The sequence below is a fragment of the Microtus oregoni genome, unplaced genomic scaffold (assembly GCF_018167655.1).
Source record: "Microtus oregoni isolate MIOR12 unplaced genomic scaffold, Mior012 000056F_ref0000123, whole genome shotgun sequence".
NCBI classification, from domain to species: domain Eukaryota; kingdom Metazoa; phylum Chordata; class Mammalia; order Rodentia; family Cricetidae; genus Microtus; species Microtus oregoni.
In genome coordinates, this window is record NW_024543832.1 from 6,272,608 (window position 1) to 6,344,696 (window position 72,089).

At 39.2% G+C, this 72,089-nt stretch overlaps 1 protein-coding gene across 1 annotated transcript; it reads right to left on the reverse strand.

Moving 5' to 3' along the window:
- Nucleotides 1–16,431: 16,431 nt before the first annotated feature.
- On the reverse strand, nucleotides 16,432–16,869 carry LOC121438693 (60S ribosomal protein L26-like). The gene has a single exon (XM_041639075.1). The coding sequence runs from the start codon at nucleotides 16,867–16,869 to the stop codon at nucleotides 16,432–16,434; it is 438 nt and encodes a 145-aa protein (XP_041495009.1).
- Nucleotides 16,870–72,089: the final 55,220 nt, after the last annotated feature.

The window sequence follows — 72,089 nt, forward strand, 5'->3', positions numbered from 1 at the left end:
AGTAAAGGTGGAATTTTTTTTTTTTTTGAATCATTCTGCTTTTGTGGTAACTCCCTAGAGGGGCAGCATTTCCAACACCAAAAATGTTCTACTGAAGGAAATGAGGGTTTGCCCCTCCCAGCCACACACTGACGTCGTCATGGGATGAAATGCTTCTCTCTTCCCGTCGTCCTCCACTCGCCCTTGTTATTTGTGTACCAATTGGCCCTCTATTATTACAAATGACTGATAAATATAAACTTGGAAATCTTTGTATTATCTTTTCATAGGCAGTTTAGTTTTGCTTTTGTTACTTATATATGTATTTTAAATAGTGAAACAAAACAGTAAATAAGAGCTTATCAAAAAAGTTTGCCTCTATTTGAAGTATGAGTTCGGAGGTCTTCACGTTGTGTCTGGAAGAAACACTCTATACTGCGTGCCCGTGACTTCAGGTTGTGCAACACAAACAGCTTGTGTGGCTGTAGTGGTCTGCCGTGCCTGTATAATTTAGAAATTTGCTTATTTGAGCCACACACTTTCTCAGTTTTCTCCACTATCCTATGAGGCATAATTGTGCACATTATTGTCAACCAGTGATGTTAAAAGTGTCACGAATTATGCTTTATTTGACAAGAGAGCCACGATTGATGGTTTGTGCAGTTTCTATGGAGACTGGGTTACTATGACCCTCTTTTTCATGCACAGGCCCACTTGCACTTGTGACTTCTGAGGGCAGCTGTGTTGAACTGATTGGATCAGTAGCTCAGTTATGACAAATTCAAAGAGAGGTCTTCAATTCTAGTCTCAATTAAAGAACTCTCCTCGGGGTTGGCGAAGGAGTTCAGAATTTTTTGCTGTTACTAAAGAGCACCCGGTTCCATTTTTCTGGTAGGATGAGCTTTTCACTAAAGACTGCCTGCAGATCAATTGCATATAGTGTCACATTTCTAGAGGATGATGCCTGTGCCACACCCAGAAAGGGGGTTTCCTATCTGTGTCCCAGAGCAGATTGGTCCTGAGAGTTGTTCCAAACAAACTACAAAAGACTGGAGGAATAACGTGCTGATGTATCACCCTCTCTGGAGATGTCCTATGTCAACACGTTTCTCACTGTCTTCCTAATGAATGTCTTAAAGACAGACATTTGAGTAGTCAAGACAATTTCTTAGTCACCAGTAGTTTGTCTTTTACATGGGGCATGTTATGAGCTGTCTTAGTTACTGTTACTGTTGCTGTGATGAAACACCATGGACAAAAGCAACTTGGGGAGGAAAGGGCGTCTCTCAGGCTTCCATACGACAGCTCGTCATCAACAGTGAGGGCGGAAAATCAAGGAGGGTGGGAACCTGGAGGCAGGAGCAGATGCAGAGGCCAGGAAGGAGTGCTGGCTTGCTCTCCATGACTTGCTCAGTTTGCTTTGTTATAGACCCCAGGACTACCAATCCAGCTGTGATGTCACCCACAATGAGTGGTGACATCAATCACTAATTAAGAAAAATGCCCCCACAGGCCTGCCTATGGCCCAATCTTATGGAGGCATATTCTTGTTTGAAGCTTCCTCCTTTCTGATGACTAACTTGTGCCAAGTTGACATAAAACTAGTCACAAGAGCTAAACAGCAGGAAAGGCTTTAAAAAATTCATATGGGCTGCACTGTCATCTGTTTCCTCTTGGATGATTCAGCTTGAAATGGGCATATTTTATAGGATGATTTGAAAATTTTAAAGACTTTCTGTAGATTTAGATTTCACCTAAGGTAAAATCAGTGTCATTTCCTATGATCTAGGAAGCGCTCCTCACCTGTCCTTCCATCGCCCCATGGGCTGCATTGGCTTCTCTGGCTCCCGTGCTCTCACCTACTCCACTCTGCTCCCTGTCACAGGAGCATAGGGCCTTTATGCTTAGTGTTTTTCTTCACTTTTCTAGACCTAAGATATTCTCCTCCTTTCTCAATCAGTTTGACTTCTCCTCACTTGAGTCAACTCACTTGTAACTTACTGATGTCTCCCTGGAATCCCCATCACTGCTGGCACCCCTCCCCGCCCAGCCTCCATCAATTTCCTACTTACTTTCTTGTTGTCTTTGTAGAACTCATCCAAATAAAGAGGTTCATCTGCTTGTTGGCTCACATTTTGGTCTCCATTTCTGGATAACCACTCCAACCCCTCTAGAGCCAAGAATCTGGATATAGTAACTATTAGCCAGCCACCTGTGGCTGTTTAAACTGATATTAGCTAAAACTTAATGAGGTATAATTGTAAATAGCATTGCTAAGTTTCTCTCATTAGCTCAGATATGGAACATTTTCATGAATAGAAAGTTATGATATAATAGAGACCAAAATGAAATCTTGACATCTTCTGGACTTCTGGGGCCTAGACTAGTAAGTTGACTGTCACAGGTCCATTTGTTCAGTGGATGAATGGATTGGTAGACAGACTAATTTTTATAAGTAGTTACTGAAAATCATGATAGTTCAACTAATGTAATACTATAGTTTCTATTTAACCTTATACAATATGCTGAATAATTTCAGTAGGATAAGAACTAAATTGCACATCATTATAATATATCTAATATAATTGCATATTTTAGAGATTCGTTTTCATATCCACTTCAATAGAACCACAAAAGTATAAGGAGCTCTCCAGGGTTAGTGATATCAGAAAGAACAGGCACTGAGATTCCAAAATAGTTCAAATCCATACTAATTCCCTACTCTCTTCTGCATGCTTTTTATTTCTGCTTCCAAAACTCCCATTTTTTTGCACGTGTTAGGTGGAAGAAGACAACAGACATCTCAGGATTGTTCTAATGATGAGGCGTCATGTGGATCCTTGGTTTGTAGTAGGTCTGTATTCAATGATAGCTCCCACTGTAATACAACTGGTAAGTTAATGGCATGATAACACTACAGACACAAGATCCCAGGATATCATGTGCAAGTTGTATTTGCATATACTTTATCCATGTCTCTCAGAATACTTTAAGCCCTCTCAGGCTTACTTGCCATATCCAACACACTGCAAATGCCTTGTAAGTAAATGCTGTGCTGTGTGCTTAGGAGGAAATAATGACAAGGAAAAAGTCTCTGCTGTTCAGCACTGACTTTGCTTTTTCTTTTTTTTTAATTAATTTATTTATTTATTAAAGATTTCTGCCTCCTCCCAACCACCGCCTCCCATTTCCCTCCCCCTCCCCCAATCAAGTCTCCTTCCCTCGTCAGCCCGAAGAGCAATCAGGGTTCCCTGCCCTGTGGGAAGTCCAAGGACCACCCACCTCCATCCAGGTCTAGTAAGGTGAGCATCCAAACTGCCTAGGCACCCACAAAGCCTGTACGTGCAGTAGGATCAAAAACCCATTGCCATTGTTCTTGAGTTCTCAGTAGTCCTCATTGACCGCTATGTTCAGCTAGTCCGGTTTTATCCCATGCTTTTTCAGACCCAGGCCAGCTGGCCTTGGTGAGTTCCCAATAGAATATCCCCATTGTCTCAGTGTGTGGGTGCACCCCTCGCGGTCCTGAGTTCCTTGCTCGTGCTCTCTCTCCTTCTGCTCCTGATTTGGACCTTGAGATTTCAGTCCGGTGCTCCAATGTGGGTCTCTGTCTCTGTCTCCTTTCATCGCCTGATGAAGGTTAATATTCAGGAGGATGCCTATATGTTTTTCTTTGGGTTCTCTTTCTTATTTAGCTTCTCTAGGATCACGAATTATAGGCTCAATGTCCTTTATTTATGGCTAGAAACCAAATATGTGTGAGTACATCCCATGTTCCTCTTTTTGGGTCTGGCTTACCTCACTCAGGATAGTGTTTTCTATTTCCATCCATTTGCATGCAAAATTCAAGAAGTCATTGTTTTTTACTGCTGAGTAGTACTCTAATAGGTATATATTCCGTACTTTCTTCATCCATTCTTCCATTGAAAGGCATCTAGGTTGTTTCCAGGTTCTGGCTATTACAAACAATGCTGCTATGAACATAGTTGAGCATATACTTTTGTTGTATGATAGGGCATCTCTTGGGTAGATTCCCAAGAGTGGTATTGCTGGGTCCAGGGTGCTTTTCCTCTTCATTTGATTGACTTCATGGGTGCAGAGCCACGGAGAACAGACTGTACTCTAAGGGATATTACGTGAGTTTTCTGCAAGACACCTGCACAAGAGTATGGAGCAGGCTAAAGTTCCTGAAGAGAAAGGCTTAACCTCTGTTGTTATAGGAGTCTACTTGTTTTTTCCCAGCTGTTCAGCCCCAAAATAAACACATAGAACTTATGTTATTTAAAACACTACTTGGTTCATTAGCTCTAGCTTCTTATTGGCTAACTCTTATATCTTAATTTAATCCATTTCTAGTAACCATGGCTGTGATTTACCAGGTAAAGTTCCACTGTCTGTCTCCATCTTCTTTCTCCCAGCATTCAGTATAGTTTTCCTCACCTAGCTCTACTCTTTTGCTTTATCACAGGTCAAGACAGTTCTTTATTAACCAGTGGTATTTACAGCATACAGAGGCGAATCCCACATCACCTCCCCTTTTCTGTTTAAATAAAGAAAAGGTTTTAACTTTAACATAGTAAAATTACATATAACAAGACAAGTAAGAAACAAGAATTATAGTTATATTATTTATATCTACTTTATTTTTTAATATAACTATGTATTCTTCAACTCCTTCAAAGACTCCAGAGGGATATAATATTACAAAAGTAAGCAGGAAGTTCATTGTAAGCCATTTCCAAAATTATATGATTAACAGAGACATCTTGATGCCTGTACAGCCAAGTTCTTCTGTACCATTGGGGCATCAATCTTCAGCCCACAGGCCCATTGTGTCCAGTGGGAATTTCAAAGACAGTTCTGCCTATATTGTAGTTTGTCAATCACTTTTTTCTATGTCCTGCAGAATGTCTGGCAGACTCTTTCATGAAGCAGGAACCTCAAAGGACTGTCTCACCTTTAGGCAAGTTCAGCAGTCATTTCTCTGTTCGTCCTGCATTTCCTGTTCACATAGCATACCATCAAGCAGTCCAGGCAAGAGCAGTTTCTTGCCCAAATGGCTAGCAAACTCTATAAGGAGCCTCTTTGATGCCCATCTTCCTCTTGAAGGAGTTGGTGCTGTCAGGAGCAAATGTATCTCATTGTCCTGAAAAGTCCTAAGTTCATAAACATTTTAAATGCCATATTCTATAGTCTTTGAAAAATCTGAAGAATGCTTATCCATCTGAAATACATCTCTACATCTAGAAAATCTAACTAACCTGACTACAAGCTTGAATATTATAGATGATTACCTATTAAACTATATTTCTTAGTTATATATTTATTTATTAAATGAACTACATAATCACAATACCTTAATCAAGAGCAGAAATATACATACAAAATTGACCTAAAACTTGTATCAATAGAACAATATCCATACCAATGCATATCCCCTTTAAATGGAAAGAAACATTTATAAACAATATTTGGGAATTTGGATGTAATTCTCTCCAAACTGCTTTCTGCTTTTTGTTGGGCAAAGCAGTTTTTGGTGGTGCTGACACCGACCTTTCAGGGGGTCTTGGTTCATCAAGCCACAATAGTCTGGAAGGATTGCACAGGTTCTCATCTTCTGTGGAATCAAAAGAAGAACCTCTTTTCCAAAGCAACATATTCTTAGACCAAAATTTTGAAGACAAAATACCTTTAAAGTATATATCTCGGTTACTTAGCTCCTTCACAGTCAAAAAATGCAATGAAAACACAATAATATATATATAATCCAGATGATCTATGTATATTCCATCTTTACATGATTTATTTGTTTTTACTTTATTACTTTTTAATATTTATTTTATTATCTTTACTCCTTTAATCTATGATTGTCTATACTCTTTCTCTTTAAAGATTTTGTTTCTTTTTTTAAAAAAACCATTTATGCACTTTTTTTTTTTTTGTTTTGTTTTGTTTTTTCAAGACAGAGTTTCTTTGTATAGCTTTGCTGCCTGTCCTGGAACTAGCTCTGGTAGTACAGGCTGGCCTCAAACTCACAGAGATCTGTCTGCCTCTGCCTCCCACATGCTGGGATTAAAGGTATGCACCACCACTGCTTGGCCTACGTACATTTTTTTTTAAACATACTGTGTTTCATTTAGAGGGCTTTTATGTCTGAATCTGTCCTTATTGCATATCTGCAATCCTTTTCTGACCAGGATGGCTTCTGAGATGGTAAGTACTTCTTAAAAAGCTAAGTGGCAGCGTGACAAGTACTAAAGCTGCCTTGCCTTTTGGCTCTGCCCAGTTGAGCATGGCGGAGGAGTGTTCTTTGCCTCTCCAAGCCCCAGTTCCAAGTTTGCAGTGGATCTATGTTGAGCCATTAAGCAGTTACAGCAGTCTTCTCTCAAATCCAATTTAAATGCTCAGACTCCTGAAAGAGCCAGAATTCATGCTGGTAGTATGGCCCAAGAAGCTGCCTTTTCAAAACCATGCAGTTTTTTTTTTTTCTTTTTGCTACCACTGAATCAGGAAAACCTTTCTTAAAGGAGCCGCAGCATGCCACCAGCAAGCCGTAGCAAGCCACCATCTGAAAAAAAAAAATGTGGCTAAACTTTGTTTTTATATATGTGTCTAGGGTTCCTTTTCAAGCTTTTTTTCAGGTTTTATGTGGATATAGTTGACCATGTTAGAGTGCCAATTTGTAGTAGGAGTTTGCTTGTTTGTTTCCAGCTGCTGAGCCCCAAAGTAACCACACAGAAACTATATTATTTAAAACACTGGTTGGCCCAGTATGATAGGATGATACTCTTTTTTATGCTTTGACATCATATTTTTTTTTTTTTAAAGAAAAGCCTTGGAAAGAGAGAGCCTTGGAGACTCAAGCAGACTGCTTCTGACATGCACTTCTTAGAACACGCTTTGTGAGTCGGCTTTCCACTCAAATGACAGTTTTCATTTGTTTCGCATGTGTGCCTGCAACTTACAGTCACCACTTTATTGCCTCTCTCTCTTCTCCACTAGCTCACATGATTATACATATTGAAATAAGCAACTCTGATCTAAATGGAACACAGCATTGCTCAGAGACACTGAATAAAACCGAACTAGTCAGTAAACAAAATGAAAGGCTAGGCTGGAGATCTCAGCTCCTTTCTGGGACCCTAGCTCATTCTCCCCCAAAGATCCACCTCTCAGCTTCTGTGGTTACAAAATAAGATCTCACATTCCAACTCTAGAGCTTCAAGTTCTACTCCTGTGAGGGATTTTTGGGATGTGGCTGGGTCAAGACCCTTGGTTAAATCAGGTGGAACAGCTTTTGTCACTTGCATGGTCCATAAAAGAATGTGGTTTTGCAGGTGTGCAAAGTTTATCTGTAAGAAAAATTTTCAGAGGTAGGGTTGCTAGATCAAAGGAGGTGGGCATTTCTTCCTTTCAATGATAACAGTTTCCCAGACTTTCATACATGCATCATTTGTGCCATCAACAAAATCCCACAGGCTCATGAAGAAAATACTTTTGTTTTTCTGTATTTTGAGAAAATTTGAGATTTTGATGGTATCCTTTTGAACTGAGATATTTTGTTAGAATTTTATGTTTCACTTATATTAAGTGAGGTTCTGTTTTAAATCCAATATATACTCATTTTCTATTTACTTTTTTCAAATTATCATTATTGCTTGCAGTTTTTAGTTATTTTTAGAGTGTTTTAACTTGTTGGGACAATTATTTTTCTACTTTATTGCTTTTGTCTGGACTTGCTTACTAGTTTTGTTTCTATTCCTAAGTTTAAAACACTGTCTTTTCTATAAGTTTACTTAAATTTTCTATTGTAGTATTTGAATTTTGTTCTTTTAAAAAAATTGTATTTTGGGGCTGGAGAGATGGCTCAGTGGCTAAGAGCATTGCTTGCTCTTCCAAAGGTCCTGAGTTCAATTCCCAGCAACCACATGGTGGCTTACAACCATCTGTAATGAAGTCTTGTGCCCCCTTCTGGCCTGCAGACATACACACAGACAAAATATTGTATACATAATAAATAAATATTAAAACTTTTATTTTTATTATTTTTAATCTCTGTATATGCATGTAAGTATGTGCAGGTGCTCATGCAGGCTAACAGTGTCAGATTCCCTTGGAACTGAGTGACAGGCAGTTGCAAGCTGCCTGACGTGGGTGCTGGAAATTGAACTCGGATTCTCCAGAAAAGCAGCTATCTCTCCAGCACTGAATTTTATTCTTAGTTACAAAGGCCTTTTACACACCACAGTTTAAAATTTGGCTTTTTTAAAAAAATCTTTTAATCCTTTAATATATAGTGTGAAGAAATAATCTTTTTAAAGATGGGTATTACCACTGCTTTGGCACCTACAGCCCAGCCCTCTTCACCTGCACACTGACTTGAGGTCCTACTTGATAAATTCTTGGACTACAAGCATCTAGAAAGACTTTCTCTGTAAGTGGAAACTATTCTTTCATTCCTGGCTGCCCAGACCAAAACAATCACACAAAACTATTCTAATTACAACACTGTTTGGCCAATGACTCAAGCATATTCTTAGCTAACTCTTATATCTTAAATTGACCCATTTCTATTTATCTGTGTATCACCATGAGGTTGTGGCCTACTGGTAAGTTTCCAGCATCTTTCTTCTTTGGCAGCTACATGGCATCTGGACTCTGCCTTCTTTCTGCCAGCATTCAGTTTAGTTTTCTCAGCCTAGCTCTATTCTGCCCTGCTGTACGTCAAAGCAGCTTCTTTATTAACCAATGGTAATAGAACATGGGCATAGCAAATGGAGGGGAACCTCACATCATTTCACTTTTATCAGTTGGTGTAAACATTTGGAATTTAACCAGTTAGTACTTTTAGCCCTCTCTCTAACTATCTGTGGTCTACTTTTCTTCCACATCAAGTTATCCAAACTGCAGAACATTCCAGGCACCTTAAGATTGATATAAATACCTAACTCTGCCTTGCCCTGCTCTGATTTGCAAACCTTGATTTGTCTGCAAGGCCCACAGAAACCATACCAATTACAAAGAAAGAGCAGAGGGCAGCATTATCTAACTGAAGGTGGTATGAAGGAGAGACCTAGGAATAGAGACATAATGCATGTATGGGGAAGGATTCTATGTATGAAAAATGATACATGTCTAGGGGAATGATACTGCAGGGGAGAGGTGCTACATATGTGGGGAGATGATACATCTATGGGAAAGTATACACATGTGAGGAGATAATGTACATGTATGGAGAGAGGATATGTATGTAGGGAGATGTGTAGGAGACAATACATCATATGGGGGAAATGATGTTATTCATATATGTCAAGACAGTGATGAGAGTGATTTTTAAGCTTTTGAAAATGTTTGTCATGTATTAATTTAAAAGATATCTATAGGGGCCTGGAGAGATGGCTCTGTAGTTAAGAGTGTTGTTGCTCTTTCAGAGGACCCAAGTCTAGTTTTCATCATCTACTTGGCAGCTCACATCCTTCCATAAATCAAGTTGATATCCTCTTCTTACTTTTGTGGGCACCAGGAACACACACTACACAGACATATATGTAGGCAACACACTCATATACATAAAAATAGAATAAACAAATAAAAATAATATACAGAGTTTTTTCTTTAAGATTGTATACTTTTATTGAGGAAATCTTCTCAGTTGTAATACTTTTTAAAGAACAATTTTATGCTGAAGGAACAGCAATGGAACAATTATTTATTGGCCAATGAAGTTAACAATGTAACAAGGTAATAAATAAAAGACCATTAGGATTTTTTCAAATTAATGATATTTCATCTCTACTCTGCAAAATCCCTCACCACTATTTCATCCTCTGCAACAATTATCAACTTCTTCTGTCCTTTTCTCATAGCACTTCATATAAACTTTCATTTTAGAATTTTGTTCTAAATTACAGCACTGTCATTTGCCTGTCACTCCACTGAACTCTTGGCTCCTTGTTCATCTTGGAAGCTCAAACAATAGATGAGAATTGTTGACTCTTAGTAAGCAAACAACAAATGTCGGTGGAAAAGAGGAAGGCAGAAAAAGAAAGGGAAGATAAGCATTCAAAGATACAGAAGACAGTTCTGCTGGAAACTGGGGAATGTAAATGAAATCATGCTAAATAAATAAATCACATGCCAGAATGAGTGTATGCCATCCACCAAAGAACACTCCTCAAGTCCTTCTGTGTCTCATATAGTCCAGGTCCAATCTTTCTAGTGACTATCTGGCAGCTAGAGTAATCTTGTTTAAAGGACATCAGCTCATGCCTCCCCTGTGATCAAAGCCCTTTTCCCATTCCACTGTACATGTAAGTATTCTTACAATTGCTCTAGCCTATATGCTATGGCTAGCTGTGACTTCTATGAACTTTTGTGCTTTTCTTGAATACTCCCCTCCTCACTATTCCTCCAACAGACTGGAAAAACTCTAGACATTTGCACTTACTGTTCTTTTTAGAACACTCCTTTTTCTGAAGATAACTCTGTGATGCTCTTACATTTTCAAGTAACAAGTAAATAAGAAATATCTTCTCCATGCTGTATATAAAATAGGTCCTCATCTGGCATTCCTTCTTCACACTTTCTTTGCTTCATTTTTGTTTTCAAAGCATGTGAGTCCTTTTACTATATAACGTAATATAACAAAATATTTTGTTTACCCTCTTAGAATATGAACTCCTGAAGGAAGGGGAAGTCTACTATAAATTGTCTATTGAATAGTTACTAAGTGATGGAACAAAGATATGGTCATTGAGCAAATTCTACTGTGGGTCCTTTTTTCATTTGTAGCTATCACTATATTAAAGACTTTTATCTTTCACTCTAATTAATTTTTTTTGTTTGTGTATTTTTCAAGACAGGGTTTGTCTGTGTTGCTTTGGAGCCTGTCCTTGAACTAATTCTGTAGACCAGACTGGCCTCGAACTCACAGAGATCCTGACTCTGCTTCCCGAGTGCTGGTTTAAGATTAAAATTCTTTAAATCTTAAAATTTAATTAAAAGTTTAAAATTTCTTTCTTCTTTTTTTTTTATCCTGAAAGGATTGTCAAGTCCTTTGTCTGCCTCAGTTGAGACAATAGTGTGCTTTTGTCCCTCACCTGTTAATGTAGTGTATTACTAGTTTAAATTTTGGACTATCCTTACATCTTAGGAATAAATCTGACTTGGTCATGGTATATAATTTTTCTAACATTCCATTGAATTTGCTTTGCTAGTATTGGTTAATGATTTCTGCACCATTGATCAGAAAGGGTGCTGGCTTGTAGTGCTTTTCTTTTGAACTGGCCCTATCCATGCTTATTATTAAAGTAATGCTGACCTCACAGAATGAGCTACCAACTTTTCTGATCTTGTTAATTTTTTAAAGTTAGTTTGAGAAGGATTGGTAATCGTTCTTTAAATTTTGGGTAGAAATCCTCCACAGTCTAAGGCTTTCTCATGTCAGAACTATTCTTTTTACTACAATCTCAGTCTCCTCCTAGTTCTGTAGCTGCTTACATTCAGGATTTGTTTCTTCTGCTTTTATATTACTATTGTGTTTGTGGAGATGTGGCTTTTCATCTTGCCTACTCTGTTATTCCATGGCTACTTCCTTTTTGGCTACTGTGTCTCAGTTCCAAAGCTATACTATCTAATTCAATAACATATAAAAGCTTTGCTTATAGTTCTGTTCCCTCCTCCTCAGGAAGTTATCATAAATTGCATGGTTAATCATTGTTTGCTCCAAACACAAACTAGTAATTCTCTTAAATATATTAGTCTCTTAAATTGTTTTAAAAATGGAGCTATACTGACAAAAATAGCTTTTGAATTAAAATGCTTTATTTTTTCCATTAATTACTATTTTAATCGCTCATGAGGGAACAGTATCTGAGTAAACCACAATGCTCATATCTTATTTTCCATGACAAGGTATACAGTTTACTTGGAATTTAAACCACTTGGGTCTATTTCAATCAGTAACAACTTCTGCACTTCAAGATGTACCAAACAACACAGCCTGAAACTGCTTGCTTTCAGGCACCTGAATAAAAACAAAATGAAACCTTCTTTAACTTGTAGAAACAATGCTGTGTGTTCCATCCCTGCATGGAGCTGACCTGTGCTCTTCTAATTCTTACACAAAAGTTGCTACAAGAGTAACACTGAATCCTATGCCTTGGGCTTTTATTAAACCTTCTGATTTTGTTTTGTTTTATTTTCCTTAAAATGTTTTAAAATGCATTTAATGCTGAAGAAAACAGAAGTTGAGGTTGAAACCACTATGATTGCTCTACTGCCTCTTGTCACTGCCCAACATCTACCTTCCTGAGATCTTGGCATCTTCCTATGAGCCCAGCTTCACCCTTCTCTCCAGCAACTCCACCTATTCTTGCAGATAACTGACTTGGACAGCAGTCACTCCACCCAAGCTCCACACCCATTGCTCTATCACTGAACTTCCAGATCTTTGAAGGTGCTGACTCAACCCCATGCTAACCTTCTCCCTTAACTCGGTCATTAATACCCATCTCCTTTACCCAGCTTGTCCTCCCTCCTTTAGGCCTCACTGTGAAAGGCTGCTGGTGAGGTGAGGGCATTAGCTACTGTGCTTCTACCCCTCAAGACTGAGTTTGTCTTGTGCCATGGCTCCTAATCTCCATTCTTGAAATCCAGTCATGTGAATCTAATCACTCATGTCTCTGAACCATCATTAGCCCACAACTTGCCCAAGACCCAAATTTATGAATAACCCTGCTGCAGGTCTTAGTTGCAGTATCTCTGAAATATTCCATACTCACCACCTTCTCTCAGTCTGCTCTCTCAGTGTCTCCATAACCCACTGGACTTACTTTAAGATGACAGCTCCATGCTGCTTCTAGCTACAATGATACTATCGTTGAGACATGATGCGTGAAGTCAATTGGATCTCCAGCCATTACAGTCACATTCCTGCCAGAGAGGATGTCACAAGGCATGTTTTATTTTATTGGCCAAACCCATTAACACACAGCCACATCACCTGGAGAAGCAGTCTAATAATTCTTTGGCACTATTGAATAGTATTTTATGTATAGGCATACCATAGACTGCTTAACTATCCATCAAAGGTGTTTAAGTTGCTTATAGTTAGTTACTACAAATGAAAGTGTGGCACATTCTGGTATGGGTTTAGTGTGAAGGTAACATTTTCATTTCTCTAGGGGAAATCTGACTTCAAGGCCAGGCTGGGCAACATACTGCATCCCTATCTCAATAAATAAATAAATTATCAGGTAGATAAATAAATAAATAAATATTTTGAAGTGGTTGCTTTGATGAATATATACAAAATGAAATGGAAACATAGCATCTAAAGGGAAGGGTTGCTATTTTTTCCTATTGGTGAAGAATCACTCCTTGTGTGTGGTTTCCCTCTGGAGAATGGCCAAGAGTAACTACAGGAAGCTCCAAAGCAAGTCTTTGTCACAGTCCAACCATGTTGTTTGTTCACCCAAGAAAAAGTAAGATGTTCCTTTACCTTTCACAAGGAAACAAGTTGGCACTGGTTATGTCACAGCTGTTCCTGTTCTGAGGCTGGGAAACAGTGGAAGAGACCATTTGTTCAGTTCATTGCTTTTCATAGCTTTATGCTGAGCAGTGATGGCACTCAGGAGGCAGAGCAAAGGTGGATCTCTGTAAGTTCAAGGCCAGCCTGGTCTGAAAGCAAGTTTCAGAACAGCCAGAGATACACAGAGAAACCCTGTCTTGAGGAACAACAACAACAACAAAAATGACCTCAGAAATAAAGTCCTGTATTTATTTATTCAGGGACGTTTTTTTACCTTGACTTATCACTTGAATTTACTTTTTAAATCTGAGAAAATGCAATCGTTTTTTTCACAGTTTCGCTGTATGAAAGGAAATTTTCTTCAAACACACTTTCTTATCTTTCTAAATGAAAAATCTTTCTGTGGAACTTTCCAAAGGATAAAATTTCCCTTCCTGATTTGGAGCAGACCAAACTACTAGCACTCTGAGATGCACAGCAAATCAGCAGCGCACTTCCCCCTGTAACAAAACCCGTCTGCATCTGTGAGGTGGTTGCAGCAGAGTGGGAGGGGGCACACAGCTCCACCCACAGACTGAGTGCTGGCTTTCCATCTCATCCGCAGAAATCCCACAGTGCATCTTCTGAGGAAATTGGGAGCATGGGGACCTTGGGAGAGGGTTGAACGGGAGGAGAGAGGTGGGGGGGGGCAGAGAAAAATGTAGAGCTCAATAAAAATAATAATAAAGAAAAAGAAAACAAAAGAAATCCCACAGTGCAGACTTTGCAATGGTTGCCAACCAACTGAGGCCCCAAGTTTCTCTGAGAAATAGCGTGGTTAGAAAATCTTGGTGTTTCCTCCTCACCGCTGTACCGCACCTGCGCCTCTCATCTCCTCTAAGGTGCAGAGGCAGAACTGCATCTTTCAACCCCGTCTCTTTTATCTGATGCAGTGGATGACAGGTAATCTAGCTGAAAGTTCCGACAATTGCACCGCCAGAAAAACACTGGCTGATGAAATCCAAGCAGTTATCACACTAACCATCACCTGTCAAGCCTCTTGCTTCAATTTAAGGGCGCATCAATTTTCTGAAGAGGAAATCAAGGGCAAAGAATAAAAGCGCTTCAGATAAACACTGACAAAGGCCCTTTCTGCTTTTTTTCTTTTTCTTTTTTTTTTTTTTAATTTATGATGGGATGTACTATCATAGGTTGCTCCGTGAGGTTTTATCAACTGTCCTGATACATCCCAGATAGCTCAGAATTCTTTGGCCATTGATGAAGTGCTATACAGCTCTCACAGAAAGGGCAGAAGATTTCCAACTGAAAATTACTTTCACTAAATACCACAAAGATATTGAAGGCAGAGAGCAGGTGGAGATGGGACAAATGACAGCGGTGTCTAACAATGAACCTCTCAGTTCTCCAGGATGGCAGACAAGACTGATTAGAGTAAGAACACACAATAATGTTTTCTTAAAGCCAGGAAGCATACTGTATAAAGTGTCAGGTACAAAGGCTTCGGATATTCTTTGTGGTGAATTGAGAATCTGGTGCTGCTGGCTGTACTTACAGTGTGGCCCATCACAGCTACCAGGCCAAGGCGTACACATGCAAGCTCTGGCGAGGGTAGAGAAGAGGGACAGAAGTGAATGAAATCACGGGGAAGATCATGTGAAACACAACTTGGGCTTTTACAAAAAGCTCTGTTCGACTTTGGGGATTGCAAACCATAGGGTGTGGTGCTGGCATTTCACTCTGGCTGTCCTAGGATTTGAGGGGCATCGTTTGAAGAGGAAACAATGGGTAGGGCAGAGACTCACGTTTTCTGTTCGTTTTTGAGGTACTTGGAATCGGCCTAGGGCTGTGTACATGGCAGGCATGCATTCCATCCATGACCTGCACCCCTTTCACCTTTCGCTTGGAGAGGGTCTCATTACTCGCATCTGAACCCCTCTGTAACCACAGCAGGCCTTAAACATCAGAATCCTCCTGCTTCAGCCTCCCGAGTAGCTGTGATTTTAGGCTTGCATCTCTCGGCTGAAATATTACTTTTGATTGATCTTAAGTTATACAATTTAACGTGCGGTGAGCTGGAATTTTCCCGTTGCTGGTGTCTCTAGCAACCCTGAGTCCACTGGAAAGTGGCAGCTGAGGCTCCTGAAGGATTGAGTGTCAGTGATGCCTCAGTTTCCTCAAATTGGGAGCCATGTGTAAAACAGCAGGGTGGAAACATGCAAGTGAGAGTGGAGAGCAAGACGAATACTCTAGGAACTTTGAAAACCGCATGAGAATGGACTCAGCCTGCTGGCCGAGTAAAGGAAAACAGGTATAGACCACCTGAGTGTAAGTAAACTTTTCAGCTGTCCCAGTCAGGTGCACAGCCTGTCCTTTAGATGGGGAGACATAAAGCGATGAGTAAGGATGGGGACAGCGGTTGGCACATGCCTAGAATCCTGGCACTTCAGCGATAGACGCAGGAAGATCAAGAACTTAGGGTCACTCTCAGCTACATAAGACCCTGATTGAAGAGAACAATAATAATAATAAACAAGAAACAAACCAAAACAATAACAAAATACTAAAAAAGCAATATATTCTGAGAGGACTAAAATTTGATTTTTTAAAAAACTGTGTTCACCAAAGCTTATAATTTCTAATGTTAGTCTTAGGGACAGTAAAGAAGAAATACTAACAAAATAATTTACCTTTTGGTGTGAATCACATTCACCAGTGTGTGTGTGTGTGTGTGTGTGTGTGTGTGTGTGTGTGTGAGTGAGATCTTTTAATGGGAAAATGGTATTTGTTTCAGTGGCACTGTAAGTCTACTTTATATCTGTGTAGTCCTGTATGGTCATTGTCCTATTGGTAAATAGTATATGCTTGACTAATTATTATTTTTTTTCTCAAGCAGTCTTTAATGAAAACTGTATGAGAAGACGCCCCTACTCCTGCATCTTCTCAATCGTTTCTTCCTTGTATTTGCCCTTCTCCTTTCCTACTTGTCGAGACTTGGCTTTTCTTTCCAGGATCTTCTTTCGGTCTTTGTCCAGCTTTAGCCTGGTGATCACCACCTTGCTGGGGTGGATGCCCACGTGGACAGTTGTGCCATTAGCCTTTTCCCGCTGCACCCATTCAATGTAGATGACATATTTCTTCTTGTACACTTGGACCACTTTGCCAATCTGCTGGCCTTTGTAGTGTCCCCGGACAACCTGAACTTCGTCATCCTTTCGAATGGGCATCGAGCGAACATTGTACTTCTGTCTCAGCTCTTTGGAAAGGGGGGAAGACATGATCTTACTCCGAATGTGAGAAGGTGCATTGAAATGCCATTTGCAGTTCTTGCTCCGGTCAGAGGTCACAAAGGGATTGAACTTCATTTTGGCGGCTGCAATCCAGTGATGGCCGCAAGAGGAAAACTTGACTAATTATTGATAAAATAAAGAAATCCCTTTGTGGATGAGAATAAGCCACCAACAGTATTAAAGTCGTAAAGCAAAGAAAAGCTATGGACTTTTCATTTGGTGTAGGAAACAGTGCCTCTTTTCTGTGGTCATGGGACAGGCACTCTTGCCAACCACTGGAATCAGAAAGGACAGGCATGTTTTTCTACTGTGCCACACCAACTCCAGTGTCATCTGTGTGACATGACATATTTAATTATACTGGACGGGACCTATGTGTCCTATGGGACTAGGTTTCCTGGAGGTCAATGGCAGACGGCCCGATATTAGCCACTGCTGAGGCATAGACAGGTTTCTCGATTAGCTGGCTATGCGGGATATGGGCTTTGCACAATCTCATAATAATGATAGTCTGTATATATACAAGACAAAGATCATTCTCTTCAGGAACAGCTCTGGGACAGGGAAGCACAGTATGAACAGCAGAACCTTTGTCATACACAGGGTGTATGATGAGCAAGGGAATAGATGGGTTAATGTTGATGGACAAAGATGGATAGGCTTGCTAGATCCCAACCCCCATGATGTCTACTGCATAAGAAGGTACTAAAAAGTATAGTTCAGTAAGTGTGGAGAACTGATTAGGTATATTTGGTCACTAGATGAAATAAAGGGTTAGGAAAAGGAAGGGCCATGATAGCGATAATGAGACAGAAACTTTCTATTCATAAGATGAAGCCACTTGCCTGAGGTTTACATTCTCAAGGACAAGATTTCCTCTTCTAAGGATGCTTTATGTTCCTCATAATATACTTTTCTTAAATATCGCTGATGTGACTAAAAGAAGCTTTCATACTGTGCCAACCAATGATACATGACCTTCTGATTTGTTCTTTGTTTTAATACTATATAATGAAAACGTAAATTCAGTAAAATCGCAGCAGATTCCAACCACTCTCTTGTGTGTTGTGTCTGTCTGTCATTCACTGAACTTGTGCTTTCCTGTTACCAGGATCCTGCTTCTCCCACGTTCTGAGTGATTCCCCTGAGCCGGTCCATGGCAATACTGCATTTCTCTTTCTGTGTAAATGTTGCCATGGGAGATATTTCCGAATGTAACCCAAGGTATTTTTTCATTTACTTCGAGTTTCTAGATATGCTTGTGAGTTAAATCTGGTAGGCTACAACCCAGTTTTTCCCATTTTCTTTTACATTTGTTCCTTTGTTGGGGGGTGGAGGAGAGCGTTGCAAGGAGATCAGAGGGCAGTTTGGGGGAGCTGGCTCTCTCCTTCCACCAAGTGGGTCCTGGCACTGGAACTCAGTCATCGGGCCTTTAAGAGCCTTTAGTTACCATCTTGCCAGCTGTGCTATTGTTTAGTGCAGCTACTTCCTCCATTTGCTTGGATCCACTACTAAATCTTCATCCTTTTCAGGGAACTTTTACTCCCCTTCAAGTCATTTGGGACACAATGGAGAGTCGTGCTAGATTTAGGACAGTCTTGGATTTAAGACAACATTGGCTTTGGTACTTTTTTGGAAAGTTCTGTATTGATTCACTTGGTAACTGCTTCCTGAGACAAAACAAAGCATTTCATACTAAACAAACGATCTGACTTACATACTGTTCTTTGGTGTGAATACGTGATGCCATGAGACTTTAATTTAGAGGAACCAAGCTTTAGAAATATGCAGATTGCCTGAAACCAGCCTTCATCTGAACATGGACAGCTCTCTTCTCCCTAACAAAATCTCTGCTGGGAAACAGGAAAAGGGAACAGCATCTAAGGAGAATCCCTGCCTCCCGGAGGTAGTGGCTGCTGTTAAGCCTTGCTACTGGTCATTAAGGGAAACTGTACTAACATGAGTGTGTGAGGGAGAGGTAACTGCTTCATTTTCCCTCAGAAAGTTTTGGTCAGAAGTCCACCAACCACACATATCATTTCCGACTACAGCACAAGTTACTTCCAAAAGTTTACTGGAGTGAGGCCAAACTCAGCATCTAGATGTGAAGCTGTGCCTACCTCCCTTTTCTTAATGAAGAGAGCTGCTTTCCTGCCTGTAGAAAACTCAGGCTTCTCCTCCCATTCTGTGAGGAAGCTCATGCTGTATCTCTTCCTAGGCTGGTGTTTCAACTGCTGGCTCCCGTTTCGTTCCTTAGGTTGCATAATCAGTTTCTTTCTCTCTTTCTTTCTTTCTTTCTTTCTCTTCCTCCTCCTCCTTTTCCTCCTCCTCCTTCTTCTTCTTTTTCTTCTCCTTCTTCTTTTTAAATTGGTTCTTGAGCCAGGGTTTCTTTTTGTCACAGTCTTGGCTGTCCTGGAACTCACTTTGTAGACCAGGCTGGCCTTGAACTGACAGAGATCCACCTGCCTCTGCCTCCCGGGTGCTGGGATTAAAGGAGTGCACCACAACCACCCAGCTTATCAATTCCATCCCAGAAAAAAAATATTATATTTGCAACTTTTAAAGATCCATCTCAAATAGGAGATGCTGACAATGCCCAGTGTTGCCTAATCTGAGGCTTCACATGGACTCCCAGCAGAGTTCTCAGCTAGAGGAAAGGCCTACATAGTTATCCTCAAATCATTTCAGTGGATGCTGCTTTTGAACGGAATTAACAGCCACTAAATAGTGTTAAAATGGGAAAGAAGCAGTGCATTGACTTGGTGTATTTCGAAAATGATTATGTCTTAAGTTTCTAACATTTTTATATGGTAAATCAAAAGTTTCAGTTTTCTTCACCAAAAATTGTGTTTTTGTTTTGTTTTATAAAGAGAACCTGAAATGAAATTAGTTATACATTTACATATAAAATACATATACATAGGGTGGGTGTGGAATTCCAGACCTCTAACCCCAGCACATAGAAGGCAGAGGCAAGTGGATCTCTATGAGTTTCAGGCCACCAGGGATACATAGTGAGACAACAGTCTAAAATCTCTCTCTCTCTCTCTCTCTCTCTCTCTCTCTCTCTCTCTCACACACACACACACACACACACACACACATCATACGTACAAAACATACCACATGCACAATACACATACATCATACACACAACACACACATAACACACAACACACACATAACACATACACATACTTCATACACACCTGATTAGAGGGACAAAGACAGAGAAATAGCAATTGTCCATGGGAAAATTTAAGCCTTCAATTAAAGACTCAAAAAGTAAGAATAAATTAGAATTCTTTCAAAATCTTTCTTTCCTTCACTTATGATTTATTTAGTACCACAGCCAAACCATCATGGTTTTTGATAGAGACAATTATTCTAAATTGAGTCATATAGTTACATATTACCACAAAATAAATTATAAAAATGAGACTTGAAGAAAAATATTGTAAAATCCAACATCAATTGTAAATTCTTTAAGCCTGGCTACTGCCCCTCTGGACCCACTATGGCATATAAAAGCAATAATCCCTCTTAAAGAAAGACAGCAAAGCTCACAGAAGCTCATGGATCATGATTTTGGTACTATATATATATATATATATATATATATATATATATTTCACAAAATGCATCATTGAACATTATTTCTGACATCTGGTGGGATAAAAATGGTACTTTTTAAAAAATCAAGCTAATGAATTATCTTCTTCCAATCAAGTAGAACAGATAGATCTTAAGTTTTAACTCTAGAGTTTATCATAAAATTTATTAGTAATACAAAGAGAAAAATTTGCCTCATGCAGAAGCTATTGTTTTTAATTTTAATTTTTCAAGACAGGGTTTCTCTGTAGCTTTGGAGCTTGTCGTGGATCTAGCTTTTGTAGACCAGGCTGGCCTTGAACTCACAGGGATCCACTTGCCTCCGCCTCCCAAGTGCTGGAATTAAAGGCATGCTTCACCACTGCCTGGCTGGAAGCTATTTTTAAAGTATAATAATGATACATTATATTCAAATATTCCCAGAATAAGCCAGACACACAGACTATGATAACTGCTGGGAAGCTAGTTTGTGTGGAGTGAGAAGATGAACAGACGAAGCTCCCCCCCGGAAAGCAGGAGCTTTCCAGATTTTATTCTGTGAGCTTGTCACTCTTCACGTGGGAGCTGATTGTGCTCAACACGTTCACGGACAATGAGCAGGCGGTCAGGGCTTAGCAGAAGCTCCCGGCTCTGTTTTTTGTATGTTAGCTGCTCCTCCCATGGTGAATGAGGTGCGTTATGGACATGAAACTGCCTAAAACGCCTAAGAACCTTGGCAAACATTCAGCAAGCATCACACAACGCTTTAACGCAGCTAAATGATTTAATGACAAGGAGAGAGTTACTGTAAAATACAAGGCTGGGCCTGGGCTGCAACAGCGCCTGCTGTCTAGACTAAGAAATCCAAAATGGATTCCAGGAAGAAGCACAATGCCAGGCTGTGGTGTGCTTGCCTGGTCCTCCTATACTGTTATTACTGTTCAGCAGTCCTGAAATCTGAATGACAGTGGCCTGAGCCCTTTCAAACAACAGAAAGAAGGTCAATTTTTGTAATGAGGAAATGGAAGTGGTGGTGCCGGAGATCGCTGACCCTTACAGCTTCTTGTGCGATGAAGGAGCAGTGAAGTGCGCCAGGAAATTATGGTGTAGGACAGCGGTGACACCACCGTCACAGAGCGGAACCAAGCCACAAGGAGCAAATGCACTAAAGTGTGCATAAATAAAATGCATACCGTCAATCCTGCCTTTATTACTCTTCTCCATCTGTGGAAAACTGGGTCTAACAGTTTTGCAAAGAAAGAAAAAGGCAGAGTCCAAACTTAAGTTCAAGTTCTGACGATTCGCTTATCCAGGGACAGTATCTGTATTTCTTACCATCAGTATTTGAAAATGCTTAGCATGTGCTCACTTAGGCAGCGCATAGACTAAAATGCTTAGGAGATTACGGGCTAGGTATGGAGCAGTTAGAAGAGCTTGCTCACAGGGCAGGGACAGGGGCAGGGCTTTAGAGACTCATTGCCCTGCCAGTGATCATCCAGCTAGTTCCAAGGTCATGTAGGCATTGAAGCGTTTCAGGAGATGTGAACACAGCTTAGACAGAGGTGGGTGACAGCTGGAGGTGCATGCCACCTCAACTAATTTTCATGTGGCTACTGAGGAACAAATGCAGGTCCTTATTCTGGCTTTAGCAAACAATGTACTGAAAATGCCGTTTTCTAATCCTAATTAATCTAATTTCAGTGTTTTAAGGTCAACTTGCACATAACTTGCACATAACAACAGGGAGACACCAGGTCTCTTCTTAACTCGCTTTCAGTCCAGTGCCATGCTGACTCAAGCCTTACCTTACGGCGTTTTGCAGGGGAAGAATAGCTTGTTTTCTGGCCTAGGTGAATATGTGCCTTCAATAGCTAATCACCCTTTCCTATTCCATGTCTTTTTACATTCTGCTGCTAAACCATCCTCATATTTGTAAGCCAGTGCCTTCTGAATAAGGGGGAATTAAATGCACATTACCTTCACTAATGGACGTTTATTTCATTGGATAATAAACCTAATGCTTGATCATCTTTATGATTCAAACCCGAAGAGGTTTGTGACAGCTTCCAAGATTTTCCTTTTCAGCAACAAAACGAAATTATAATTTTAATGAAGTTAGACTGGGTTTCAGAACAATGTTTACAGTACCAATGCCTTTGGTTTTTAATCTTACTTTCTTTAATTCAGTAATTGTGATATTTTAAGGCGACAGAATGGGAGAATTTGTGAACAGGATATGGAATAAGATATAGAAGACCAAGACTTGGAAAGGACTCAAAGGTCATTCAGCCAAGAGGAAGCCATGAGGCATGGTTACAGGACAAGGCATGCCAGCTTGCCCTGTACACAAAGCTGGGTACCATTTGTAACCATGTGGAGCAAATGCATCATGCCATTAGCTGAACTCCCAAGCAGCTAAATTGTCATGGACAAAAGAAATTTTTTCCGGCTAAGAAGAGATGAATATTTAACAAATACTCAGAAAGTGTTGTCTTGGCCACACACTTATTACCTTAAGAGCTGATAGGACAGAAATAAACTAACAAAGAAAACCCACAAAAGTCAGAAGTAGAACCAGTGAATGAAAAAGCCATGTTGGCCTTTATTCTGCCTTACACTGAACCAAAATGTGAAAGGTGTTTTTTTGTTGTTGTTGTTTTATTTTTGTTTTTTTTTTTTTTTTGAAATCCAAAAAAGATAAACTAAACTTAAACCCCTAAGAGGAGGATTTTCTGTGTAGCTCTGACTGCATTGAAGTTTTGCCTGCATGTATGTCTTTGTGAGGGTGTCATATTTTGGAGATACAAACAGTTGTTAGCTGCCATGTGGATGGTGGGAACTGAAACAGTATCCTTTGGAAGAGTCAGTGCTCTTAATTATTGAACCATCTCTTATCTCTTCAGCCTCAACAACCTAAGTTTGATCCCTGGGACACATATGCATGTCATGTGGAATCTCCTCCAACACACAAACACATACATAATTAAAATATATTAAAAAGTATTTTTGGCCATAATTTAATAAAATTATATCAAAATTCTTGATTAAGATTATTAAGTATAAATATGTATCCCCTAATGAAATAGATTAGTAATTACACAGTCTTAATTATACCAGAATTATTTCCCATGCTAATAGATGAATTGACCATCTTTGTGGTACTCTAGCAATTGCAAAGCCTGAGATACCATGATGTCTGCATATTTTAGGCGTGCGATCCCAACACGGTATAGCATAGAGCCTCCCTCTTCAGCATCAATCCCAGCACTCGGTCTTCTTGCTTCACACACATGTGAAACAAATACATCATAAAATACCCCTCTCTGTCTCTCTCTCTGTCTCTCTCTGTCTCTCTGTCTCTCTCTGTCTCTCTCTGTCTCTCTCTCTCTCTCTCTCTCTCTCACACACACACACAGAGAGAGAGAGAGAGAGAGAGAGAGAGAGAGAGAGAGAGAAGTCTAATGTTACCGACAAGCCAAGAAGTCCTACATAAAAGGCAGTTAAGCCAACACTGCATAGTTACACTGTGAACTTAAAGAGCTTTGTTTCTTTTCTGATGCTAAAGGATTGTGGGCAGAAACTGTGCTTGGGATCACAATACCTGGAGCACTTGCGTCATTTTGAGAACCCCAGATGATATTTTTGAGGGAGACTACCTTACCATTAGCATAAGTAGGATTTTAATGTAACGACTTCTATTTCTACTCCCTGTCTGACTCATGCCTACGACTGTCACCATCTACTTCCAAGTCCCTACTGCTGTCTGTCCGTGTCCATCTGGTTCAGTCTCCCCTGCAACTCCTCACCTGGGAAAACACTCCACAGAAGGAACTTAAGTACAAAGATGAAAAGATCGTAATGACTCCTTGTCTTTTTTTAACCAAAGACTATCTTTTTTTTTTTTCTTTTGGCAAGGATATTCCTGTTTCTATTCAAGAGAAATGTGCCAAGTACATAAAGGCTATTTAAAAAATAAACAAAATCTTGTTTCAAAATCAAAAAAATTTTGAGTTTTTTTGTAAAGGTATAACTTGCATTCCTAATGTCCTTTTTGTTAGAAGACCAAATATGGCAACTCAGAAGTAACTGCTATTCTCCTCAATATTGAACTATTTATCATGCAGAGCTCTTTGGAGTATGAGCCCGTCTAGCCATGGAGTTTTCTTTTGTTCACATATTTTACTTTCGCAGTTTTTTGCCGGTCATTGTTAAGAGGCATCTTGCTATTTACTAATCTCAGGCCTAAGCAGAGTCTACCAAGATTGCAACAACTACACACTTCCTGTTGTTTTTAAGTAGAAGAAAGATGTGTGGTAGATGTATGTATGCAAAATTTGAGGCAAAAAAAAAAGTTTGTAACAGCTTAATAGAAATTTCCAGCAGAATTTTACTCCTCTGGTCACTGTCCTGGAACCCTTTCGTGACTCTGGAGTCCTCAGTGAAGTGTGGCAGCTTAGCAGACAGTGAGTGCGGCTTCTGCACAGAACGTCAGTTTAGCAGAGTAAGTATGGCTCCTGCATAGAACATCAGGCCCAAGAGAAGGATTCCAATGGAGAGTCAATGTTGAAGGGTTAGATATGACTTTCTGGGTTGATGAACTGTGAGCTGGCCAGTCAGTTGGCACACTGCTGAGGTGTCCATGTGCCTTGCCCCCCCCCCCCCCAGGTACTAGAACTGGAGTTTTGGTGACAGTCTCACGTATAACTGTATAAAAGAAGAAGACAGACAATAAGAAACCAGACCAAGAACCAGAGGTCCCAAATATTTCTGGTATTTCTAGCTTCTGGCCAGGACAAGACCAAGGACATGTCTGGCTTCTGGCCAAGAGCAAAAATTAATGTCTTTGTCTCTAAAGTGCCTGCCAGTTTCTGTCTCTTATTCCCATCAGTAGCACTTGTCTAAATTATGACTCTACCTTGCAGGTGTATTGATACATATATTAACATAGTCAACAATATAAACAAGGGCCTTATTCATACTTCACAGATCAGGAAACTAGAGCTGTAAGCATTAGCCAGCTAAGTCAACCCACCAGTGGTGTACGTAGGAAGCTCTTCTGTTTCATTGAGAAGAAGCCTTCACACACTCAGAATGCTATATAGCTTATCCACCCACCCCCTAGTGCCCTGTTAACTTACGCATAGCAGGTCTTTCTTGTTGGAATTTCTTTGGGATCTCCAGTTCACAAAGAGACTTCTTATGAATTATGACAGTGTGGCCTTAGTTTAAGCTCACTCCTAGTTAACTCTTAAGACTTAAATAAACTGGTTTATATTCATCTATGTTCTGCCGTATAACTCGTTACCTTTCCTCTGTTATGTATGTGTGACTTTCTAAGCATCTCTCTGGCGAATCCTCCTTTCTTCATCCCAGAGTTCCTATCTCTACTAGGAAGTCCCACCTATTCTTTCCTGCCTAGCTATTAACCAATCAGTAGGTACCTTGGCAAAGACACATCTTCACAGTGTACAAAAAGATTATCCCACAATACTCAGGGATCAAATCCACTGAAGCCTTTGGAGAAAGAGCAATCTCTGACCTCCCACATTCATCCAGTGTGGGCATGATTTCAGAAAGTTCAGCTTTCAGGAGGTCTGAGTGCCAACATGCTGCCCAGACTTCAGGACTTAGTAAACTGTCTGGCAGCTGGAAAGCATTAAATGTTTGTAAGATCTTCAGAAGTTTGTATGTGCTCCAGATATATGCAGAATCCTCAGGTGCCACCTATATATCATCTCACACACAGGTCATTTTCTTTCCTTGCTTACCAGACACCAGCCATGTACCCCCTTTCTGTCTTTTTTAATGTGTTTACTAACATTACCAAAGCACATGTTAGTAACTCACTAGTGAAAAAGCTGACAGTGTCAAGCTTTTAGTTTTCAAGGAATAATTAAAGATATTTCTTAATGGCAGAATATCTATTAGTAATCAATTGTGTTATAAAACTCATTGTTTCAATCCTGGGGAAATAAATTATTCCAATGTTGAGATCTTAAACTAATTTCAGAGGATCTTTCCTCCTTCCCAAGTCCAATATTCTAAGTTTAGTATTCTTGAGTCTAACATGCCAAGACTCAAGGCCTGAAGAAAGCAGAGAAGACTCAGGGAGTTCAGTATTCACTCAGCAAATACAGCCAGGCACCAGGAATAGCTTACTTTCATCAATGCTGCTATGAGCCAAGCATGTGTTTTCCAACTAGTTATCATCTCATGTGTCTTAGTCAGGGTTCTATTGCTGTAAAGAAACACCACGACCAAGGCAGCTCTTATGAAGAAAAGCATTTAATGAGGGCTCATTTACAGTTTTAGAAGGTTAGTTCATTTTCCTTACGGCAGAGAGCATGGAAGCTCAGAGGTAGACATGGTACCTGAATGATCTACATCCAGATCCACAAGCAGCAGAAAGGGCGAGAGCCATTAGGCCTGGCTTAGGCATCTGAAAATCAAGGTCCACCCCTAGTGATACATTCCCTCTAACAAGGTCACACTTCCAAATCCCTTCCAGGTAGTGCCACTCCTTGATGATCAAACATTCAAATAGAAGAGTCTATGCGGGTCATTCTCGTTCAAATAACTACATCATGACATCGTCACAAACACTCTAGATGTGAAATGCAGTAGTATTTTCATGTTTTCTGATGTAGAAACCAAGACACAAATTCAACCTTATTTTTTTTTTTTTGTTTTTTAAAAAATATTCTCAGTCTGTCTAAGCTTCTTCTGTCCACTCTAGGGACAGAAACTCCAATGGGACTTGCAAGAGTTCATTGAAACCTTCTCAAAGAGGTAGCCTTTGTGGCTGCTGACTGAGACCTTGTGGGATGGCCAAAGTAGGAATCTGTAAGTTTATTCTTTTTTTTTTTTTTTTGGTTTTTTTTTTTATTGAGAAAAGAAAAAAAAACAATTTCCTCCTCCTCCCAGCCTCCCATTTCCCTCCCCCTCCTCCCACCCTTCACCCCCTCCTCCCACCCTTCTCCCCCTCCCCCCACTCCTCTCCCCCTCCCTCTCCAGCCCAAAGAGCAGTCAGATTTCCCTGCCCTGTGGTAAGTCCTGGGTCCTCCCCCCTCCGTCCATTTCTAGGAAGGTGAACATCCAAACTGGCTAGGCTCCCACAAAGCCGGCACATTATGTAGGTTCAAAACCCCGTGCCATTGTCCTTGGCTTCTCATCAGCCCTCATTGTTCGCCATGCTCAGAGAGTCCAGTTTTATCCCATGCTTTTTCAGTCACAGTTCAGCTGGCCTTGGTGAGCTCCCAATAGATCAGGAGCAGAAGGAGGGAGAAGTCGGGACCACAAGGGGAGCACCCACCCACTGAGACAGTGTAAGTTTATTCTTTAAAGTGGAAATTGGGCCCATCTTGTTCAACCTAATGGAGCAATCATGTTGATCTGCTTCTGGTTTATTTCTAGCAATTTCTTTTTTAAAGGGTCTCCAGCTATGGGCTGGGTGTGTAGCTCAATTGGTAAAATGCTTGCCTACCACACACAAATACCTGGATTTATTCTCCAGAACCATGTAAGTCATAGATATGATAGAGATAGGAGGATCCAAAGTTCAGGACCAATTTTAGTGAGTACAAGACCAGCAAGAAGTAGATGAGACTCCACCTCAAAATAAATAATAAGATAGTCTCCTCCTGCCAGCATGCCAGTCTAGCTCCAACTGTATTAATGACATAAGCTTCTTTCTGGAGTGAAGACTTAAGACACCAGCTCTGTCTTCTTCCTTATATTTACTATGTACCTGGAGAGACTCTTGTATTGATATGCAGAGTCCCACAGCATCATTTAATTAGACAGTGTTTATGGAAAATGAGACCCATCTCGTTCAATCTTTCTTTTTAAAAGGAGAAAACCAAGTTGGAGAAAATTCACAGACTGGAAAAAGCCATACTTGGACAGAATGTAAGAACCTGGAAAGGAGTAATGTCAGGAAACCTTGTTTAATTTGACCTGTTAACGGAATCAGAGGGTAACTCATCACAGGAAGCTTGTACACTCTCTCCAGTCAATAAGGAGTAACTCAAGTTACACCCTTTGGCTGTTCACTATATGTAAAGTATTTGTTTGGGTGTGAAAGATACCAAGATCTGCTCAAAGATCTCCGATTGTGCTCTGGTTCAGAGTACTCTTCAGGATCTAATATGATTTATCACCATGGTCCATGAAATCCAGTGCAGAAGCCTAACCTATTCACTGGATTTCCTCTACTTGGCCTGTGGAGGCAGTGAGAATAGACAGGCTTTGCAATTGGAGAGCTTACAATCTGTCACTTGCCTGAAGGAAGAAAAATGCATGCATTGATTTTCTCATGTATAGAGTAGAGCTATGAAGATCAATCATATAAGTTTGCAGGGACACTGACCAGGCATGTAGTATGCCTGGTACCAAGTAGCTCTTTAACATGAGAATAACTGCAATATAGTCATTGTTGTTACCAATAGGTCATAGGTGTCTATCAGAAACATTTCCTTCTCTGGAGATTTATCTGAGTTAAAGAATGAAATCTGCAAGTTTGAATGAAGACAGTAGACAACTTCTACCACAAACAGAGACAAGAAGCAAAGGTTGTTTTTCTTTCCACATTTGTAAACTCTTCACACTTTGGTGGCAGATTATATTTGAAAGACCCTACAGACCCCCTCCTCAAAACCCGTAGCTAGCATGCTCCCGGGGGAACGTCCTGTTTGCTTTTAAAAAAAAATTCTCCAGATCAGCAGCCAGCCTGCTCCCGTAAGAACATCCCATGTGCCTGAGAGGGCAGGAGATAGAGATAGGAAGACTGCAAGGCAAGATGTCAATAAGATAAGATGTCAACAAAGCAGGCTAGCTATAAGATAGGAACAGGATGATTGTTGCCAGGCATCCATGTTGAGAGAGGAAACCATTCATGCCCCCCGCCGCATTCCGATAACCACGCTTTTGCTTCTGTAAACTTGCTTCTTGCTGACACCCATGCTGAGAGAGGAAACCATTCATGCCCCCACCGCATTCCGGTCGACCACCGATAACCACGCTTTTTCTTCTGTAAACTTGCTTTTTGCTCTTCCCTATAAAAAGCCCGCCCTCCAGTTGGCAGGTGCGCAAATCTTCCGAGAGATCTTGCTGCCCACAGGTACCTGTGTCTACTCAATAAACCTCTTGCGATTTGCATCTGTGCGGTCTCAGCTTGTTCTTTGGCATTGGGGAGGTCCCCTCCTGAAAAGAGGTCCTCGTTGAGGGTCTTTCGATATTAATAGAGATTGTTTTCCCCAGGGTGGGAATAAACTGTCCTGAGCTCAGTCCAACTGTCACTATTGTTTGTCTCCAGTTCTTGAGAGGGTTGTGCAGATATTTGTGAGGTCCAGCAAAGAGCACACTGGCTCAAGGGTTAATTTTAATGTGTGTTCTTGGCTGGGTTGGAGGGGGACTCAGATATTTGATTAAATATGATTCTAGTATATGTTTTTGAGCATTTTAAAGGATGAGTTAACTCTGAAATTAACAGACTAAATAAAGCAGATTGCCTCCCCAGTGTGGGTGAGCCTCACCTGGCAGTCAAAGCCAGAAAAGCGTGAAAGGCTGAGTTTTCATTTCCAATGTTGGTCTTCTCTTGCCTGACAGAATCATATCTAACTGGTACCATTGTTTCTCCAGCTTGAAGACCCCAGATCATGGGATGTCTCAGTCCATGTGAGCTAGGCTAAGTCTCTGTCTCCTCTCTCTGCTACAGTTTCAAGAAAACCAAGTAGGACTGGCCAATGCCATGCCGGGGTTAAAATTAAAGGACCCTGAATGTTAGGTTATTTCTAGAGAAGAGGTAGTTGAGAATCTCTGGACAATCCAAATTAACACAGTCAGTTATGAAACACATACCAGGAAGCAAGCAGCAGAGGGCATTTTGGTGAGGAAGAGAAAGCCGGGGTCATGTTCAGGAGAGTGTGGAGCTGCTGAGGACCATGTGACAGAGGGGATGGTGTAAACAACAAACATGACCTTAAGAAATAAAACCGGGCTCCAAAGCCACAGAGAAACCCTGTCTCGAAAAACCAAAAAAAAAAAAAAAAAAAAAAAAGAAATAAAACCGGAAACAAGGCTAGTCAAGCATTGTATCCAACTAGCAAGAATCTGTGGACAGAGCCAGGCGGTGGCACACGCGTTTAATCCCAGCACTCGGGAGGCAGAGGCAGGCAGAGTTTGAGGCCATCCTGGTCTACAAGAGCAGCCTGGTCTACAAGAGCTAGTTCCAGGACAGTCTCCAAAGCTACAGCGAAACCCTGTCTTGAAAAACAAAACAAAACCAAAAAAATCTGTGGATAGATACAGTACCCAGTTCTGGAAGAAGAAGAAGAAGAAAAAAAGCCATTTTCTAAAGATAGAGAGATGATATTTTCTGGTAACAAAATTTGGGATGAATCATTAATTAGGTTTTTACCTGATACTAAAATGGGTTTTTTGGTTCTTTAGAAACACAGAAGATTAGTCCAGCAATGGTGGTGCACACCTTAAATCCCAGCACACAAGAGGCAAAGGCACATGGATCTCTGTGAGTTCAAGGCTAGCCTGGTCTTTGTAGCAAGTTCTAGGACAGCTAGGGAGATGCAGGGAAACCCTGCCTCAAAAAAACAAAAAAACAAAAAAAAACAAAAACAAACAAAAAAAATACAGATGCTCTAGAAAGATTTGTGAGATTTATTATGAAAGTAGGGAATATAGAAATAGAAATTCTAGACTGCAATTGATTTTTACTGGTGACAATTATTCTGTATTTATTGTATACATCCCTCAAGCTATAGGGAAAGCATGACTCAAAGGGTCCATTTCCTTGTAACTGAGAGCTAGTAAAAAGGCCTTACCATATAGTCTGTCAGTTTTCAAACTCTCAGCAGCAAGATGGCTCAGTATGTAAAGGTTCTTGTCACCAAGCCTGATGACGTGAGTTCAATTTCTGAAACCCACATGGAGAAAGAAAGATGCCAGTCCCTCAGATTGTCCTCTGATCTACACATCACTTTACACATGTACACATGCACACACACACACACACACACACACACACACAGTCATAAAACTAATTTTTAAGAGCAATTATTGTTCATACCCTGTTCTGAGTGTCTTATAATCCACAAGCAGAGATCTTTCACAGGGGAAGAAACCTAAGCTGTGCAGCATCCCCTGTGGTTTTCCATGATTTGCATAGAATGACAAAGTGGGCATAAGGAATACCCTTGGCATAGCCATTTTCCAAGTTCTGCTTACAAGACACAAGGGCTGTATTTTAAATTTTTCTAATAGACTAGCTCCTCTAACCACTTTTGTCTATTATTCTACACATGCAATCCATCATCAATGAATACATGAATATTTATGTGTATCTGTAATATGTATAGCATTTTAGCAGGCAATTCCCTTAAAGACTACTTCAGTGTTCTGTAAACAAACATCACTAGGTTCCCATGACCCTTTCGTAGGCCAAGTTTTAACCTGATTGAACTACAATCACAGGCAAACTCCCATTGTTTCACAAAAATACAAAGCATGTTGCCAGGACAGTGGGTTAGAGAAAACAGAAGTCAGCATCCTAACTGTCTCAACCGAGACAGTCAGGTCCTGAAGACACTGCTGGATGAAGGGCCGGGTGGCGGAGGAGCACACGTGATGCAACCTGAGAATTCTCTACAGCACTTTTGTTTTTGTTTTCTGTCTAAATGAACATTCATAGATTTTTACATTGCCAGTACACACACACACACACACACACACACACACACACACACGGACACAGACACGCACACACACAGTTTCTGCTAACCAACATTTTAAGCATTTTGTTTTATGTAGGGAAACCCTTAAAAGGTTATGTGTGGCTGTGCTTTTCCCCTTTCTGCTGCAACACTGGAAATGTCAGAGGGCTCCAGGAGAATGAACTCAGATGTACGATAAGAGCCATTCCATCAATCCCCCCCCCCCCCCCCCCCGCTTCCCATTCAAGGTCAGAGCCAAGGTAAGAGGTAAGGAAGAAGCTCCATACCACATTGCTAGTTTCTGTACTGAATGACTTTGAAGGACAGTGCTTATGTGCACAGGTTCATTTGGGTTTCTATGTTACACACCAGAATTTGTCCAAACCTGCTTAGAGGGTGATGGATTCATGGCATCGTAAAGAACAGTGGAAAATTGGCCTGAAGGATTACCTTCAAATGGGCTCAGTGAGTGTAATGACATTGTCAGTTTATCAGGACCTAGAATTACTTAGGAGGCAAACCTCTGGGCATGTAGATAAATAGTTAACCTCTGGAAATGCTTGAGAGGATTATCCAGGCCTGGTTCACTGAGGTAGGAAGACTCACCGCAACTATGACCAGCACCTTATAGGAGCGGGATATCTAATGCTAAATTACAGGAGAGCACAAGGTAAGGCCATGCATTCATGACTGTGTCCTGGCTGGGACACAGGGTGAGAGCAGCTGCCTCCCACTCCTGTCACCACAGTGGACTCTGCTCTTGAACTGTGAGCCAGCTGCTTAAGCTGCTTTGTCAGGTATTTTATCTCAGCAATGGGACAAGGAGAGCCACAAAGACATGCTCATATGTCTGTTGTGTACTGGTGGTCACGTTTTCTTCCTCTAGGAAGTAGAAATGAAGGACTGGAGAGAGACCAGGAAGGCATCTCTAAACAGTGCCTCTCTAAGTGTGTTTAGAAGACCAACTGCACCTGGGGTTAGTTAAAATTGCTAGTTCTGGTACTCCAGACCTGCAGAAGCAAAACAGTGCCTTTAACAAGCTTCTCAAGTTCCCTATTTCCCTATGGTTTGAGCGACCAGATCCAAAAGAAAGTAATTTTGGAACTTTTTTCCCTTGAAAACAAATGACTCAATTGTGTGTGTGTGTGTGTGTGTGTGTGTGTGTGTGTGTGTGTGTGTGTAAGAGAGAGAGAGTGCTTGCCACATCACATGTATGGAAATCAAAGGACAACTTTTGGAGTAACTTCTCTCTTCTCTTTCTCCACCATGCTAAGGCACAGGGCCTCATTCCTGCCATGCTGTAGGTTAGCTGCCATGCTGCAGGTTACTGCCATGCGGCAGTTTACTGACATGCTGCAGGTTAGCTGATATGTTGCAGGTTATTGCCATGATGCAGGTTATTGCCATGCTGCAGGTTACTGCCATGTTGCAGGTTAGCTCTCATGCTGCAGGTTAGCTGCCATGTTGCAGGTTAGCTGGCCTTCTAACTTCTAAGTGATCCCTGTATCTCCATGTCTCTTCTCTCTCGGGTTATAGATGCATGCAATCACATGCAGCTCTTTACATGGGTTCTCAGGCCTGAACTCAGGTTGTCAGGTTTGCATGCTAGGTAATTTTACCCACTCAGCCATCTTGCCAACTCTCTTTTGGAGTGCCTTTGAAATATCAGGTTATCTTCTTGAGGCAAACTAAACCAGCATCTCTGGGGTAGGTCAAATATCCATAGATTTGCTATGTGTGGTGGTGACTGAACATGAAGGCTTGCTGGACATAGCAGATGTTTGAAACTAATTCATCCACAGAAATTTTGTGTGTGTGTGTGACTCATTAAGGTAACACCCCCAGCCTCCATCGTATACACACACTATAGGGATCTCTGTCCGGAAGTTGCCAGAATAGGCACCTCCCAACTCCAGAGAATCTATTCTCCAGAGGGCATCTGATTGGTGCAAGTGGGAGACAACATGCCACTGGCGTTTTGTGGGAACAACAATGTTTAGTACTGACACAGGCAACAAAGAAAAACCCAGTTAAAATGGCAGTAATGTTGTGGCATCATGGCTCTGCTCTCAGCTTGCGGTTTTGAACCTACTGTACACTTAAATGAATGCAGTACTCATACTGTGCACAGATATGAATGCAATAAACTGCATTCTAAATTTATTTACAAAACTCTTGCCTAAAAATGAGTTATTTCTGTCATTTAGGGTAAGCAACAGATAGTATAAGTCCTGAATGTCCATTTCCTCAGTTACCACCTTCTAGATCCTAACTCTTAATTTATCAAGTCTCTTTTCTCATTTCAAAGCACATCCTGCTTTCCACTGATATGTTAGTGGAAGTACCTTTTTTGGCAAGGCAGTCACATCTTGCTTGCTCTGTGGCTGGATCAGAACTTCGAAATAAGACTTCCTTCTTCCCAGAATTCTCCTGTTCTCATTGACCCACTTCTACTTCCTGTCTGGTTATCCCGCCTATACTTCCTGCCTGGATACTGGCCAATCAGTATTTATTTAAAATATAATTGGCAGAATACAGACTATTGTCCCACACCACTTCCCCCCCCCTTTAAAAAAAAAACAACAAGAACTCTGAATCTAATATCCTTTCTTTAGCTTTTCTCCTCACCATTAGCCATTACAACTTGTAACCAACATTCTAAACAACAGAAAATATATGTAGTCCATTTTTTTGGGAATGTGGGCATAGTTTTCCAGGCTACTTCCTCCTGGTTGAGGGTGCTGATAATCTTATGGGGTAGTAAAGAAAATTTAGAATTTTGATCAAGTTCTGACTGGAGTATCCTGTGAGACTTGACCATCTCAGACAGCATTTTGAATCAGTTCTAGATGTAGAACTCTGACCCTGGGCCATCTGTTCCAACTGGAGATTTCTCAGGTGGTCTTCCTTGATCAAACCTCATTTTTCTTAACTCAGAATAAATCCATATCCTCTTGTTTTCTGTGTAAAGAAAAGCAATTCCTCTTTTCCAAAGTAACATATTTTTATTTCAATTTTGAAGTCAAGGCATTTACAAAATATTTATGTTTTATTAATCCAGCAGCATTTATATTTAAATGTCTTTTAGCAGCTATTGCTCCTTCCTCAGCTGTCAAGCAATTCAAAGACAACAGAATAATATACAATATGCAGACTCTCCGTGTATTTTCCATCTTTACATGGCTTTACTTTGACCTCTATTTCTTTTATTTTTACTTTTAATTTTTGGCTTTTTGAGACAGGGTTTTTCTGTGTATGCTTGGCTATCCTGGAATACACTCTGTAGACAAGGTTGTCCTTGAACTCACAGAGATCTGCCTGTCTCTGCCTCCCAAGTACTGGGATTAAAGGTGTGTGCCACCATAACATGAACTCATAGAGATCTGTCTGCCTCTGTCTCCCAAGTGCTGGGATTAAAGGTGTGCACCACTGCACCCAATTACGCTCTCTTATTATTTTATTTTGAGGACTTTAACCTTTTTTCCCCCAATCCTGTATATATATATATTTAAACACACAGTAAATCATTTAGAGGGTTTTTTTTGTTTGTTTTTGAATCTATCTTTTCTCTCTCTCTCTCTCTCTCTCTCTCTCTCTCTTTTTGACCATATGAGTCTTTAATTTGTTAAGCAATATGGGTAGAATTAAAGCCATGGTTTTAATGGCTGGATCCAGCCCATTTTTTAGCCTTTTGAGATTTTAGCCTCATAGCACAGGTACTGGCTGAAGTCATGTTTATTGACACAACTCTGGCATTTCAAGGTCCCTACCAGCAAGCAAGTTGCATCAGTCTATTCACAAACCACACTCAAATGCTCTGTAGCTGGACCTCATGCCTGAAAGAGTTAGAGTTTGCACTGGCAGGATGGCCCAGAAAGCCAGCATTGTAAAATAGTATGGCTTTTTTCCTCTTACTGCTGAAAACCAAAAAGCATGTGGTCAGCTTTTTATCAACACCATTTAAGTGTTTTGTGTCAGGGCCTCTTAAAAGAGCTTCAAGGTTTTACAGCTAAAGCTGCATCAGGAAGCCTCTCTTAAATGAGACACATTTGCTTCTAGCAAACAGAGCCCACCTGAGAAAATGCTGCTATCACTAAGCTGTGCTTAACTCTATTTTATTTTTGTCCAGAATTACTTTCCAAGCTCTCCCAGGCTTTATGTGGATGCCGTTGCCCCACATTGGGCAACTTTGTTGACTGAAGTTCCTCTCCTGCCCGGTTCCCACAGTTGTTAAGTTCCAAAGAAATCACACAAAGGTCTACATTAACTATAAACTGATTGGTCTGTTATCTCAGGCTTCTTATTAACTTTTGTAACTTATATTTGCCCATTATTCTTGTCTATGTTAGCCACGTGGCTTGGTACCTTTTTTGGCGAGGCAGTCATCATCTTGCTTCTTCTGTGCCTGGGACAAAACTGCAGACTAGGACTTCCTTCTTCCCAGAATTCCCCTGTTCTCATTGACTCACTTCTACTTCCTGTCTGGTTGTCTCACCTATACTTCCTGCCTGACTACTGACCAATCAGCATTTATTTAAAATATAATTGACAGAATACAGACCATTGTCCCACACCAGGCGGATACTTTATCCTGGTTACTATCTAGCTCTTACAACTTGAATTAACCATATCTACATATCTACTGCTATGTGGTTCATGTCTGTTACCCCATTTTCTATATGTCCTGCCCCTTCTGTGTCTGTCTGGCAATTCTGCCCATCTCTTTCCCAGAATTCTCTCAGTTTGACTTTCCTACCTAATCTCTTCCTGTCTAACTATTGACCCATTGACTCTTTACTAAACCAAGGAGGGCAACACGTCTTCACTGTGTACTCACAGATTCTCATTGATGCTACTAGTGTATCCTGGTTGTGACCCAGTTCTTGTAAAAGTGAGTGCCACCTTGCAACTTTTTGGTACTTTTTCAAAAGTATTTTAGGGAATACAAACTTTAGGCCTTGTGGTTTTAAAACTTCACAGACAACATCACTTGCCATGCCATTGGAATTCCACAGTGGTCCCAGTCAGCATGTACACCTATACGTCATCTCCATGGACTGAGCTTTCTGAACAAACCTTTCTCTTCTCTTTCATTTAACCTACTCAAAAAAGCGCAGATTATTTCTTGTTCTATATATTTTATTTTGAGTTGTCAGAGCAGATAGAAGCCTGCTAGTTGAATTTAGGTGTTAGTTAAATCAAAAATAACTCTTGAATATAAACATGCCCTGGATATCTATCCATAAAAGTTTGGAGTGTAAAGATTATCTGCATCCATGCGATATTCAAATCTAAGTGAACTTCCTGCAGTTCTAGTCCTTTTGGTTGTTTGGTTGTTTGGTCTTTTATTTGTTTTTCTAAATCTGACAAACCTAAGTGCATTGTTCCACGAACACTTCAGAACATTTGTTTTTTCTTTGAAAAAAAATCTTTTTCTTGATAGATTACTAGATTTTGTTTTTGTTTTTTTTATTTTTTAGAAAGAAGTCTACCATGTAGATAGTCTATATCAGAACACCCATACTATTTGTTAGGGTATCAGCATCTTGCAAACTTGTTACAAAGTTGATACTTTTCTGAGCCTCCTAAACAGCCTTCCAACCTCTCTCACCTTCTCCTGAGTCATCAGCTGAGGGGTGAACCCTTGTCACTCGAGTGGACATCTTAAAGATCTGATAATGCACCTCCTCGATACCTCTTCCTATTGGACAAGTTGCGGTTAACTGTTTCTCAGATCAACCTTAAGTGTGCCTCTCATTTTAAATCATACCAACAATTTTCCAAAGAATGCACTCCAATATAGCTACAATTGTGTCGTGTGTGTGTGTGTGTGTGTGTGTGTGTGTGTGTCTAATAAAAACACATCTGACATCCTGTACATGCTCACCTCCTTTCTGAGCATGCCCTTCCACTTTTCTCCTTCTACAGCACACAGTGAGGACGCCTCCTTTTTTCAAGTCACTTTTGCCACCATAACAGTTCTCTGGCCTTCCCGAGGGATTAGCCGTGGTGTGATTTACTTGTCAAGGAGGGCCAATTTATCTTCTCCCTGAAAAATTTCAACACAACACAGCTCTAGCATGAACATCTGCAGATTAATCCTTCGCCCTTCTCAAAAGGAAGAATTATTCTCAAACAATCTATTTCAATACAGAGTTCCGGGTGTGAAGTTAATTTCCACAAACCTTGTGAGTGTACTGCCCAAAAGCATATGGGTTATTCACTGAGAAGGGAAGCCCTTGGCTTGTAGTTTTTCATCCTTATTGTTTAAACGTAAACAGCAAAGCATGCTTTTTAAAAACTGGTGATTCTTGCTAGTGCTTGAAATGACTTCGATGTACAAAAGTTTGTAGTCATTAACCATTAATAAATATTTATTCAGCATCTACTACAAACTGCTACATGTATATAACACATATGTATAAACAAACATTGTATGGTTTCTTTAAAAAAACAGGCATTGTGAAATCCACACAGTATTTAGATTAGTATAGATAGCAGGACTTTATCAAACATTTTCATATTTCTTCATAAGAATCCATTAACAGTTAGTCATTAGACTAGCCAAAAATTTAATATATTTTTATTATATATTTTTTTAATTTAATATATTTTTATATTATTTATTTTATATAAATATTAATATAGCCAGGGAAAGTCAACAGATACTACAAATATGTAATAAGGGCAGCAAGTATGAACAAATGAAATAGGAAGTGAGTTAGTGATGGCCACAAGCTGGATATGAATCAGCCGTTTGGTGCTGTTGTGATTAAAGTCAATATTATACTGATCACTAGGAGTGGAGCGGCAGGGCTGAGAAAGAGTTCTTCTTCTGGTCTCCCTATTAGTCAGAGGGAAGAAAGTATCTTGACTTGGATACACAGTTTTAAAAAATTAGGTATAACAGGGGATGTAGACCACTTACACAGCATGCAGGAGATCCTGCTTCAATCCCAACACTAGGGATTGAAAAAGGGGACTTTGATGACTAAGACTAACAGTTTTTAACAATTAGATCCAGGATGGATTGAAGACTATTATTAAATAACCTAGAGATTTTTTAGGGAAATTCTGGGTAGTAACTCTGTGGTCCAAATTAAATGGGAAATTATTTTCAGTTTAAAATAAGATGCATAGAAACTTGCCCTTTGAAGAAACCCTTTATTATTGCAACGGGATAATGAAGAAATCAAGTAGAAACTGTGCTAAGATATAGATTGTACAGAGGCATGGTGGGGCATGCTTTTAACTTCAGCACAATAGAGGCAGGGCAAGAAATCTCCATAAACTCCAGGTCAGCTTGTGGGTCATTTAGTGGGTATGCTGTCATTGTGTGACAGGACTTTTCCCGGGTGTTAGGAATACTCCTAACGCGAGCTCTCTGCCAATGCAAAAATCCCAATCAAGCCAAATTAAAGGATATTCAGGTTTAATGGGATTCCTGCGCTCTCGAGTGGCCCCAAGGGGAACCAGGAAGCTGCCAACTGGGGAGGGGGGGGCGGGCATGAGTGAACTTTCTGGGGAGCAGTTAAAATAGACTGGGGGAGTGGTCAAGGTTTTTGCAGGCTGCCTTGCCCTTCCTCGGGGAAGGGGTCAAGGTTTGATGGACACAGGGGCGGGACCTCCAAAGATGGAGGCAAGCGACCGGGACTTATACTGGGAAGACACAACACAAACATATGTCTCCTTACCTGTGTGCTCTTACCACAGCAAAACAAAGTAATTATTGCATCATGTCCAACTTTGAATATTGGGTTTTCTTACAGAAATACCGGTGAGGGGTTATTTGCAGGAACAAAAATGACTCAAAGACAGCTACATCAAAGCCCACCCTGACATGAGTGACAGCTTACTGATGTTGGAAATCAAATCACCAAGCCAATAAAAGAAAAAAAAAATCTGACTTAAGATACCAATATTCTTTGCAGGGTAAAATCTCACTACCTAAGCATACATATCTCTCTACTTCTCAGAATAATGGTAATTCCAACTCACTTAAAAATCAAAGCTGACTTTGGAGTTGAACTGTGGCTCTCCTTCTCTAAATCCAAGCATATTGTTAAAAAATATTCAGAGTTTCTGTCTCATATCAGGAGAGCCATGTGGTGTGGGACAAAATAAAAATAAAAATCTAGGGACTAAGGTTATCAAAACTCTTCTTTCAAAAATTCTACTTCTCCCTATACCTATTTTTGTCTATAGTACCTTACCTTAAATATAAGTCTATCAAAACTTTCCATTTTGACCTAAATAATGTTTAAGTTTTCCACAGTAAGCAATACATTTTCCTACACTCATCTCTGAAGTTTCCATAAAGAAGATGGGTCCCACATCAATGATTCTACCTAGCTCATATGATGCCATTGAGCTGATAACACCACTCAAAGACTGGTTTTGAGTTACAAACTGCTCAAGATGATTCATCTTGGCTAGTTGAGATGGTGTACCTTCTTACAACATTCTGGCCCAAACTTCACAATAATCAGAGACTATTTACAACTGTATCAGATAGTACTCTTAGTACTCTTGAGACTTAGCCATCCCTTTAGTTTTTACAGGATCCCATAGAAATACAATCACCGCCATGACAGCTGGAAGTAATTCTAGAAAATGATGTCCCCTCTCCCAACAGCATTTGTCCTTAGGGTTAGAAACAATTGTCATCTGTTAAGGATTGTTTATAAGTTGTATAGGGTTGGGGGTAGAATATGTAGTAGCCTGGAGAATCTTGTTTGGGAAAGACAAGAAAAAGGGGGAATGGATGGGATGGGATAATAGGTAAATTAGTGTATCTACTTGTGAACTATTAGTTATAGACAATTTACATTAGTATAGATTTTTGTATATTGACACATACATAAAATTATCTTTGTATTCCTGTCTAAGATAATTTGTATATTAATATAAATGCAAAGTTTATTTGTTATATTGAGTATGCTCCTATTTCTATATGCAATATTTGTGTACATATACAAAGTTATTTTTGTAATATTGTGTATGTGCATGTATACCTCTACATAAGATATTTTGTACATTGATGGAATTTTAGGATATATTTATCATATTGCACTATATATTTCTACTTCTGATCAAGATACATATATATGCACATATACATGTATATATTCTTTACATTTTGAGGTCATTGTCCTCGTTTGCTCCACATTTGTTTAAAGATTGTTTATTTTTATAATATGAAGCCTTGGTCTTTAATCTATGTAGATATTAAGAATTACAAGTCATTAGTCACACATGTTTGTCATCCTTATAGTTAGAATAGTCAGGTTCTCCAGATGCACAGAGATTCTGTTGATGTGAGATACAATCGCTCCTGGCAGCACCTGTCTATTCCCAAGAGAATGTTAGGCACTGAAGACACTTCACTTGGAGCTTATTTTCTCTCGACAAAACTGGCCTTTGGGCAAAGAAGTACTCTTGCCTCAGCTACTGACAATATGCACAGTGTTCAAACCCGACAAGCAGGATACAAACAAAAATGATTACTGAAACTTGCTAAGTCAAGGTAGGATAGTCTTTTGAATTCTTGCCTCAGAAAATGGTCTGTCAGATACTTTAGGCTTTAGCCAAGGTTGGTTGCCCCAGTCTTGCAAATAAGACTTTGGGTGATTGCCCAGGTCTCTGTAATTGTTTGCACGTTTTGGAAGTAACTTATTTGTTCTTCTGCTTACACGGGTAATATTGTTTTCCTTCTCAAGTCTTTGACGGGATTAAAAACTAGATAGTCATAGTTACTTACCTCTCATAACTTAGCTAAGACATTTTAGTATAAGACTTAGATAGATGTCAATAGATGACTAAAAGTCTCAACACAAGATTCTTAGAAACTCAGGCTTTTAAAAACTAATGCACACACATACACAAACAAAAACACAATATTCAGAAGACACTGAGTAAATGATGTGACATGGTGTCCTGATAAGTGGAGATACTTCTCTCACAAGATCAAGCTGTACTAGAGCAGTAAGACACCAAAAGGATATCAAGGTGATACAAATAAGAAAAGAAGTCAAACTCTCACTGTTTGCTGATGATATGATAGCTTACATAAGTGACCCGAAAAATTCTACCAAGGAACTTTTACAACTCATAAACAATGGAACTGAATCGAGGAACCAGATATCAATCCACACATCTTAAAACACCTGATTTTTGACAAAAAAGCAAAAAATATCAAATGAAAAAAGAAAGCATATTTAACAAATGGTGCTGGCATAATTGAATATCAACAGGTAGAAAAATGAAAATAAATCCACATCTATCATCATGCACAAAACTCAAATCCAAATGGATCAAAGACTTCAACATAAAGCCAGCCACACTGAGCCTTATAGAAGAGAAAGTGGGAAGTACACTTGAATGCATTGGAACAGGAGACCACTTCCTAAATATAACCCCAGCAGCACAGACACTGAGAGAAACAATTAATAAATGTGACCTCCTGAAACTGAAAAGCATCTATAATGCAAAGGACATGGTCAACAAGAAAAAACGACAGCCTACAGAATGGGAAAAGATCTTCACTAACCCCACATTAGACAGAGGTCTGATCTCCAAAATATATAAAGAACTCAAGAAACTGGTCATCAAAAGAACAAATAATCCAATAAAAAAATGGACTACAGACCTAAACAGAGAACTCTCAACAGAAAAATCTAAAATGGCTGAAAGACACTCAAGGAAATGTTCAACATCCTTAGTCATCAGAGAAATGGAAATTAAAATAACTCTGAGATTCTATCTTACACCTGGAAGAATAGTCAAGGTCAAAAACACTGATGACAACTTATGCTGGAGAGGATGTGGGGGTAAAGGGAACACTTCTGCATTGCTGGTGGGAATGCAAGCTGGTACAGCTGCTTTGGATGTTGTTATGATGATTTCTCAGAAAATTAGGAAACAACCTTCCTCAAGTAGTAATACTACTTTTGTGTATATATCCAAAGGATTCTCAATTGTGCCACAAGGCCATGGGCTCAACTATATTCATAGCAGCATTGTTTGTCATAGCCAGAAGCTGGAAACAACTTAAATGCCCCTTGACTGAAGAATGAATAAGGAAAATGTGGTACATTTACACAATGGAGTACTACACAGCAGAAAAAAATAACAATATCTTGAATTTTGCAAGAAAATGGATGGAGCTAGAAAACATTATTTTGGGTGAGGTAACCCCTATACAGAAAGAAATGTATCACATGTACTTACTCATAAGAGATGATCTTTAAACATAAAGCAAAGAAAACCAGCCCACAAATTACAATCCCAGAGAACCTAGACAACAATGAGGACCCTAAGAGGGACATACATAGATCTAATGTACATGGGAAGTAGAAAAAGACAAGATATCCTGAGTAAATTGGGAGCATTGAGACCTTTGGGGAAGGTTGAAGGGGATGGAAGAGGTAAGGAGGGGAGCAGAGAAAAATGTAGAATTCAACAATAATCAATAAAATAATAATATAAAAAATCAAGCTGTAGGCTTGAATTTAGGTGTGTTGACTTCTGCTTTGGATTATTTCTCACTGTTGTGTCAGTTGGAAAGGACACTCATGTTAAGGACCATCTCTCACTGCTGAGAATGTTAGGCAGCTATTCAATTGGAAGTCATGCTACCCAGGAACAGCGTCCCTAGTGTGAGCTCTCAGAGCACAGCTCCTCTCCCTTGAGGAAGGTGGCTCCAAGGCACTCTCTGAGCAACCTTTAGTGGTTTGTATTTCTTTGTTTGGTTTTTCTAGACAGGGTTTCTCTGTGTGACTTCCCTGGCTGTCCTGTAAATCATTCTGTACACCAGGTTGGCCCCAAATTCACAGAGATCCAACTGCCTCTACCATTGCCTCAGCTGGGATTAAAGGCTTGTGCCACCACTGCCTGGACAGTGTTTCTCTTTCTCCAATCTCCAGGCACACTGCTTCATCCTTATGCTTTCCTCCTATGTCCTGTAGCTATAGCCTATACTCCAAAAGTCAACAAATGCCTCATAGCAGACAGGACTCCAGACACCTTGACTGAACCCCTCAGCTCTGCATTCCTACCATGCCCTTGCCTCTAATATGCAAGAACTTTCTGTACTTCCTATTAATGTATTTACTAGCAGGCTCAGAAAATAGCTCAGTAGGCATGAGAACCTGAGATTCCCAGAACCTAAGTAAAAAAGCGGGGAGAGGCAGAGCATGTTTGCAATCTTAGTGCTTGAGAGGCTATAACAAGTGGATCCATTTCTGAGGCTCATTGGCCAGCCAGTCTAGCATAATCAGTGAGCATAGGACCAATGAGAGACCCTGTCTCAATAAGGAAAGTACATGAAGCCTGAAAAATGATATCTGATGCTGTTCTATGGCCTCTATACACACATGAAGATGTGTACATATATATGTACAAGTAAAATAAATTATTTATTCAAAAATTAATCCAGTTCTTACATAATCTGACCTTGAAAATTTTCTGCAAATATTTAGTTCACTTTAAATAGAAGCTCTTAATATTAAATTTTAGAGACTCTCTAAATTCTAAAAGTGCTTAACTATTGAAAAGCATTGTTCTATATATGTATGTATGCATATATATGTGAATCAATCTATATGATCTATAGGTATCCATATCCATGTGCACATATATCTCTATCTTTATGTAGTCCTTCACCACATGGCAACATTTTGGTTAATGACAGACTTCACATACAGTAGTGGTCACATCAGATTATGATACCTGTCAGGTCAAAGATCTCATGTGCAAGCGTGCTCTGTGGTGTTCACACAATGAAACCATCTGATGATGTCTTTCTCAGAAGATGTCCTAGTCAAACAATGTCTGACTGGATACGAGGACGGGAATAGACTATAGATAACAACAGATGACATGGATATGCATATAGACATAACTGAATAGATATAAATAGATGCCCACAAGTGTGTAAAATAGTTCCATAAATTACAATGAACATAATGCTAAGCAGAATTACCTAGGAAATTAAGTTTAGTTTTTTTCCTCATTAGTTCTAAGAATATCATAGAACTAGGGTTGAGGGAGGACAAAAGACAAGACAGAATACACTCTAGCAATCACAAAACCATTTAGCAAAGATTCAATTCCAAACAAATTGGTCAACAGGTACATTGAGTACTCAGCTCACATTTTAGATGATGTGGGTATTGGTGGGTTGATATGAGCTTTTTTATATAAAGGTCTTTATTGCATCTGTCTACTACTTTCTAATTTATTTTATTTTACTTTATTTTAATGAAGTTGAACAGTCATTTTTGAATGAATGACATATAGGCCCGTCCCCACCCTTATATTGAATAAAACATACTATTTTTTGGCCAAATACAAACAAAAACCTCCACAAAATAAATGGTAAAAAGTTAAATTATAATATTGTTTCTTCTTGTGTTTACCTGGAAATTATTCCCAATAACATTTTTAATATATCCGCTAAGTTCTATTGTACTTCATTTGATAATTGTATTTTTCAAAATATATAATTGTCACTGAGACCTATGGAATGTCTCACAGATTAGCATCATAAAGCAACTGGCTTTGTGTCTATGGCCTTCAGTGATTCTGGCTTCCTCATCTTGAAGCTAAAATTTAAACACTCAATGTTGAAAGATGATTGATCACAAGAGATGCTGAAATCTAAAAACACATAATGCATTTGATTTATCAAGCCAAGGTTGCTAATTGTGTAATATTGTGCCTGCTTGTAAATTGGCTCTTATAAATTTGATGAAGGCTTCTAAGGATATTACATGGAATTTTTCACCCATAAAGTATTTTTCATTAAATTGGATATTGCCTAACACATTTTGTATATTATAGTTTAAATAAAACTCATATAGTACCACAAAATTGCTTTTTGGGTCACTTAACCACCTAGCACAAAATCCATAGACACAGACTAGGTCATTAGAGTAAGAAGTAAAGCTTATTAAAATTCAACAATTCTGTGCCCAAATGTTTTTTCCTCCTAATAACAATATTAGACACCTAACCTTTTTTTAAAACTTGTTTAAAAATTTTTAAATAGTTTTTATTTTATCTACCTTGGTATAATAAAAAATAATTCATAACAGGCAAAATATTTATTTACTTATTTATTTATTAATTAAGACAGGGTCTCACTATGTATCCCTGACTAGAGACCAAACTGTCCTTCAACTCACAAGGATCACCTGCCTCTTCTTCCTCAGTTCTGATATTAAAGGCAAGTGCAACCATGATGGGCTAGCCTATTTGAATGAGACATTTTAGTATCATTGTTCAGTCATTAATTATTGGTTTGTGTAATACTGCTTGTGCCAGTGGAAGCTCAACACCGAGAGTCTAAGAATAGGTCACAGAAATAAAATTTCTACATAATCAAGTTATTTCTAAGGTAGTGACTTTGAAATCTTTATGAAGAAGCAAAGCTAAGTGGTTTTATATACATGTGTATGATTACACATATACATATATACACATACACACACACACACACACACACACACACACACACACACATATATATATATATATATATATATACATATACATATGTGGTGTGGGAAGTCCTGTATATGTGTTGTTTTTATTGGTTAATGTGATAGGGCAGAATAGATCTAGATGGGAAAACAAACTAAATGTTGGGAGAAAGTAGGCGGAGTCAGTGAGAGGCCATGTAACTGCCAGAGGAGAAAGATGCTAGTTGCCAGCTGGAATCTTGCTGGTAGACCATGAACCTCATGGTAAATATAAAATAATAGTAATGGGTTAATTGAAGATGTAGGAGCTAGCTAGAAATATGCATAAGCGAATAAGCCAAGCAGTGATTTAATTAATACAGTTTCTGTGTGGTTATTTTGAGTCTGGCAGCTGGAACAAATGAGCAGCCTCTTACTACACATATGTATATACATGTAGCAATAGGAATTAAATATGAGATCATAATTTTGAGAAGGCCACAAGAGTTGGAGGAATGAGAAAGGGGAACGAGTGATATAATAAAGTGTTAATGCATAAAATTTAAAACACAAAATTATTAAACAATGGAGTTATAGACTTGGATGAGCAGTTAGGAGCACTGATTACTCTTGCAGAGACTCTGGGTTTATTCCCAGCACCCATGTGGCAGCTCACAAACATCTGTAACTCCAGTTCCAGAAGAGTCAATATACCCTTCTGGCCTCCAGAGACACAGGCATGCATGTGGTATACAAATGTACATGCAGGCAAAATACCCATATACATAAAATATAATATCTGTTTGTGTTTACTTCCTTTTTGTTGTTGTTGTTTTGTTTTGTTTTTTCAAGACAGTGTTTCTCTGTTGCTTTGGGGCCTGTCCTGGAATTAGCTCTTGTAGACCAGGCTGGCCTCAAACTCACAGAGATCTGCCTGCATCTGCCTCCAGAGTGCTGGGATTAAAGGCATGCGCCACCACTGCCCAGCTGTGTGTTTACTTTCTATTCAGTCTCAGCTACTTTCTATAACTAATTCAAAACTGGAGAACACTTCAGAAAGTTCTATAATAGGCAAATAGTACACATCTATTTGTTTAAAAATAATTCCAGAACTATCTGTTCAACAACTCGCCAGTAAAATCATCTTAGTGATGATGTGAATATTGATGTGAAAGGAAAGTTAACAGAGATTTGTCTTGGTTGCAGGGATGTACATCAGGAACAAATTTAAATCAATGTTACTACTTTCTTACAATGCCCTGAGAAACTACTTTGAAAGGAAAGAATGTTCATTGAATCCTCAGTATTAGTAACTGTAGCTCCTTAAAGGTGAGGACTGGATTGTCTCTTACATTCCAAGCTGTGTCCAGATGAGTCATGAGTCCAGAATGGAGACCATCAGCATCTTAAGAACCACTTTTTTAATATCTCCCTGAGGCTACTCAATGCACTAATGGCCAAGACACTGCTAGGATACTGTCAAATGAGAATTTAAGGTGGAGAAAGCTCTATTTATCTTACTAGAAAAATGATTTTAGAAGACAAGTTTTTAGCTCTGTTTATTGACTTTTCAAACTTTTTAACAGCTGATCATCTACTGTGCCCAGTTTTGCAACTTCCTGCTCTTTCTTCCAATCTCTCACCACTATATTTTTATATGATTATTATTTCTCTGAAATTAGAAACCATGTTATTGAGAAGCAGTTTTGGTTACTCACTCTTGCTGTTGGAACTTTACAGCGTTCCAATATTGGGTGAAATATGGGCATATTAAAGCTGCCTAAGGTTCACCAAGTCAACTTTTAACCTTTGTTTTTGTTGTAGCAAGACTTACGGAGTTTTGTTACTACTTTCTTCTTCTTTATTTTTCCCAGAGCTGGGGACACCAGGGTCCCACAAATTCTAAGTGAAAGATCTACCACTAACCTATCTCTCCAACATATTCCTCCATCTATCTGTCTGTCTGTCTGTCGTCCTGTCTGTCAGTCAGTCTATCTATCTATCTATCTATCTATCTATCTATCTATCTACCTATCTATCTATCTATCCATCCATCCATCTATCATCTATCTGTCTGTTTGTCTGTCTGTGTTTCTGTCTGTCTGTCCTGTCTGTCCGTATCTATCTATCTATCTATCTATCTATCTATCTATCTATCTGGGAAAGGCTTTGCAAATTTCAAGACTCAAATCATTTTGAAACACTAACTTCCACAAGGTAAATACTTTCATGAAGTAGATGTAGAAATATATCTTTTGTAATCATTTCACAGCTGTTTCTCCCATGGTTATGTAAGAGTTGTGTCTTCAGTCTGGAATCTCTGTAAATTCTTCAGGTGGCCTTCATTAGGTGATTTGAGTCTCAAAGAAAATAGCCTTAATTGCTACCATGAAAAGTATCTAATATAATATAATTAGATAAATAGAATGGTCAAGGTAGTGATAAAGTATAGACATTCGCACCATGTAATTGGCGTTTTACATTTAAACACTGTTCCAATTAAATACATTACATATATAATATTAAAGTATCTGCCATTTACCATTTAGTTATTTGTATCATTCTCAGTATCAGCCTCTTAAACCCTGAAAGATCTGGAAATCAACTATGCATCTAAATTATCTCATTAGAGAAGCAGAACAACAATAAAATCAACACTGCTTCCTTTGTGTATCCACCCTTTTCCGCATAACAAAACTTCAAAACACTGTGGACTGTGGATAGAAATATTTCTTCCTTCCAAATGGGCCTGGGAAGCCTTAGGAAACCTGGCTCCTCTGTCAGCTATCTGATGCTGCTTCAGAAACCTTGGCTTGCCCTTTTCATCTCTCAGGAAACAAAATTTCTTCAGGATGAGACTCTGAGGCCTTCTAGAAAAGGCAAAAGCTTTAGCCTTTTAAGTCCTACTATCTGTATGTCACACAATACTATGTCTGGAAAATTCTGTTGCTTTTACAATCACAGATTCAGGCCAGACCAAGGTCCAGAAGTGCCGAGGTCCGGCCTTGACAAAATCACCTCTTCAAGGGTAGGGGCATGGGAATTGAAGAAATATAAGTAAAGGCTATTAAGACACATAAAACAACAAGACAGAAAACATAGAATAATACCAGGCGTGTATTCCAGGGATTACTGGAATCCTGAAATTTCAAAATCCTGAAATCCACCAAAAACGTTTATTTTTCCACAGCTTTTATACCCAACATAAAAGGGGTAGGAAGGGAGAGAAGGTAGCAAAAGACTTTATTAACATGATACAAAGTCATCACTCACACAGTCAATCGCTTTATCACTCTGAGACATCAAATCCTCAGCATTCTGTTGTCTAGGTAGGAAAGGTGCTCTAGACTGCTCTCCAGGTGACCTTATAGTTACAAAAGCAGGAGCAGAAGTACTTTTGCATATCCTGACCACCTGTTGGGATGGCATGGAGCTATGTTAATTTCAAGTAATCACATCCTGACTTGGGATGTGCAACTACGCTTGTCAACCTCCAAAGTCTCTGATGGACAAAGTGGAAATGGGCCTGCATTTTTCGGCCTCCACAATTCCTCCCTCTTTATTAATTTTAATAAAGCTTGTGCTTCTGCAACAGGACAGATGATTGCATCTGCCGTAGGTGAACACTTTACCGTTTCCCAGACTTAGCCCTTTTAGGTACATGTATTATAAGCATACACATCCCTGTCTTAGGGCCTGGGAAGAAAAAGGATCAAACTCATCAATAACTGCAGACCTTTGCAAACAAAAATATAAGGAAGAAAAATACTTTTGGGTTCTGTGTCTTTGAGACAATTTTTTGTCAAGAGGGTTCATCTGCAATTAGATAATGTTTTTGTTTTTGAATAAACTTTGCTCCTATGGCTACAGTCTCCTAGTTAAAGGAGAGGGGATCACCAGAGTTGGGAATGTCTTTTTTGTTGTTGTTGGTCTAGAGTGCTTTTAAACAACTTTTTTGTTGTATCAAAATCTAAATTTCTTATCAAATACGTTAAATCCAAGTACTCATACTAAATGTCAAACTTTTCTCAACATCTTATAGTAAACTAAAGTAGTTACAAACATTAAATGGTCAATACCATAATTTTAGAATGGAAATAAACAATAAACCAACAATTTGTCATATTACAATTTTCTTAAATCCATTTTATTTTATTTTATTGGTTTTTCGAGACAGGGTTTCTCTGTAGCTTTGGTGCCTGTCCTGGAACTAGCTCTTGTAGACCAGGCTGGCCTCGAACTCTGATCCGCCTACCTCTGCCTCTGGAGTACTGAGATTAAAGGCATGTGCCACCACCACCCAGCGTCTTAAATCCATTTTAATTAAAAGACAAAGGAAAGGTTTTGTTTTGTTTGATGGGTGGAGAGTCCAACAGCAGTCTCTGAGTAGCAGCAGCTCCCTTAGGCTCACCTCCTCATTTGAACAGGGCTTAACACTCCTTGTAAGGAGTCCTTTTTCCCTGAGGGGAAAGTTTAGGTCTCAGCTTTTAGGTTTTATATTTTAACAATAGATTCAATACCTTACTGTCAAAATGAGTTCTGTGTCCGAAAGAATATTCTAGATATAGTCAATTTGTTCAGTTTGTGTTTCTGGTCCAAGTTTAAGGTGAATAGGACTCACTAGGTCTGAAAGTCTGCACAGCAAGTCCATTAAGAGGCTGGAAATCACTGATCGTCATCATGATCTTCTTTCTTTTGTCAGACTGCAGCAAGCTGTTGTCAGGATGCTTGGCATGGACTCATCTTAATGTCAAAAGAACCAAGCAGTCACATCCTGAGTTGGGATGCACAACTATGCTTGTCAATGTCCAAACCCTCTGACCATCAGACAAAGTGGAAGTGGGCCGCAATTTTTGGCCTCCATACAGAAGAAGAGACTCCTTTTTGAATGGAAGTAATAATGAAATTGTATTGCATAAATACCTGGGAACCGAGGGATCTGTGGTCAGTAATCAAGCTATGTCCTTGATTGTAAAGGTCAGCTACTCAGTTCCTAAAACAGACTGTGGAATAGCAAGTGTCCATGGTGAGAGTATGTGGAACATTTGAACAACACTGTACACGGGATAAGTACAGTAAACAATTTTTCCAAACCAGTGCAGAAACTTGACTGCACTCCTACTATGCTTCACACTTTCAGCTAATACTTTAGGAGGGTAGCAGTCTTGGTGTTTCCCAAGAAAGTCTGGCATCTCAGATTCCATCAAGAGCTCCCAAAGGGTTTATTAGGCCACCATTTATAAACTCAGCAGTGTTTCAAATATCCTTTCCAGTAGCGATTATATTGCATGTTGTTTTATTGCCCTAAATAAAAAAGAAAGTTATATATTACATATATACAGTGAAATGGTAGCGTTAAGCTCTAATACTTTTCGGGGGTGTGGGATAAGACAGATCTCCCTTCTTGGTTAGCATCTTTCCACAATATTTTTCAAATGTCAGATTATGTCCTTGAAAACTACAAGCAAACACACTGAATGTAAACAGAGAAGGTTGGGCAGAGATCTGTTATGTTATTTAAATTCTACTGACAGCATCTAGGTTTTATAGCTTAGTAATCTTTCACTGGCTATACCTTGATGTATGTAAAAATAAATAAATAACAAAATTAATAACATTTATTTTGTCTCATTCAAAGATACCCATTATTTGTGCTATAAATAACACTGGCCATTAATACTTGTCTATGAACTTTAAGTACTTTTTAATTATATCTCATTATGGCAAACACTACAGAGCATAGCTCTCCATCCTTTCCTTCTATGTAAAGCATCGGTAGACTATAGAGAGGTGTGCCTCGTGCATGCATATGTCTTTGTATTCAAAAGCGGAAGATTGCTTCCCATTTTAAATGTTTCCCTTGGATAATGATCAATACTCTTTTGCGTGTGTGAACAGTGTTTTATCTTTTAATTTATTTTAACTGCTTGAAATAGACCAGCTACAGAAGTGTGTTGATGTTTATCTGAAGTCTTATCTTTATAAAATCACTTATATTCTTATACTTCATAAACAACTTAATAAACACACTAAATACTTATCTAAATGGACTCAGTGAGTCTATTGAGCCAGTCAATTTACTCTTAATTTTCAGGAAAAAAAAGAGAAGATAAAATCTGCAGCATTAGTTGAGTCACTGGGGAAATTAAGTCTTCAGTTATCAAATTTGCTTCCAAGTCCAAAGTCTCCCCATGAGTACTTGGAGAGCTTTGACACTTTCTTTTCTATTGACACAGATGGAGCTACATCCTGACCTCTCGACACAGTCTACTGCAGAAGTGTCAGCATGGACCTGAAGGATTTTCTCTCCCAATTCTGATCACGATCAGTTGTCCTTCTCCTATCTAAGGGACAGGACCAAGAGAGTCAGTGTCTATTTGTATTTATATTATCATTATTTATTAGTATTTATGTTCTTACTCATAATTGAAGAGCAGAGAGATTGAAAGCTGTAGCGGGCTCTTCATGGCTAAAGACATACCCTAGCCACTAGCCACATTATTAAAATAGAAATTTACAGCTGTTTTTTGAGTCAAAGTAGTAATTTTTCAAGTACTCAATACTTGTGACTAGAGTCTAGCTGCTTGACTAATGCAGAGATAAATATGCCTATCATCACAAAAGTCCATGGAACAGAGCATATCTGAACAGTACAGAAATAGCCTTGACACTCTAACTTGAACACCTCAACTTTGTCTTTCTCTTCTACCTATATCTTACTATGCTTTTAAATTCACCTAGCCAAACACTAAAAATTCCTTTCCCTGTCTCCTTCCCCAGGAGCATCTGCTGTCATGAAAACCACTAAGTTTCAGACAAAGCATGTTTTCCCTAAATTAGAATGTGTGGACTAAAGAATGCAGCATCTAACATTTTTGTACTGATGACTAACTTATTAAATTTCTTCACTCGACATTCAATTTAGACATAGAAGTATATGAGCACTGTAAATGTGTCTTAGATCATTCTCTGTCTCATTGCATGTTTGCACAGTGTTGAGTTTCAAACCCAGGCTGAGAAGCCTGTTTAGCATATCAAAGTGGACCCGGCTCCCAGGTTCTTTCAGCCTCCCTCAGTCCCTAACTGTTACAGGGTTTGACTGGCATGCCCAGCCTACTACCTTAAGCTTCTTTAGCCCAGGGACTGGACTGCCCTTCCCCCATAGGCTTTTTCCTGTATAATCCAGGCATTTTGGTTTCCTGACCCTTTTCTACCTTTGCTCTCTTGGCTGCTGCACCTCACTTTCCTCTCTTGCACTCCCCCTTTCTCCACATAGCCCAGCTCAATATGGTCATGTTCATTCTGAACTCTTCTGTTCATTCTGTCCCTGCTTCTGGCTATGTTCTCCCACATATCTACAATAAACTTTCTCTGTAGTCAGACCTTTTCATCAGGACCACCGGTTCCCCAGTAATGAAACAGAGACTTATTATTAATTATAAAAGCTAGCTAAATACCTTAGGCTTGTTTCTAACTAGCTCTTATAACTTAAATTAACCCATTTCTATAAATTTACATTTTGCCTTTTGACTTTATTACCTTTACTCTGTATGGCCCATACTGTTTTCTGCTTCCTCCATGTCTGGTTTGTGACTCTCCATAACTCCACCTTTTTTCTTCCCAGTATCATCTGTGCCTGTAAATCTTGCCCACCTACTGGCGGTTCAGCTCTTTATTCAACCAAAATGAGTGACACATCTTCACAGTGTATTCCACAGCATTTCTCCTCTACCACACCTAGAAGCAATCACAGCCTTTCCTTCCCTTTATATTTCTTTTTTCATTCACACACTACACAACTACACAAGCACATTTTATTTTATATGTATTTCCTTGATAAATTTCTGCTCTCAAAAATAGATAAGAATCTTAATAAGCATTCAATAAGCATTTTTTACTTGAAAAGCAGATCTTTCCATTAGACTTTTGGCATCCAAACCCTATTTCCAAATAAAGGCTCAGGAAGTCAGAAGATGTTAACCACAACAGACAGCATCGACACCACTTGTTTACTTAGGAGACAGAGAACAACTGGAGGGATAGGAGGTATAATGATGCAACCTTCCGGTGACATGAACCGGTGTGTGCCACACTTTTTTCAATACTTAATATATATATATATATATATATATATATATATATATATATATATATGTATGTATGTAGATGTAGATGTATATATATAGGTAGATGCCACCTGTATGCAGGTACTTCAGAGACCAGAAAAGAGTATGAGATACCCTAGTGCAGGAGTTACAGGCGGTTATGAGCCACAAAAAGTGGGCACTGAGAACTATACTCTGGTCCTCTAAAAAACCAGCCAGTTCTCTTAGGGTTGCTTTGTCCCTGTATGCCCTAGTTTTAAGTAATGACCTTGAACATTGATCCTTCTTCCTCTGCCTCATGAGAGTTGGCGTTCCAGGTGTGCACATAGTTCTTTGGATGATGCTTATTGAGACTTGCACATGAGAAAGAAGTGAAATAAAATCCTGTCTCTCCCAAGCTTCCCGACAATTAAACACACCTTTGATGAATGTTGTCTTAGTCAGTGTTCTATTGCTATGAAGAGACACCATGGTCATGGAAACTCTAATAAGAAAAAAAAAAACATTTAATTGGGGTGGCTTACTTACAGTTTCAGATGTTCAGTCCCTTATCATCGTGGTTGGGAGCATGGCAGTGTGCACGTATACATGTTGCTGGAATAGTAAGTAGCTAAGAGTTTTACATCTTGCAGACAACAGGAAATCGACTGAGACACTGGGCCGTATCCTGAGCATAGGAAACCTCAAAGCCTGCCCCCACAGTGACATACTTCCTTCTAAAAGTGAAACACTACCTCCTGATAGTGCTGCTCCCTGTGAGATTAAGGGGGCCAGTTACATTCAAACTCTCACAAATGTGTTATGAAAACATGATTTGAACTTCTCAGTCTGCAGAACTGTAAGAAATAAATTTATTTTTTAAAAAGCTGCTTGGTCTATGCTATTCTGTTATAGAATCAGAAAATGGATTAAGCCCATCTGCTTGTCTTTACAGACCTTCAGCTTGGACTGACTGTTCTTTCCCTGACTCAGTGTGCCTTTCAACATTGAAAATACAGGAACCTGAAGCACTTAGCAAGCGACTGTAGGTTCTACAGACTACTGAGTATTGCACACTTTCCAGCAGGCTATTAGTCTGTAAATAATAGGTTGTATTTGACACTTGGACTTACATAAACTGGGTGTTTTCCTTATAGTAGGTTGTATCTGACCTGTAGCTATGAGGAAAAGATCATAGGAATGCGAGTCTTCTCCCATATTAAGAGAGCTCACACACTTAGATGTTTATTAAGCACATCTGGTAAAGTTGAATGTTGTCTGTCACTTTACTTCTCACGAGTTAGCATCACACATGCCAGAAAGCTTAGGTGGGTAGAACTAAGCAAAATTGGCAGCAGTATCCCAAGGAGACTACAGGACTCAGCTTTTCTCACTGTTTACCTCCCCATTCTCAAGAGAAAGTGCATGTGGGTCATTCAGTATTTCCTCAAAATTAGAAAGTTCTTGGGAACTGTTGAGTGCCTTTGACTGTCATCTTTCCAGGGAAGGAGGGGGCAGCCTGGCTTACTTCATCACATTATATGGGCAGAGACTAGGGGAGAACATTCTAGAAAAGTACTTCACTGGGGACCCTGGAGGTTGTCTGTGTTTATGCCCCCAATTCCATGATCTCCCAAGTGAAGCTTCCTATGTATTTCACAGGCCAAACCTTCTTTTACTTCAAAGGGATTTGTTTTTTCCTGGGAATAAGGGCTGAAGACGCTGTGGCTACTGAAGGACTCAGAAGGAACACAGACTTGGTGGCAATGGAACATTCATCTTCATTTTAGGACATGACACCAGGATGAAGATCTAATTCATTCTGACCTGAAATTGGTGAGACTGTGAAACCACTGTTATAGTCAGGAAATAATAAACTAATCTTTTATCAATTGTGAAATTGCTTTCAGGCTTGTCTCTCTCACAATGTAGAACTATGGTTTACTTTCACCAGTTTTTCCAATATGCTTAATTAAATATTATAACTGGTGCTCTCTGCAGAACTCTAAAGTCTTACTTTTTAAGCACTCTTCAATAATGAGTTATATACATACAATTTATACATTGAAAAAACTTCTCATTTGCTCTCCTCAGGTAAAACTTTAGTAGTTATCAATTTCCCTCATATCTTCACAAATCCATTAAGCTCCCCCTTTCTTTCTCCATTAACCCCCACTTTTGATTCATTGAGATTTTAATCTGAAAATGCAGCTCAGTAGGCAATAAATAAAACCTATATACTTCCTTCTCTTAGAATATTTCTAAATCCTTTGACTGGCTAGTTTTCAAAGCAAACAGGGAAAGACACAATCCCATTGTGACATTATTTTCTTGGCATTGAGAAAGAAATTCCATGACCCACTTTATTAGCAGTTTTCCTAGTCAAGCTTATAATGACTCCTGGCCTCTGCCCTTCAGTGATTTCTGAGGGATTTAGAAGCCTATATCACCTTGACTGATATGTGATATAACTATTTAGTACAGCTAGGAAATTAACTGCTCACCCTTTAGCCTGGGGCTTAATGGATCCAGTCTTGATCTCACTGGCACTGTTTAACAGCTCACACTCAGCCCCTTTCCTTTACGAAGTTCAAGGCTTCAACAAATGCTGACCACTTGTTGCCTGAGCTGAGATACCCCATTTCAGCCTCGCCAGCAGAGTTCATTCTTTTTCCTTGTTCACGAGTTCATTCAACAAACAACCAGTTAGTGCCTAGGATGTACCAGGTGCCAGATGCTGAAATATCATGGCCAACCTACTGCATTCATTCTTTTCAAAAAACTAGGTAGTGTTCTCACTTTTTAACATTATCTACATAGATTTGCATCCTACACCCTACAGTTAGCCCATTTTTAGCTTAAATTTCAGACTGGATTTTATTTTTTTCAGTCATTGAAAGTCCCTGTGTTTCTAACACAGAATCATGTAGATGTTGGAGAAGGGTGGAAGCCCAAACAATTTAATGTGTTGTGGAGACATTGTACTGTATATGAAACTAGATGTCTGGACTGTGCTTTATGCAAACAGTGCAAACCTATGAGGCAGCACTGATTCAGTGTTAACATTGTGGTGTTTGGGAATCATTTTCTAATACCATAGTTTTACCTTTCTGTTTCTCATGAATTGGAGGTGGAAGGGGGCAGGAGGGAATTAAGAAAATTAGGAACTTTGCCTGAAGGCATCACCGGCATCATTTGCTCTGTGTCCGTGCAGTACTCAACACATATGCTGCATATCATTTTCTATAACCTGCCTTTTCCATTCCAGTTTCCAGTTCCTACCCTGTAATTTCTAAGTACACATAATTATTACTTCAGGTGTTAAATTCTACATTTGCACGTATCTACACCCCAGCCCTCCAAAACAAAAGACAGCTAACTAAATACAATTACCACATTATGAAATGTGCAAATTCTAGCAATAATCATGATCTAAGAATATCCAGACTAAGACAATTTTCCTCAGGTTCCTGAATTAACTGACCAAATGAAAAAAAAATCTACACTTTTTTCCTTTGATAATTTTGACTTTGGGTTACACATTTAATAAATGACCAAACTCCACATGTTAGAAAACAGAAAGTAGAAATTAACAGGAAAATTGAGTGTTTCTGTATGAATGTTCACAGCCTGTCTCTGGATTTTACATCCTTCTTGTTCTTAGCTCCAGTGTTCACTGAGACAATTTTGCCTCTACTTGCTAGCACTCCTGCATTATCTTAACATTGACAACATTTGTCTTTAATAGAACTAATACAGACCATTTGGTATATAGTTTCAGCATAGCACTTTGAACACTATACTTCCCGTGGGGGTTCCCAGTAATGTAATATTGGTTATATGGATCATTCAAAATCATTAAGACTGGGTGAATTATGTAACTAGGAATCACATTGGAAAACTAAGATTCTTTCTCACAAAATTACAAAGAACAGTCAGCTGTATATTTGAAAGAGAATTTGATTGTTCTTGTTTGATACGCAGCCTCTGTCTATAAAGAGAAGCTTGTTTCTTCCCTTTATCAGCTGGAACTTTGTGCTCTATCAATTGTTAAATGTTCAGTGGTTGTAAAAATTTAATTCAGTATGATTCCTGGACCAGAAGTTTGTAGAAATGAGCTTGATTTGGGAAATAACCAGGCAAGCTAAAGGATAAAACAATTATATTTTTATTTATTAAACTCACTAAACAGGAACAAGAAGTCCAAGCTCAGCTGTATACCATGGGAATCACACACACACACACACACACACACACACACACACACACACAGAGAGAGAGAGAGAGAGAGAGAGAGAGAGAGAGAGCACCTGGATTCCTGGTCCCAGAAAGCCATGCCTTAACTTGGATCCACCACTTAGGGACAATTGGCTAACAAGGTTTCCCCATCACCTCCCCCTTTTGTCTAAACAAGAGCAATCCAAACCCAGTACAAAACTATGTATAATAGGAACAGATATCAAGTATAAAATTACAAACAACATAAGCAATATTAAGCAAGGAGCACATGATAAATGCTCTAATAAAAATTCTATTTCAAAATGTTTAAATCTTGCATTAGAAATAAGCTAGGCTAAATTATGGGAGGAAGGTAACTATGACTATCAAATCTTCAACCCCATCAAAAGTCTGTGAAAGGAAATAATATTACTTGAATAGGCAGGAATTACAATCAAGCAGCTTCCAAAGTGAACAGTATACGACAGAGACAATTGGCTACCTGAGCAGTCACCCAAAGTCTCATTTGCAATGTTGAAGCAACCAACTTTGGCTAAGGCCTAACATAACTGACAGACCATTTTCAGAGGCAAGAAATTTTTCAGAAATGTCTTAGCCTGTCTTGGCAAGGTTTGGCATCCTTTTCCTTGTATCCTGATCATCCAGTCTGGATACCATGTACTTGGTCAGTGGTCGAGGCATGGGCAGTTTCTTGTCCAAAGGCCAATTATGCCAAGAAGAAAACAAACTCCAAGTGGAGTGTCTTTGGTGCTCAATATTCTCTTGGCAATAGATTGGTATTGTCAGGAGCAATCATGTCTCATGTCAACAGAACCCTAAGTTATTTAAATTCCATGTTCTACAGATCTTTGAAGTGGTTGAAGTATAGTGAAGAAACAATCCTTTAAATCAATAACTATGAGAGGCCATCATTTTGGTAACAGATAAGGCAGAGGAGTTCCAGATTGCAGGGGGACCATAGGTTCAATAACCTTGTTCGTAGCTCTAGGATCTGTCACCATTCTCCATTTTTCAGATATCTTTTTAACAACTGTAACGGCGTAAACGAATGCAGACAGATTGTAAAAATATATATAGCTTTAATGGTGAAATAGACTTACAGAACCACCGTTCCCGCGGAGACCAGGAAAGCAGAAAAGGGACGGCTGGGAGTACGCTTGCCAAATTTATAGGTCAACATTTAGCCCGAGGCGAACACGCCCCCTAAGGGGCGGGAATTATCCCTACATCTCCCCTTTTTGTCTAAATAAGACAGAACTAAACCAAATACAACTATATACAATAACAACAAATAATAAATATAAAAAACAATATTGAGAACAAAAGCTTTGCTAAACATTCTATCTCAAGGAGTCCAAATAATATAGAGAGTAACTACAATTATATAATCTTCAACTCCATCAAAGATCTGAGAAGGGAATAAACACTACTCAACAAACGAGATATATCCAAAATGTGCAACAATTGACAGAGACAACTGACTACCTGGGCAATCACCCAAAGTCTCGTTTGCAATGTTGAGTCAACCAATTTTGGCTAAGGCCTAACATAACTGACATACCATTATTAAAGGCAAGGAACTTTTCAAAACTATCTTACCCTGTCTTGGCAGGATATGACAGTCCTGTTTTATCCATTAATGCACGCTCTGTATCTCTGTCAGTGGTTGAGGTATGGGAATTTCTTTGCCCAAAGGCCAGTTCTGCCAAATAGAAAGGCTCCAGATGGAGTGTCTTTGGTGCTCAACATTCTCTCGGCAATAGAGTGGTGTTGCCAAGAGCAATAGTGTCTCACTATCACGAAACTCTGAGTTAGATTAAAGGCCATTTTCTTATTTATTTATTTATTTATTTATTTATTTATTTATTGTGTATATAATATTCTGTCTGTGTGCATGTCTGCAGGCCAGAAGAGGGCACCAGACCTCTTTAAAGATCTTGGTTGTAAGCCACCATGTGGTTGCTGGGAATTGAACTCAGGACCTTTGGAAGAGCAGGCAATGCTCTTAACCACTGAGCCATCTCTCCAGCCCTAAAGGCCATTTTCTACAGCTCTTTGAAGAGGTAGAAGATTATCTATCTATACTGAGTATAATCTCTATAAATCTAGAGAACCTGATTAGTCTAATTATAAATGACAAACTTAGATGACTATTTATCTATATAATTCTCAATATCTATCTAACTTAAAGACTAAGACAATAAACAACTGTGTAACAAATGAGGATAATGACCTCCAAATATAAACACTGTACAAATATACATTGCAATATGGCAAATATATATCAATACACAAACATTATATAAGTATCTTAATCAGAGGTAGAAATGTACACTGCAATATGGTAAATATATACTATATATATATATATATATATCAATACAATATATGTCAATACATAAAAATGTTTTAAACAGACATAGAAACATGCATACATACAATAGTCAATATAATTTAACTTTGTATCAATATACAAGAATCTATACCAATATATTTGTCTAAAGCAGTAACTCACAATTATGAATCTATTATCCCATCATTCCCTCTTTTTTTTTTTTTTAAATGATCCCTGAGCTTATAAAATTCCTCCCCCAACCGCCCAACCCCTAAATGATGTCCCTAACCCAGGGGTAAACTTTACTGGGAAAGGGGACGTCGTCCTCTAGAATTACTTCCAGCTGTCATGGGGGCAACGTTCTTTCTGGGGGATCCTGTGAAAGTAAAATGATGGTTAAATTTCAAGATCAATGTCTTTTAAAATTGCAAATAGTCTCTGAGTATTTTGTGGCGGTCTGGTCAGAATGTTGTACAAGATGTGCACCATTTCAGCTAACCAAGTTGGGATCGTCTTGTGCAGCTGGTATCCAAAACAGGTCTTGTAGTAGAGCTATGAGTATCATGACGTATCAACCAGGTAGAGTTGTTGTTGTGGGGCCCGATCTTCTTCCTGGAAACTTCAAATGTCACTTCAGGAAAAACTCATTGTTCATTGTGAAAAACTTAAACATTAATCATATAGACATATATAGACATACATATATATTCAATAAAAGGCATGATAGATATATTCAGTGAAAAGTATGATAGATATGAAGAAAAGCAAAGATGTTTTCTAAACTCATATTTCTTTCTGTCCCATATCATGGCTCTTGACATGAGACAGAAAGTCCAAAAACTCTGGGTTTTTTTTTACTAACAGGCTTGGAATTGGAGAGGGACTGAGCCAGAGTCCAACTTCAAAACCAGCTCTATATATTTATAAAGAAATGTTTAATAAGACATATATATATATATATATATATATATATATATATATATATATTTACAAAATGTGTCCATCCATCAGTAATTAAATATTCAGGGTCCCTCAATTTCTTTGAAGATGAGAATTTTCCTGTGGAGATAAGAGAAGAACCCTGCCTCCAACCTTTCTGTATTTCTTACCATCAATATGTTCGCCATCCTTATGAAAGAATTTTTATTTATCTTTTCCAAGTGGCTTCTCTTCTTCAAACCGAAACTTTATTAATTTTGATGGTATCCACAATTTTTCCTCACATGTGGAGATAAGAGCAAAACCCCTTCCCCAACGTAGCACATCTCCTGGCTTCCATTGTGAGGTCAGCACATCCTTGAAATAAACTGGTTGATTTAGTTCAGTAGACTTTTCCATTATCCAATGTCTTTCTGCAGCCGTTGTTCCCTTCTCATTAGCGTTGAGAAAATTCAAAGTTAACCAAGCATTATGTAACCTATTTCTGGGGGTGTTTTCCACCCCTTTCTGTTTGTTCAACATATCCTTTATAGTTCGATTTGATCTTTCTGTGACTGCTTGACCTGTAGGATTGTATGGTATACCTGTAACATGTTTGATATTATAATAATCAAAAAATCATTTCATTTTCCTAGAGACATAAGCAGGACCATTATCCGTCTTTATTTGTGTAGGTATACCCATGATAGCCATGACTTCTAATAAATGAGTGATTACTGAATAAGCTTTTTCTGAACCTAAAGCAGTTGCCCACTGAAAGCCTGAATAAGTGTCAATGGTGTGATGAACATATTTTAATTTGCCAAATTCTGCAAAGTGGAACACATCCATCTGCCAGATTTCATTCCTTTGGGTGCCCTTTGGATTAGCCCCTGCAGGCAGTGGCGTTTGGTTATAGAAAGAGCAAGTAGGGCATTTCTTTACAATCTCCTTAGCTTGTTGCCATGTAATTGAAAATTCTTTCTTCAAACCTTTGCTATTAACATGATGTTTTTTATGAAATTCAGAGGCTTGTAGCACACTGCCAATCAATAATTGATCAATTTCTGCATTACCTTGTGCTAGAGGACCTGGCAGACCTGTTTGGGATCGGATGTGTGTTATGTACATAGGGCAAAGCCTGTTCCTGATCAAATCTTGAACCTGGAGAAACTATAAGGTTAGTTCTGTATCATCAGGTATAAATTCAGCAGTTTCAATATGTAAAATAACTCTTTCTGCGTATTGTGAATCAGTGACTATATTAATAGGTTCTTTAAAATCCCTTAGTACCATAAGAATGGCATATAAGGGCTGGAGAGATGGCTCAGCGGTTAAGAGCATTGCCTGCTCTTCCAAAGGTCCTGAGTTCAATTCCCAGCAACCACATGGTGGCTCACAACCATCTGCAATGAGGTCTGGTGCCCTCTTCTGGCCTGCAGGCATACACACAGACAAAACATTGTATACATAATAAATAAATAAATAATTTTTTAAAAAAAAGAATGGCATATAATTCCGCCTTCTGGACAGAATTATACGGACATTGTTCCACCTTACCCAAGTCTTCTGATTTGTAACCTGCCTTCTCTGATTTATTGGCATCAGTATAGAATGTATGGGCTCCAGTTATTGGAGCATCACGGACGATTTGAGGAAGAATCCAAGAAGTTCTCTTTATGAAGTTAAGCCTCTTGCTTTTTGGATAGTTGTTATTAATGTCTCCCAAAAAATTAGCACAAGCTCTTTGCCATGGTTCATTATCTTCCCATAATTTCTTTAGTTCATCAGCAGTGAAAGGCATTATAATTTCTGCTGGGTCTATGCCTGCTAGTTGACGAAGTCTCAGCTTGCCTTTTATACTTAACTCAGAGACTTTCTCCACATAAGTTTTCAGTTTCTTACTTGGTTTATGTGGTAAAAAGATCCATTCCAAAATAATATCATCTCTCTGCATTAAAATTCCTGTAGGAGAAATTTTTGATGGTAGTATGACGAGAATACAATCGAGCTCTGGATTCACCCTGACCACATGTGCCTGTTGTAATCTTTCCTCAATCATTGTCATTTCCTTTTCTGCTTCAGCTTTTAATTCTCTGGGACTGTTTAAATCTTTATCACCATCCAAGGTTTTGTTCAAATAAATTATTAGATCAGGTGTTATTCCAATAGCTGGTCGTAGACTGGAAATGTCTCCTAACAGTCTTTGAAATCCATTAAGAGTCCGTAGGCGATCTCTCCTAATTTGTGCTTTTTGTGTCTTAATTTTTTGCAAGCCTATTTTATAACCTAAATAATTAACAGAATCTCCCTTCTGAATCTTTTCAGGAGCGATTTGCAATCCCCATTTAGGTAAAAGTATCTTCATTTCTTCAAACAATCTGTTCAAGGTATCCATGTTTGAATCAGATAACAAAATGTCCTCCATGCAATGGTATACTATAGATTTGGGAAATTTCTTGCGTATTATTTGCAATGGTTGTTTCACAAAATATTGGCACAGAGAGGGGCTATTTAACATACCCTGGGGGAGAACGGTCCAGTGGTACCTCCTCAAAGGTTGAGAATTATTATTAGTAGGCATTGTAAAGGCAAATTTTTCTCTATCTTCTTTTTGCAAAAGTATAGTAAAAAAAACAATCTTTTAAATCAATAACTATGAGAGGCCATCCTTTTGGTAATATAGAGGGCAAAGGAATTCCAGATTGCAGAGGGCCCATAGGTTGAATAACCTTGTTGATGGCCCTGAGATCTGTCACCATTCTCCATTTACCTGATTTTTTCTTAACCACAAATACAGGAGAATTCCAAGGGCTGGTAGATTCTTCTATATGTCCAGCATCTAATTGTTCTTTACCAGCTGTTCTAAGGCCTGTAACTTTTCCTCAGCTAAAGGCCATTGCTTTGTCCATATTGGTTTCTCAGTCAACCATTTTAGAGGCAAGGCTGTTGGTATCTCTGAAGGGACATCAATTGCTTGTTCTTGTACAGCCCGAATGGCCGGGTTTCTCCGTTTGTAATATCTTTTAATATTATTCTCAGAAATATGGGCTCTAGAAGTAGCAGGAATGTTAATTTCGGTATTCCATTGTTGTAATAAGTCACGACCCCATAAATTCATTGTGATATTGGCTACATATGGCTTTAATTTTCCTATTTGTCCCTCTGGCCCTATACATTCAACCCATCTCGTGCTCTGCCTTACTCGAGATTGGGTTCCAATTCCCAGGAGCTGAACATTTACATTCTGAAGAGACCAATACGGATGCCAAGATTCTGGGGTAATGATACTTACATCAGCACCTGTGTCCAGCAGGCCAGTAATAAAAATGTCATTTACACACACTCTCAGTTTAGGTCTTTGATCATTTATAGAAGTTTGCCAAAACACACGTAACTTATCTTTCTGATCATTATTGCTTGTAACAGTAGGCATGGGGCTTCCTAATTGTCCTGATGAGACATGTTCTCTGCAGAAACTGGAAATGACTGAACCATGTTTGCCATGGGGGCCTGTGAGGCCCCCCTCTCACATTTCCCTACTGTATCAGGTTGCCTTGTCTATCTCTTGTAGACCTGCATTCATTCGTCCAATGTTTGCCTTTTCCACATCTTCTACATAAACCTGAAGGCTGAGTCCTCCTATTTCTGTTATTTCTAGAAGATGCATTATTATTATTATTTCTGAAAGATACATTATTATTATTATTATTATTATTATTATTATTATTATTTCTGAAAATCCATTGTCTACAATTCCTTTTCATATGACCCATTTTGCCACAATTAAAACATTTGGTATTCTGGTGTCTCCTTTACCATTGGAAATTGCTTCTTCTACCCATGCTTCAGTGCCATAATCAAATGTATCAACATTGAGTGTATGCAAGACCCATTCTTCCAAGGGCGCTGATCTCAGCTTTAAAGGCCCCAAAATCCTTTTGCATTCCACATTTGCATTTTCATAAGCCAAAGACTCAATCATTATACGTCTTGCTTCTGGGTCAGATATCCCTATTTGTACAGCCTTAGTTAATCTTTGTAAAAAGTCACTAAAGGGTTCTCTCTGACCCTGTTTAACTCTGACAAATGATTCCATTCTCTGTCTTGGGTCTTGTACCCTGTCCCAAGCCCTTAAGGCTGCTGTAGTACACATGGAGAGTGTGTTTTCATCCAAATTAGCTTGTTCCTGAGGGTCGGAAAAGAGCCCTTCACCTAGAATTTGATCTAGGGAAATGTCAATTCCCTTTGCTTTTTCCTGCTGTTCTAAGAGTCTAGCCTCTTGCCTGAATAAGCATTTCCATTTCAATTGCGGTCCACTTTCAAGTACCGCAGAGCTCAGCTGGAGCCAGTCTGAGGGGGTTGCTCTGCTTGTCGTGGCCCAAGTTCTTAGCATCTCTTTAACAAAAGAGGCTTGCATCTCAAAAGTCATGACAGCCTGTTTTATTTCCTTGAGATGATTCATACGGACAGGCTCCCATGTATCCTCCTTGATGACCCTAGGGTTTCTGGAACCAATCAACTTCTCTGTTGTTATTACTGGAAAGGCAGGTAGAGCTGTAGGTAGAGCTTTGTGGAAATTGTCCCGGAGAGATTTACCCACAGATGTAGTTAAAATTTGCCTTTCTACCCTTTGCTCTTCTTCATCAGAATTTAGAAATTCCTCAATCTTTTCAATTCTATTCACCATTGCCTTCTGCAATGTCTGAATCTCCAGTCCAGAATTATGTTCCAAAGCCTTCATTGAGGATTCTAAAGTATGAAGTTTGTCCGTTAGAGATAACATCTCATCTTTGGACATAATTTTTATGGCATAAACCATGCCTTCTTGTATTGACAATCTTTCTGCCAATCTGTCATAAGCTTTAGACAAAATCCGATTGTCACATTCAGTAGTTTTGATTCTCTCAGTTAATGTTTCATTTCCTGCAGAAAGGGACTGAATCTTATGGTCCAAATCAGCTGTTCCCTCTTCCATAGTAATGAATTTCTCCTTAATATCAGCCACTAATGTTTCAGTTCCTACAGAAAAGGACTGAAGCTTACGATTCAGATCAGCTGTTCCCTCTTCCATAGTAATGAATTTCTCCTTAACATCAGCCTGGAGAACTTCAAACTGATTCTCAATTGTTTTTAAGTGTTCAATCTCTGCCTTAAGAATCCTGGATTCGTCTCGTAAAGACTTTATCATATTTCTTTTATCAAACCATTTAGTGGCAATGAAAACTACGAATCCCAGAAGGATCCATAGATGTGGGGTGTTATATACCTCTAGTAAAATCTCCCACATGGTACAATTAAAAAAACTGTTAAATTCTTGAATACTAATGTGTTCAGACATTTTATTTATAGAAGAAAAAATTCCTTACCTGCAATGATCGGTTCCTGCCAGTGACGGTCTCTGTGTTTTTGGAGCCTGTCCTGTAACTTGCTCTTGTAGACCAGTCTGGCTTCGAACTCACAGAGATCTGCCTGTCTCTGCCTCCCAAGTGCTGGGATTAAAGACTTGCACTACCACCTCCTGGCCGGCCTCAAACTCACAGAAATCCACCTGCCTCTGCTTCCCAAGTGCTGGGATTAAAGGCGTGCGCTACCACTGCCTGGCCGGCCTCAAACTCACAGAGATTCACCTGCCTCTGCTTCCCAAGTGCTGGGATTAAAGGTGTGCGCTACCACTGCCTGGCCGGCCTCAAACTCACAGAGATCCGTCTGCCTTTGCCTCCCAAGTGCTGGTATCAAAGGCATGCGCCACCACTGCCTGGCCAAGTCACTTTGTATCAGACCAAATCTGCCGTTGTGGCAGCTTTTGTTGCAAAACCGCAGGTACTTGAGCTTCTGCTAATTCAGGAAGTGGGGTTCCGCTGCAAACTTAGCCAAGGCAGGCAGAATGGGCCTGTGTGGCTGAGTATGACTCGGACTTGGCACTGGGGCCAGAGTCACGAACTAAAAAAACAGCACCCGGGAGGGTGCTGTGTTAGCTAGCGGGCTACCCTCTTGAGTCGGGGGCAAAATAGCCCACGTTGGACACCAAAATGTAAAGGCATAAACAAATGCAGACAGATTGTAAAAATATATATAGCTTTAATGGCGAAATAGACTTACAGAACCACTGTTCCTGTGGAGACCAGGAAAGCATAAAAGGGATGGCTGGGAGTACGCTTGCCAAATTTATAGGCCAACATTAGCCCGAGGCGAACATGCCCCCTAAGGGGCAGGACTTATCCCTACAAACAACAAATACCAGAGAATTCTAAGGGCTGGTATTCCTTTCTTCAATATGGCAAGCATCTAGTTCCTCTTATACCCGATGTTCTAAAGCCTGCAGCTTTTCTTTAGTTAGAGGCCACTGTTTAACCCATATTTGTTTCTCAGTTAACCATTTTAAAGTCAGGACTGTTAGTACTTCTGAAGGTTTGTCAATTGCTTTGTGTTTTTGTACAGTCCAAATGGCTGATTACCTTAATCTATAACATCTTCTATTATCTTCCTCAGAAACATAAGGTTTTGGGGCTGTAGCAATGTTTATCTGGGTATTCCTTTGCTGCAATCGGTCATGACTCCACAAATTTATTGCAATATTAGCTATATTTGGCCTCAATATTCCTCTTTGCCCTTCTGGCCCCATGCATTCAACCCATCTTGTGCTTTGTTTCATGTGATATAGGGTTCCAATTCCTATAAACTGAATATCAACCTCTTGAAGAGGACAATTTGGATGCCAGTATTCTGGAGTAATGATACTTACATCTGTGCCCATGTCTAGTAAGTCTTCAATAAAAAAATGCTTTTTATACACACTCTTAGCTTTGATCATTGATCATTTATAGAACTTTCCCAGAATATACATCTCATGTGTCTTCCCGGAGTGTTTGATTCATCCACCACATCTATTCCATCATCCAGTACAGCATGGGCTTTTACAGAAGGCTCTGGATTTTTTATTTTTCCTTGTGAGACATGTTCTCCATAGCAACTGGGAATGATTGGACCACATTCATCATGGGGGCCTGAAAGAGGCCCCCATCGAGTTTCCTATGGTATCAGGTTGCCTTGTCTGTCTTTTGTTGACCTACATACATTGGTCCAATGTTGGCCTTTGCCACACCTCCTACAAATACCTGAATGATGAGTCCTCATCTTCTTGACATTCCCAGATGAGGGATTATTCCTAGAAATTCCTTGTCTATAATCCCTTCTTAGATGTCCTATCCTACCACAATTAATATTTGCTATTTTGATGTCTCCTCATACCATTGGAAATTGCTTCTCTTACCCAAGCTACAGTGCTATAGTCAAGTGTCTCAACATTCATTGTGTACAAAATCCATTCATCCATTAATGCTGATCTGACCTTTAAAGGCCCAAGGATTTTTTGCATTCTAAGTTGGCATTCTCTAAAGGCAAATATTTAATTAGTACACATCAAACTTCTGGGTCTTTTACCACTATTTGTACAGCCTTATTTAATCTTTGTTAACAAGTCACTAAAAGGTTCTCTCTGATCCTGTTTAACCCTAATATATAATTCAACTCCATTACCAAGTTCCTGAATCCTGTCCCAAGCATTTAAAGCTGCTGTACTACATAGGGATGAGGTGTATTCATTATAAAGAGCTTGATCTTGAGGTCCCTCACCCAGAATTTGATCTTGGGAAATCTTAAGTCGTTTTACTTTTCCCTGTTGGTCTAAATTTTTTGACTCTTCCCTCTAGTAACACTGCCAAAGCAACTGAGGTCCATTTTCTAGGACTGCTGAGATTAATGTAATCCAGTCTTGTGGTATTGCTTTGTTGCTTGAAGCCCACATTTTGACCATTTTCCTAAAGAAGGATGAATGCATTTCGTAAGATACAATTGCTTGTTTAATTTCCTTTAGATCAGTCATATGTATGTGCTCCCATGTATATTCTTTGACTACCTTAGGGTATTTGGTGTCAGATGCTCTTTCTGATGATATCACTGGAAAGGCAGGTATAACTCTGGGTAAGCTATCCCAGAGTTTGGTACATACTGATGAGGCTAAATTTTGTCTTTGTACCTTTTGTCCCTGGTAAAATCCGACAAATTCCTTAATATATTCAAACCTTTTTACCACTGCCTTTTGTAAAGTCTGGATCTCCTGTCCAGTGTTCTGTTCTAATGCCCTCATGGAGGATTCCAAGGTGTAAAGTCTGTCCAGTAGAGCTAATGTCTCATTCTTGGATGTAATTTTTATAGCATGCATATTACCTTCCTGGACAGACATCCTATCAGTCAATATATCATAATCCTTCAACAGAGTCTGATTACTACATTCAACAGTATGAATTCTCTCAGACAATGTCTCAGCACCTTCTGTCATTGACTGGGTTTTATTTGTCAAATTGGCTGTATCCTTCTCCAGGGTGTTGGAATTTCCTTTTAGTAGACTATTATCAGTCTGTAAAGACTGATAATATCTGTATCATTTCTAAAAGTGCCTCATTCTTGGCCCTATTATCAAACCATGTTTTTAAGGATAAAATATGAAGGACAAAGCTAATCCCCAGAATCAAATTGAGGGGTATAGGAGGGAAATCATATAAATCTTGCATAACATCATACGTGGTGTAAGTAAAAAGGCTTTTGAATCTTTGGATGGCTAAATTGTCCATAATTTTTCCTTTATAAATTTATAATTTATATTTCAAATCATAAATCTTACCTGTGGTTGAATTTGAGCTGGAACAGGTGCAGTAACCATTACCTGCCAGAAGGTTTCACGGCGCATTTGAAGCCCCGTGGCTGGATTGAATCTGATTTTAGTGGTAAATGCGGAAAGATATGCTGAGATTAAAAACAGTTATTTAATGTAAATCACAGACTGTTTGCTCCATGGAGCTTCTTGACTGGTCGGTAGCCACACAGGCACTAGAACAGCAATGTAGCAATACCGAACAGAGGCATGGGGAAGCACAGGAGAGCCCACATCTTGCCTGATTTTCCGCAGCATGAAAAAACTGGACCCAGAGCAGCTCCAAGTCCTCAGGTACCTTGGCCCTACATGACCCCATGGCTCTGAGGAGTTTAATAAGGAAATATGAAGGACCTCAGCTAGCAGCTATGCAGGGCCGCTGTGTGGGAATTCTATACCCAAAATGAATGGTGCTGTGGAGCCTGACTATGGCTGGTGAGAGCCACCAGCGACTCTAGCCCCACGAATTGGGGGCCAATGGTAGAAATTAGCTCAATTTGGGACATAACCAGGCTAACTAAAGAATAAAACAATTATATTTTTATTTATTATTTTATTATTATTTATTCTATTTATCATAAGAAGAAAACATAGTAGCAACTTCAAAAAGCAGCAAAGGGATTCCTTTTTTCTTTAAATGCAACATATTATTGTTCTAATACCTTTCCTATGGGTAAGCAGTTGCTACTATGATTATACATCACGTATATACATGTATTAATGTTGTTTGCACATATTCTTATTTATCAATTAAAGAAATGTGGTGCTCATTATTTTCATTGTGCCCATAAAGAAACTGAACTTTATTGTAGATATTAGGATGGGCAACATAGCAACTATAGATAATCAAGTACTTCTAACCAGAAACCGTACACTAGTGTGTGGGGGCCATGTAGCATTTTTTCCCCAGTCTTCTTATACTGACAAAATAGCGTCAGCATGTATGTTCTATAGTTTCTGCAGGATACATTGAAAAACAGAGATATTTAGTTTATACCTAGTTTCTGGGTGTTTTCCTTCTGGGTGAAGTTGCCTAAAAGCAGCCCCTCTGTATGTGTGGAGCTGATTCTCAAGGACTCTGACTCTGGATCAGACTCATTCCGGGACCCACTGATTGACAGCTTCTATGCACAAACAGAAAAGCCTGGGATGTTTTGGATTTGACCTTTTGTTCTCACAACATTCAGAAATCCTTTAGAAGCTCAGGTACATGTTTGTAATGGTTTG

Bases quoted from the DNA above. Each gene is read 5' to 3' on its own strand.
- LOC121438693 (XM_041639075.1), bottom strand. From the start codon at position 16,869: ATGAAGTTCAATCCCTTTGTGACCTCTGACCGGAGCAAGAACTGCAAA.